Consider the following 72089-nt stretch of genomic DNA (forward strand, 5'->3'; position numbering starts at 1 on the left):
GTTGCAACTACAGGCAGTACAGATACCGGAACAAGGAAGCCAGAAGAAATATTGGGCCTGGGTTGATTAGTAATGGATGCACTTGTATTTGTCTCTACATTCAAAGTAGCTCTTCTCTGTTCTTGTAACTCGCATGTCATTGCATCGTCACCATGAGTATTGTTTCTTGCTTCTTGATTATTTGTTGCAGAACTGGATGTTGATGTGGATTGTACTTGTGGTATTATAAACTCTGTAATAGGCCTGCATCGCCTGGCTGATTCCTTCCTTTCTGCTTCTTTTTGTTCTTTGCGTTTTAGTGACCCAGATCTATGCTTTTTCTTTTCCATGCTGGTAGGGGTAATATTCCTGAAATAAAAACTTAATTAAAAATAGCCCACATTGGGAAAAATGAATATTGATGATTGCAAGAATAACTGGAAGGAACGCCAGATAAACGCCTACTTGATAAAAAATATAAAATAACTTACTTACACTTCAATAGGCTATGTTCATTAGTCAATACTACTGTGGCCTATGCAGCTTCAGAAGAGGAGACAATCCACTGTCCAGTGTTCACACCAGCAAGCAACTGAGACAACTGTTGAAACTTAGAAGTTTGGTCTGACTATAGTAAGACATTAAGAATGGTCCCACGACCAAAGTTAACATGTCCAGTTTGATACCAGTGTAGTATTACAAGTCGCAACCCTTTGAGTTTACTGATCATGGCTTATCACTTCAATATCTTTGACCTCATGATTCACGGTCAAAGGTACCGCTTCTCCTTTTCGGTGACCTCACGACCCTATGTACTGCTTGATATCCTTTCAAGTTGCCGACCATCTCAAATCACGAACTGTATCTTTATCTTTAAATTCACACACTCTTGCTGAAAACGTGGATTTCCAACTATGTCCGACCCGGGTGAACCAGCCCCCCCCCCCCCCCCCCCCCCCCCCAACTCCTTTTCACATCCGTTTAACACTGCTTTGTTCCTTCATACACTGAGTGATTATTTGTTTGTTTCTTTATTGCATTTTTATTTGGTATTGCTCTTTTTAAAAACAATTATATTTTATTAAGTTAGAATACAAATCTCAGGAAAGAAGTTGGAGATTTATTTATCGAATTAATTATAATTTTTAAGGGCCCTTCAGAGATTCACGGGCCCCTTCTTGGCTCTCCGGGCCCCGGACCGATGTACCGGCTGAACCAAGACTACTGCTTGATATCCTTTGAAGTTGCCGACCATCTCAAATCACGAATTGTAATGTTATCTTTAAATTCACACACTCTTGCTGAAAACATGGAATTTCCTTAATTATTCCACATCCTTCCACTACCTCCCCTGCTTCGTTCCTTTTCATGCACTGCTTATTTGTGTCCTGTTCTCTTTTTTTTCTTATTCCTTTTTATTACTAAAACAGTTATCTGTGTTTGTTTCTTTATTGCATTTTTATTTGATATAGGGGGCCCACTTCATCAGGGGCCCACTTGCCATCGGGCAAGCTGACACCCTGGCCAGTCCGCCACTGCCGTCAATAATGAGCAGTGTGGGAGAGGAATCCTGCACTCTCTCCATTTCAGACCAACTATGGTTCTTTCAAAGCTTGTCTAGAGTTGGGTGAAGGGAGGAGGGCGAGATATTTAAAGGGGTGGCAGGTTTTAGAAGCTGTCAGCTTCAGAGCTGCTGAGAGAAGGCAGATACAGTGGGAGGCCAATCATAGCTGCCCCAGGGCATCGCCCCATCATAAGAGGGTCGGTCAGCAGGGCCAAGGGAGACCGGACACTTGGTAAGGACACTTCCTCCTTTGGCCCTGCATAGATGGCAGGGAGAATAAGTACTCAGTCTTGAGACATTTTGATCTTCAGGGGAATCGAGGGTTATGGGGGTTCAGACAGGAAAGTGGAGTTGAGGCCATAATCCAGCCAGCCACAAACTTATTTAATGGCAAAGCAGGCTCAAGAAACCCAGTGTCTACTCCTGTTCCTATTTGTGTTCATGGAATGGGGTTAGCATCCCACTGCCCCCCAACATAAACGGATAGAAGAGCAGAGCCGCACAACAGGAAGGCTCCAGTTGGAAATAAAAGACACAATTGCCAGATTTTCACTCAGGCAAAGATGAGAGGGAATCACCATCTGCAAGAAAGGTAGAACCCCGGGAACCCCAGGCAACAGGAGGATACAAGAAAGGAAAGAGTGGCAGGAGGGCAACAGAACACTTGTTAAGGACACTTCCTCCCTGAGGGACTAAACATAATCGACCACCAAAGACAGAGTTGCCTGGAGATGTCTGGGAGTCGATGCTGGAGCAGCCCGAGACTCACCAAACATAAGATCACCGACATCTGTGCCCTCGGCCTCGTACCTCCCAGTTTTGGTTGTCACGGCCTCCCAGTGATCAGCAAAGTCACCATGGTCTTAAACGTCTTTGTTTCTGGCTCCTTCCAAAGATCAGCTGTAGACCTTAGTGGCATCTTCCAAGTGGTTGCATATTACTGCATCTTGCGGGTCACTCATAGAATCATAGAAATTACAGCACAGAAGGAGGCCTGTCAGCCCATCGAGCTTGCACCGGGTCTTGCAAATTAAGCCCCTACCTCCACCCCTTCTCCATAACCCCACCCAACCTTTTTTTGGACACTACAGGCAATTTAGCATGGCCAATCAACCTAGTACCAAGATGTTGGTCATTTTGGTGGTCCGCTGTGCTCTTCATAACATAGCCCTACAGAGAGTGGGGATCTTGAGGATGCTGGAGCTCTGAAAGGGGACTGTTCATCCAGGGAGGAGCAATTGGAGACAGAGGCAGATGACACTGAAGGGAGAGATGTTCTTGCCGCATGAAACAGTGGTCTCCTCCTGCCACCCTCCGACTCCAACATTAGATCCAATTTGGTTTAGATGAAGCAAGAATCTGTCTTGCCCTAAGTACCAGGCCTCAGACTTTCCCGTAACATCACACTTACCTCGGATGAAGTGTAATATGTTGGCACAATCAGCAGACCCCCTTCCTTGGGACAACCAGCAGCCTCAGCGATGGCTGCCATGTAGCGTACATAAAGGAGACCAACACTTCATCTGATCCCACCTCTATCCTACGGGGCCTCACGGTAGCATGGTGGTTAGCATCAATGCTTCACAGCTCCAGGGTCCCAGGTTCGATTCCCGGCTGGGTCACTGTCTGTGTGGAGTCTGCACGTCCTCCCCGTGTGTGCGTGGGTTTCCTCCGGGTGCTCCGGTTTCCTCCCACAGTCCAAAGATGTGCGGGTTAGGTGGATTGGCCATGCTAAATTGCCCGTAGTGTAAGGTTAATGGGGGGATTGTTGGGTTACGGGTTACGTGGTTTTAAGTGGGGTGATCATTGCTCGGCACAACATCGAGGGCCGAAGGGCCTGTACTGTTCTATGTTCTATGTTCTATTCCAGCCCACACTAGTTTTAAGTGGACAGGGAACAATCCACCCCCATACCAATTAGAGGTTCAGCCCTGTGACAATCTAAACTTTTACAAGTTTGCCACTGGAGACAGGTTTCTCCCAGTGAAAATAAGATGCAGCTCCTGTTCCCCTGTCTCTCTGGTGAAAACTCAGCCCATGGAATGCAGAGGGCATTTTTCCAATTTGGCAATACTGTTGGAGATAACAAGTGTAATGTGAGCTGCAGATCCTGGCTCATTTTTAAAAAGAAAAAAATCTTACACTTGCAGCATCATTGACATCACCAAAACATCTCAAAACCCTTCATATCAATAAATTACACTTGAAGTGAAGTGTAGCGTCTGTTATGTGGGGTGGAGAAGGGGGGGGGGGTAGCAAATAGCTCGGTTGGCTAGACAGCTAGCAGTGAACCAGATTAACGCTAACAGCATGGGGTTGATCTCTGTTTCAGCTGAGACAGACTCGGGGACTTCCTCCACATTGTAAAAATCCAGCACCCAGTTGGAAAAAAAAAGTTCGGACCAATGTTCTTATTTTTACTGGTGTTCCATTTTAAGGTATACAAAACCAGTTCAGACTAGTGGTCTTACACTTAGCTGCGGTTTGGTGAATAATCGGCAAGGAGTTGCCTTTGGGCAGAGAACTCGAGTAGATGTGTTACGTAGACAAATAAGAGTAAATATGTGCTTGGTATGGTCCCCTTAACTGTTTACTAAACCAGATTGCCTATTTATTTATTTTAGATAAGGAATGGGTTGGTAGGACACTAGGAAATTTCCCTTACCCCTCTTTAGGGGTGCTGTGCACTCTCTTGCATCCACCTGAACAGGCAGGCAAGGCCTTAGTTTAATATTTTTTATGAAAAATGGAGAGCAGCATTCCCTCAGTACTGCACTGAAACATTGAACCAGATCGTCTGCTCAAATCTTCAAAAACAATCTCCAGAAGCAAGGGTCCTGGTAATGGAAAGTCATTCGTTGAGAATTCTAGACCTGTTTTGAATTTTTAGAGTAACTTAAGTTTAATTCCTGACTTGCCTGTGTGATTTCTAAGAAGTAAGTTCACTCTCGACTGGGGTTAATCGTGTAACTATCATCTACTGAAGCCCAACTGGAACTAAACGGCTAAATCTACTGTACTGAAATTTTATCCTTAAAAATCACAATTACATTTAAACAAGATCTACGAGATGCACGTCCTAGACAAACTCTTCCCTATACCATTTTCAAAGTTGGGGTCTTGACCCGCAGGTGGGTCGCGGACAGGTCGTGAAGCCATCCATCCCGCCGTTCCCGGTTTTCAAAAATGCCGATTTTCAAAAATGACGACCGCGACTGGTTTTCAGGATGCAGGGACACTGCACATGCGTGCCTGCTCATCAACACCCGGAGAACAGCAAGAAACACCACCTCCTCCTAATTCAATGCAGTCCTCCTGCCTGAAGCGAGGCAGAGAGCAGGTCACGGGCCCTGAACACTGACATCACATGCTCTGGCGCGATTGCGATTCCTCCATTTGTCAGCAGCAAACAAGCAACGGGACTGTAAAATTTAAAATGGATCAATTTGTAATAAGGAAGTGAGGGTCAGAACACGAAGAGGCCAGGATCCCACAACTAAGCCTGCTGGCGAGAGTGACTCAGGAGAATCCAGAACAGGACAAAGCAGTGGTGTGAGCTGTTCAGGAGAGTCCATTGTTCAGAAGAGTCCACAACAGTTCAAAACAGTGCTGGTGTGAGCTCCAGGACCTCTGATGAAACAACACATACAGAAACGTAAATTTTTAAAAAAATTTAGAGTGCCCAATTCATTTTTTCCAATTAAGGGGCAATTTAGCATGGCCAATCCACCTACCCTGCAGGCGAAACCCACGCAGACACGGGGAGAATGTGCAAACTCCACAGGGACAGTGACCCAGAATCTAGGATCAAACCTGGCACCTCGGCGCTGTGAGGCAGCAGTGCTAACCACAGCGCCACCGTGCTGTCTCACAGAAATGTAACATTGAATGACAAAGCGATCGTGAGGACCAAGTAGTCTCAAAGGTAAGCGATAATTGTAGGTCGCGATGATCAGTGGCATGGGTCCTGAAGGGTAGCCGATTGGTAAAATTGGCTCCCCGGAAAAAAAAAGTTTGAAAAACACTGCCCGAAACTGTCAGAAAATGTACGAATAGTCAGCACACCTCAGCTTTTGTGTTAAAATACACAACATTTCACTTTAGGATTTCTTATCTCTTTTGCTTCAGATGTCTCAAATCAAATTTCCACGCAATCGCTTGACAATCTGTTACAGGGAAGAGATATTTGTTGCCGATTGTCAAGTTTTGGTTCGGTGAATGTTTTAGTCTTCACACGAGTAAGCTGTTAAATGTTCCACCATTGTTAATGCAGCCCTACCCAACTATGGTTCAGAACCCGGATTTCCATTCTCTGCTCTTATGAAGGTCATGGGGCTAGCAGTTGGCTAGTACTTGTCTAAGTGCTCTATGAATTTAATCTCAAATTTCAGTTCAGAATACCTTACTAAATTCACATTCCTGGATAAAGTAGCAGGCGTGGTATGCATCCAAACACCAGCTTTTATATTTATTTCTTATATATAATTGTCATGGACGTGTGGGAGTGTTTGGAAAAGAAGAGGTAATGCCAGGAAAAACAATTGGAAAATGTACACAAGGAAGACCTAAGATGACATGGACTGGCCTATGGGACGGACAAGTTTTTCATAATGCAGCCCACCCTCAGAACAAGGATGGCTGAAAAAAGACCAATAGATATGATGTCAGTAACATTAGCTGGGTTACAAAAGCTTTCTTGGAGCAACACGTGAAGCTGCAAGCATAGGTTTGCAAGTAAAAAGATCGAGGAGATGTGATTCTGCACCAGATATTACAGAAGATAAATCCAGGCTAGTTGTTAGACCAGTGGACAAACCTGGGGGAACTAGATTCTATTCCTAGAAACCCTCCCACAACAAATAATTTAGAGTCAGAGTTTTACAGCACAGGAAGAGGACCTTTGGTCTATCATGTCTGCACCCAGCCATCAAGCACCTATCTATTCAAATCCCATTTTCTAGCACTTGGTCCATAGCCTTGTATGCTATGACGTTTCAAAAGCTCATCTAAATGCTTATTAAATGTTAAGAGGATACCCACCACCACCCTTTCAGGCAGTGAGTTCCAGTCAAAAGGCTTTTCCTCAAATAATAATAATAATCTTTATTGTCACAAGCAGGCTTCCATTAACACCGCAATGAACATAGAACAGTACAGCACAGAACAGGCCCTTCGGCCCTCGATGTTGTGCCGAGCTTTGTCCGAAACCAAGATCAAGCTATCCCACTCCCTGTCATTGTGGTGTGCTGCATTTGACTATCCAATAACCGCTTGAAAGTTCCTCAAGTGTCCGACTCCACTATCACAGCAGGCAGTCCATTCCACACCCTAACCACACTCGAGTAAAGAACCTACCTCGGACATCCCTCCTATATCTCCCATCCAGAACCTTATAGTTATGCCCCCTTGTAACAGGTACATCCACCTGAGGAAATAGTCTCTGACCGTCCACTAATGAAGTTATTGTGAAAATCCCCTAATCGCCACACTCCAGCGCCTGTTGGGGTACACGGAGGGAGGAATCAGAATGTCCAAATTACCTAACTGCATGTCTTTTGCAACTTGTGGGAGGAAACCGGAGCACCCAGATGAAGCACACACAGACACAGGGAGAATATGCAGACTCAGCACAGACAGTGACCCAAGCCGGGAATCGAACCTGGGATCCTGGTTCTGTGAAAGAACAGTACTAACAACTGTGCCGCCATACCCCTATAAATCTCCTGCCCCTTACCTTAAATATATGCTCCCTGGTTATTGACCCCTCTACCAAGGCGGAAATGGTCTTCCTATCTACCCTACTTATGTCCCTCATAAATTTTTACACCTCAATCATGTCCCCCTTCAGGCTTCTCTGCTCTAAGGAAAACAACCCCTGCCTAACCAGCCTCTCTTCATAACTGAAACAGTTCAGCCAACGCAACCTGGTGAATGTCTTCTGCACCCTTTCTGGTGCAATCACATCTTTCCTAGAATGTGGCAACCAGATTAATTATATTTCAAATTATAAATCTCTCCCTATATCTGTACATCAAAAGTCATAGAATGTTTAAATAATTCCAGCAATCTTTAACCTTCCAGAGAAATTATATTACCATACTTTGCATTCTAAAGCTTTCATGGAGTTTGATCATTTTATTAGGAGGATATATAGTCCTTCCACCTGTGGCAGCTGGGGTTGAATCCACAAATATTGTCAGATCAGAAAGTTCCTTCTGAATGTCAGAATCCTAAACAAAATGCAGCTTGGTAAACAGAATCGCACAGTTGATATGGTGCACAACACAAACTCAAGTTGAAAGAATGGTTATTGTGAAAATTGGAAATACCACACTAGTGCAGCCAAAAAAAGGCTGTCATTAGCTAAAGCATAGGGAGCTTCACTCCACCATTTCCATAATGCACAAAATGCTGAGATTGTCAAAGGTACAATATTTTCTGATTGCATTTCAGCAACGCAATGACCAGATCGAAAGTAATTAATTACCAAGTTACATTTACAACAATAACAAAAAGAAAAGTCAAACTCAAAGGAACTTTACGTGGTGGAACAGTGCACTTTTGTAAACTCAACATGAGTTTTAAACAATAACATTTCATCAGTGTAAACTCTTAGAATCAAAATTATGCAACACAGCGTCAATATTTAGATTAGAATTTTTAGCAGTAGTAAGAGTCAGTCCCTTTATATACCAATCCAAACTATTTGACAACACAATTTGGGTCAATTTCTTTCCCTTTTCACATTCTGTAAAGTATAGGCAGATTGCCTACGAGTGACCAGTGGATTTTTTTTTTTTAAGTATGGCTTTAAGCTGTAGAATTAAATTATATTTCTTATTTTAGCAACAAACTAAATTCTTCATGAAAAAAATGTCCTTTGTATCATCAAAGAGTAGGCAGTTCAGTGTCACTATTGTACAGTTTCAAGTAGTTCACGAAAGTTCTGAAGCTCCTGGATACTGGTAGAAATCCTGGAACAAAAGAAAGTGATCACTGTTCTGCTTCACAATGATAAAATTACCTTGTTACTCAACATTTACTGGTTCAGTGTTTGGGCAGCATTCAAATGAACAGGAATTATTGATAGCCAAGTACATGATCACACCCAAATTCCCTCTTTTTAATTCAATTGGAAAACCATTGATAATCCCAAACTCCCAGACTACCAGCGGAAATGTAGCATAGAATTTCTGCCCCCGTTTCGGATCCCATCATGAATCCCAAGGTTGAGGTAATTAACAAAAAGGGGACTGGGTGCTGAGGTCATGGGAATCTGTCCCTGGGTCAGAACAGAATTTCAAAGCAGCACCTGGCCAACGAGCAAAATCTTCTGTACTTGTCGTTCAGTGACTGACAGCATTAACCCCACTTTTGCTGGTATACAATGATGTACTTTACCCTGGGGACGAAGGAGACAGAGCAGGCAGTATCTGTGGTAGGTCACAGTGTTCTGCCACTTCCTTCTGCCATCTGCATAGGTACAAGAAGCAGCTGTTTCACTTTATTCTCATACCCCACTCGACACCCTTCCTCCCTCCTGCCCTGCACCTCCATCCCCCCCCCCCCATCCCAACAAATTGAAAGTTTCAGTCACTGAAGAAAGATGCAACATTAACTTAATTTCAACAATATATACTAAATATATAGACCAAGTTGTAAAAGTCTCACCTTCCAAAAGCATTAAAGAGTGCAACAATATCTTGCCGCTTTAGGTGGAATCTTTGAGATGGACCAGAAACCAGTAAACTGTTTATTTGCTTCTCCGAGAATAGAATTTTCAAGGCAGTACCCAATCCTTGAGTCTGATGAGATAATTGAGGCATACATTAACATCTCCCTAGGCATGAGGGAGTTCCAAAATATTGGGGGGGGGGGGGGGGGGGGGGGGGGGGGAAGGTACTTAATACTGACCTGAAGCTTGCCCCAGAGTCTACACTTAAAGCAACCAACACAATCCATTATCCTCGAAATGTTTTTGAAATGCAGCCGAAATTCTTCCTTTAACAGGAGAGAAACACAGATTATATTTTCTTATCATAGCAATAAATTAACAGACCAGATTTTCCCAATCTCCACACTGTCTCTCTTTCCCCCCCCCCCCCCCCCCCCCCCCCCCCCCCCCCCCCTCCCCATCATTCTTTTCTATGGCAGTTTGATGGCTGCGTTTCCACCTTACCAGAATTAGCTTTATGATGCTGTACAGGGTTCTGGACTTTAAAAAAACAATTGCTGCTGAATTTGGATCTAGTACCAAACACCACCTCCTGTATGCAAATATTTTCTGTATTTTCCCATGAATTTGTAGTAGTTATTTTAATATGTTATACAGAAGTCATTTGCAGGACAAGTGAATTCAAATAAGAATACTTTTCAGTGAAAGTTCAGTGTTGTCACTACCTGCCTCTGAGCTTGAAGGGGGTTTATACTTCAATTTTATGTTTTGAATTTTTTTTTTAAAAAACCTAAATTCTACTCCTCCAATAACAGGAATATTCATATATTCTTGTGTTACATTTTCCATTTTTAGAACAATTAGTGCAGATAGATATTTAAATCCAGTGTTTCTTTATCCTGCTAAGAATTAGAGATGGACTAATGGTTTGTGGATTTCTCCCAACCCCTTCAAAGCTCAGAGACATAAAATTCAAATGTGTTTATCATGCTCTCTAAAGTTCCACTTAACTAGCTTTCCAATCCAGCCCTCACACACAAAGCTTTTACTTTTCCAGCTTTTGGTGTCTCTGTTCCTATTGGACATGTCCTCTTTTCAAAATCTTAGTAAATATCAATGCAAAATTGTACGGAAAGCGCAAGTGCAATAAATGACTACCAATCTCCATTCACCACAAATCTTGCCCAATTTCTAAATAACACCTAACACAGATTGTCATTGACTTAAACTTCTATCTGGAAAATAAACTTCCAAAGTTCTCAGGAGGTCCATATAGGAGAACGTATGTCTGACTAATATGTGCAAACAAGACTATTAATGTCAAAATATACATCCATGTATATGATGGAGTGCAGACAGGCAGTGATTGACACACAGGATGACCAGTAAGCACACAGAACACAGCAGCCAGTCACCAGACAGGACACGACCACTATAAAGCCAGAGGGCACCAGTTTTCCTGCTCTCTCGGGATCCAGCCTTTGAGACAGTCAGAGCTCGTGAGCAGCAGCTAGTACAAACACCATGTGGTAGTCAGTTAGTCTGGTCAGGCTAGCCTCAGGTCTCCAGTCAAGTCAGCATAGTGTCAACCCACAGTTAAGCATGTAATATAGTTAAATGTTAAATAAAATTGTGTTGTATCTCATCAAGTGTTGGAAGCCTGTCTCGCTCTACACAGCATCAAACGCAGTCCACATAGACCCAGCTCACCCAACACATCAATTAATACTCCCAAGAATGACACCAGAAATCATGCATTATTTGATCGTGGACAAGACCAAACCTGAAACATCCTATTAAAATAAAAACATTGGTCTGAGCCTCCACTTGGCTTTTGCTGATACATCTCTATTTCTAGCAAGTGTTGGAAGGTAATCAGCAGTGGAAATCTCAAGTTGTTCCCATATTATATTTCTTTCTTTGCTCTGTATTTGTACATTGAGATTATTGCTATCATGCCTGAAATGTGAATTCACCGCTGATCAGTAGTCAAATTTGGGATCTTCTGGTTCTGTTCAATGCTACATCACGTTGTGGATTTAGCCTCATGCCAACAAGGCAGCTACCCCATTTTAACCAGAACATATTATTTCCATATAGTTTACTTCAAAATGCACTCAAATTTATTCCTCGGCCAAATGTATTCATTCATTGCAAGTGTTACAGGATGCAGCCATATCCAAATGACATGGACACCCCTCCACCATTTGCTGCATGGGTTGCATTGCTGCATAAATGGGTTGCAATTTTCTACAGAGGAGTTTAAGATATAGCCACGGTCACCAATTTGTGGTTTTCACTAAGAGCAGATGGAATTTTGGTATTATAAAAATATCATATTTTTGTGTAAATATTCTGAAATCCTAGTTAAGAAAAATTGAATTTTTGTCACCATGAATGAGCAGCTACTACTCATTCATTTGTACTGTAGCCATCTGGGATGGCCACTTCCAGAACACAAAATGGACGCTCACAAAGAATGTAGGGAAATGTGGACAATGCTAGACAGCAAGCAGGCACAGTGCCTGAATGTATATTTGGGAAGCAGTTACCAGACGGAATCGAAACTCTGGGTCGATTAGCATATTGATTGCCCATCTCCGAGAAACAAAGGACTAACACTCAGACAGTTGATACTGTTGCAGACATCCCAGCACCAGAAAGACACAAACAAAGCAAGGCCAACGGCCACCTAAGACACGCCCAGCCATCAGGGCACCCACCCCTTTATTGGTTAAAATGATAACAATGGTCAAGAAGCGGCCCAATTAATTGGGACCAAGTTTAAGGCCCGCCTAAAAGTGGGCGAAGCCCCTCCAAGTATAAGAAGGAATCCCCACGAGAGATTCGCTCTCTTGGAGTTGGCTCTCAGGCAGAGAGACCCATCCACCAGCATCACCAGAAGCAAGTAAGTTCAAGGTCAATACTCGCTACCAGACGGACGACCTCAGCTGTTCTCCTGTATCTCTTCAAACCCAACAGCCTCAGATCCGAACAACGTCCATTGTTCCTCTGACTAAATGGGCACCCGAAGTTAAGTATAGGTGTTAGCATCAGAGACAGTTTAGTTTGTAGTACTGTGCATGAGTAGATCTTACTGTGTGTGTAAATAAATAGTATTGACTTTGAACTAACTAACTGGCTCTTTGATCGGTATTCGGGTTGAACCTTGTGGCGGTATCGAGAGATACCTGGCGACTCTGAAAGTAAATATAATTAGGATTAAGGAAGGCGACCATATTGACTGCTATATTTACAGCAAGTAAACAGAGCAACAGTACGTGCTCCCCGAATGCAGGGCCTTTCTCCTTGTCTGCTGATGCTCCATCCTCAGCGTCAGAACAGGAATCCACTCCATGCTCTTGGCCTTATGAATCACAAGCTAACCATTTACCGTCTGGTTCTCTTGTGAAGCTATATGCTAGGGTACAGTAATCCACATGTTAAATTAGTTAAAACATTCTAAGGTATGGATTTGTGAACAAATATTATAATTACTTAAAGTATGGATTTGTAAATATATTGTTATGTTTACTTACATGTTATTATAAATTTCTTATAAGTTAGTCATTCATAAATAGACAATGCCCATCTTTTTATGAGCAACATATATCATATTTCAGTGACATCTGTGTACCAGAGGATGGGGAAATGTTTCGGAAAGCTGAAGCACAAAGAGACTTGGGACTCCTTGTTCACGATTCTCTTAAGGTGAATGTGCAGGTTCAGTCACCAGTTAAGAAGGCAAATACAATGTTAGGATTCATGTCACGAGGGCTAGAATACAAGACCAGGGATGTACTTCTGAGGCTGTATAAGGCTCTGGTCAGACCCCATTTGGAGTACTGTGAGCAGTTTTGGGTCCCATATCTAAGGAAGGATGTGCTGGCCTTGGAAAGGGTCCAGAGGAGGTTCACAAGAATGATCCCTAGAATGAAGAACTTGTCGTACGAGGAACATTTGAGGACTCTGGGTCTGTACTCATTGGACTTTAGAAGGATGAGGGGGGATCTTTGGATCTGTGGAACTCTTTGCCGCAGAAGGCTGTGGATGCCAAATCATTGAGTGTCTTTAAGACAGAAATAGATAGGTTCTTGATTAATAAGGGGATCAAGGGTTATGGGCAGAAGGCAGGAGAATGGGGATGAGAAATATCAGCCATGATTGAATGGCGGAGCAGATTCGATGGGCCAAAAGGCCTAATTCTGCTCATTTGTCTTATGGTCTTATGATTTCTTCTACCTAGGACTCATGCAGGTTAAAGTCCAAATCATTAGTGCAGCACAGAAACTATTGTTAAATAGTTACTTCAATCAAATTTTAACTTGAGTTGCTCAGGAACTTATGCAGCTAGTGCATTACCTGCAACTGTTAGACTTTAGCTGTGATTAGAAAATGTACCTGCATCAAATGAGCCTTTGCTCACTATTGACCCTTAGTCACAATAAGTACAAATAACAGTTATAGTGCATTGTTACCTTGAGATTTTCAGCTTCCTTTTTTTCCCCAGCAAATAAGGAGCGTTCATCAAAGGGAAAGGGGAATGATCTAGAATAGAACAAGGTGATATTACTTAATAATCCGTTATTGAGTAACAACAGAATGGGATTCAGCTTACTTTGCGAATTTACTTATAACCATACACATACAGTACTTAATTTGATAGGGTGCTACATCAGAGATTTATTAAAATGTTTCAGGAACATAATATGAAAGAATATATAGACCATATAGACAAGAAAATGGCGTGACACAAAAATGAGTACAAGTAAACAGGCTTATGGACTTTTCAGGATATGGATGATGCTGTGCGCAAGGATCTGTGCTGAGACTTAAGTTATCATAGTGTTCTTCAGCAACCACATGCTAACAGGTATGGTTGTCTATTCAAGAAACGCTGTGTTACTGGTCATGGGTTCTGTGGGTCCTTACACGACTAATGAACCTGATCCTAGAGTCGCATACTTGGCAGGTAGGTTTCTAGGTGGTGGGATTGGTCCTTGGATGAAATTGCTGGTATTCCTTTCTCAAGCTCCTTTTTTAGACCTCCTCTTGCCGGCGGGTGTTCTCGAAGAATTGCATCCCTTCAATCAGGATGTTCCTTCAAGGAGGTCTTTTCTTAGCAAGGGTCTCCCAAGCATTGATGTAATTTCTTGCGGTAAGTCTTCAAGGTGTCTTTGAAGCACTTCCTTTGTCCTCCTCTTGTTCAGGAGCCTTCCTTGAACTGGGCAAAGTTGATTTGCTTTTGCATTCAGGAGTCTGGCATCCTAAGGACTTGGCTGACACAGTGGAGTTGGTTTTGGATGATTATGGCCTTGATGTTCATGCTCTTGGCTCCTTCAAGAATGCTGATGTTAGTACGCCTGTCCTCCCAGCTGATGCAGATAATCTGTCTCAGACAGCATTGATGATACTTCTCAGTGCCTTGAGGTGGTGTCTGTACATGGTCCACTAGATAGACGTCTTGTGTGAGAAATGGGTATACCATTGCACATCAGCAGACACGGTCCTTGCAGAAGATAGATCCAGTTCCAATGATAAGGGAACCTCGACAACGGAGGATCTCTCTAAAATCAGTATAAAAGTTTTGGGCATGAACAAAAAGGTCAAGTTTTTGAAATTTGTTGAAAGAATGCAGGGGATTACAGAGAGACAAGCATGTCAGTGAAATGGGAAAACATATGACAGGTACAATTAAATATAAAGAAATGTGAAGAAAGAAATGCAATACCGGCTGGAAATCTATTCAATGCATATTTATTCCGTGAGGGAAATTAGATAGTGGGAGTTTGTAAAAAGAAAACAATACAGACGTGAGGATATTGGGATAGTTCTGCTACTAATATCCTTTTGCTTTTCCTGCTGCTGCACAAGAAAAAATTTTTAATGTGCATTTCACAGACAAGTGTACTGTGAACAGGAGGAGAGAATTGTTTTAATGCCATTTTTATATTATGCTGCTGGTATCAAGTACATTTATAAAATTGCAGGTGGGTGCCAAGTATTCACTACTTGCTTGAAGTTAGGATAGCAAAAGCAGGATCCCAAACCTCATTCTTATAGTATACTCCTAGCAGATATTATTATTAATAATAATAATAATCTTTATTGTCACAAGTAGGTTTCCATAACACTGCAATGAAGTTACTGTGAAAATTCCCTAGCCGCCACACTCCAGTGCCTGTTCAGGTACACAGAGGGAGAATTCAGAATGTCCAATAAACCTAACAACACGTCTTTCGGGACTTGTGGGAGGAAACCAGAACACCCGGAGGAAATCCACGCAGACACAGGGAGAACGTGCAGACTCCGCACGGACAGTGACCCAAGCCAGGAATAGAACCTGGGACCCTGGCACTGTGAAGCAACAGTGCTGCTGAAATAATTATTTCATTAATACTGAAGAAATGTAGTGGCCAAAGTGGCCATACTAGCACAGTTGGATTACAAATGGTACGGCCAGCTGCTACAGCCCATGTGGTAGATGCTGCTTTCAATAATTCTTTGGCATTAGCCAGCCCCTCATCTGCAACTGACCTACAAATATACAATGACCTACAATGAAAACATCACACCTAGGATTTCTTTGAATGTTGTCGCAGCTCTGCAATGAGTAATGAACCTCCAGGAATAAAGCGAGTTATAGGAATAATGGGAGTTGTAGGATATTTGTGGGTTTAACCCTTTGAAGTAAACTTACATAGTCATGAGTGGGATTTCCAACCGGAAAACAGGGCTAATTTGGTGCAGTTTCCTCTTGCTATGATCAGAGTAAACCATTCTCTTTGACAAATCCTTCGGAAGACTGCATCGAAGTCTATACAATTAAGTATTTGGATATAGTTTCACCAAGAGATAGTCATGCTGCATTCCTAATCAAAATCAAAAACTTGTTTTTACCAAATGATAACTTACTTGGCCAAATTGACAATTTCCAGGAGAAGTTTTTTATTTTTTGCATCCAGTGTACTGTCGCCCGTGTAAAGTTGGAAGGTAGAACGCTCAAAGAAAGGTAACGCCTTAGACAAAGCTCTCAGCTCCATGAGGTACAAGAAATAAAGGTTTCGGAGTCTGCGCGGTCCTTCTCCTTTGGTCATCTGAGCGTCAAACCGTTGCTTGAATTCTGTAATGTTGTGTCCCCATTTTCTTTCATACCAGGTATCTGTGAAAAGAATGTTTACTCATAGCTTTGATCAGTTTGGACAAATGACGAATGCATGATGCGCACACTTGATCCTCTGGCATTAGTGTCTAAGCAAAACATTGAGAAAAGGTCATTTAAAATCATCATTCAACCTGTTATTTCAGTGCATTATCAAAATGGGCATCATGAACTTTGTCTTTCACGAAAAATGACAAGAAATTGTATTAAACATTTGAATATACTTGGCTTGCTCAGGATACTATAAGCTACTTGAGCAAGCTTCAACGTATCCTAGTTTATAACCAAAATGGGAGATCAATGTGATAGTTGCTTCATAATTACTTTAAAATATACTGTTGACCATTATATTGTAATATTCTGCCTGTTTTTACACTGTGTAGATTAATGTGAACTCCTCACCTTTAATGTGCAAAATGTTCAGGAGGAAGAAAATTGAAGAGATAAAGTTTGACTGAGCCCCTCACCATGACGTTCGAAACTGCCTGTGGCATACTATACCAAGATTGAAAATTTGAATGCACCAACTCCATTTATTTTTTTAAAATAAATTTAAGAGTAACCAATTCATTTTTTCCAATACGTGGCAATTTAGCATGGCCAATCTACCTATCTGCACATCTGTGGGTTGTGGGGGCAAAACCCACGCAAACACGGGGAGAATGTGCAAACTCCACACGGACAGTGGCCCACAGCCGAGATCGAACCTGGGAGCTCGGCGCGGTGAGGCAGCAGTGACCAGCTCCATTCATAAATGCTCTTTCGCTTGAATTACACAAGCATGACCTGCCAGGTGGCACGGTGGTGCAGTGGTTAGCACTGCTGCCTCACGGCGTCGAAGACCCAGATTCAATCCCAGCCCCGGTCACTGTCCATGTGGAGTTTGCACATTCCCCTGTGTCTGTGTGGGTCTCCCCCTCACAACCTAAATGATGTGCAGGGTAGGTGGATTTGCTGTGCTAAATTGCCTCTTAATTGGAAAAAAGACAATTGGGTACTCTAAAATTATAAGAAAAAAATCTGTTGTGAGCTGCTGAGGAGTTTACTTGTCCTGATATAAAGTGTGATAAATTCACTGGCGTTAGCAAAGCTTGTGGAGCCCATTTATTTTTCATGCACCAGAGTTACCTGGTCACTCCCTTTTTCTATCTTCAGTCTTCCAGCTTGCAATTAGCCGAAACTGATCAAGTTTTCAGCTAACAGGCGTTTTATTGCTCCCACTTCCATAATGGATAATGTTGGAGAAGGAAGTTGAAGCAAAAGCTGATTTTTTTCCTTAAATAACTTTCTGGAAACAAATTGAGTCAGAGCAATAGATAAAATGTTAGGCAAAGCGAGAGAGATGAAAAGAGCATAGGACAATTAGTGTGCTAAAGCTAAAGTTTAATTTAGGACAGCGGATTGATTAGATTTAATGCAGTAATACACCAAAAGCTTGCATTTATAAAGCATTTTAAACACCACAAAACACCTCAAGGGACTTCACAGGAAAAAAATTCACATGGAACAAAATTTGACATTAATAAGGGGATATGAGGACAGCTGACCAAAAGATTGGTCGAAAAGGCAGATTTCAAGGCGATTCTTAAAGGAGGAGAAAGAGGCAGAGAGGTTCAGACAGAGGGAGACTGAAGTCAAGGAAATCAATGGTGGAGTGGTTAAAAATCAGGGCTACCCAAGAGGTCAAAATTGAAGGAGCAGACCGATTGCAATGGGCTGTAAGGTTGGAAGAGCTTACAGAATTAGGAAGGGATGTGGCCATGGAGGGATTTGAATACAAGGATGAGAATTCCAAAATCAAGCCGTTACGCGACTGTGAACCAATGTAGGTCAACAAACACTGGTGAAGGTGAACTGGACTTAAAACAGCAGAGTACTGGATGAGCTCAAATTTATGTAAGGTGAGAAGCTGGAAAGCCAGCCAGGAGAGCATTGCAATAGTCAAGTGCAGAGGTAACAAGGGTATGGATTAGGGTTTCAGCAGATGATGAACTGAAGGAGATGGGCTCCAATGATGAAGGCAGTCTTGGTGGTGAGCTCATCTCAGGATCAAATGAATACCTGATTCAGTTTCACACCATTGCCAGGAAGAGAGATTTAATCTGTGGCTAGAAAAATGAGTTCTTGGTGGGGACCATAGACAGTGAGTTTAATGTTCCCAATACTTGGTTTGAGTGTATTTCTGTTCATCCAGTACTGGCTGTCATCGGATCAGCAGTGTGGCAATCAGAGACGGTGGAGGGGTTGAGAGGTGGTGGTGAGGTAGAACTAGGTGGAGACTTCCGCTTGTGACCATGGAGTGATTGGTCACATAGAGAGCTGTTCCTGTTCAAAGTCACAGAAAAGGGCTCTTTTTACCCAGATCCGGGTGGAATTTTGATGAAAAGGCGTTGGTTAATGTTAGAGGAGTAGTTTACCCCTGGAATGGTATGTCTTCTGATCACCGGACCCGGCAGAAACCAGTGAGAGATTTGGCTGGAAAGTTGAAACAGTCTTGTGCTTCACAGACAGTCTCTTCCAGCATACAGGCAGGGGAGGGGCAAGCTGTAAAGCCCCAGATACAGACACTTTTATCAAGGAGGAATTCCATAAACAGAGGAAAGAAATGCATGAGGATCATGCAAAGGCCATTGCAGAAGCTGTGTCACCCCTGAAGAGTACTTTGGAACGGATGGAGAGGTGTTTGGAGGTGCAGGGGTCACAGATTTGGGAGATTGAAGGAGTGATCTCGGACCACAGCGATCGTGTGGTGGCTCTGGAGGCGGAGGTGGGGCTCCTCGGAGACCTTTGTAAAACGCTGAGGGCAAAGGTTGAGAAGCAGGAGAATACCTCGAGAAGACAGAACCTGTGAATAGTGGGCCTGTCTGAAGGAGTGGAAGGTGAGAGTGCCACGAGGTACATCTCGAGGATTCTGGCGGGACTGGTAGCAAAAGGGGTGCTAGATAAGGCACGTGAAGTGGACCGAGCGCATAGGTCTCTGAGGCAAAAGCCTAGAGCTGGGGAGCCGCCGCGGGCGGTGATCGTGACACTCCATAAATTTGTGGAGAAAGAGAAAATTCTATGGTGGGCCAGGGAGAAGCGTAGCTGCGACTAGGAGGGAAATAACATCCGGATTTACCAGAACATCGGAGCAGAGTTGGCAAAACGGCGGGCAGGTTTCAACAAGGCCAAGGCGGTGCTGTACCGGTGACAGATCAGGTTTAGGGTGCTCTACCCGGCGAACATATGGGTGACGTTCGGAGGCCGGGAGTATTATTTCGAGACCTCAGAAGCAGCCGAAGACTTCATTAAGGAGCATAAACTGGGGGAGAACTGAGTGGGCAATGCTTGGGAACCAGGGTGCTGGCACTATGTAATGGTCAGGAGCATGTCTGAAGTTGGTGCAGGGATTGGGGAATTTTTGCCTTTTTTGTGGGGACGGGTGATTTCTGTTCAATGTTGAGATTGTAAAGAGTTGTACGGGTGAAACGTTTATGTGGGGATGGATGTTCCCATCCCCCTCCTGTTTTATGGGACTGTTTGTGTTTAACATCTGTTTGTTTGCTTTTGGAGGAGGCTAGCTGGAGTTCAGGAGAAGTCCTTGTTTGGGTGGGGGAGGGGAAGGCCAGCAGGAGGCCTTCTTCTTGGAGCTGGGGCGGGGGGGGGGGGGGGGGGGTCATTAGGATGTGCCTTTGGGCAGGGGCAGCCGCGCTAGCAGGTTATACTGGTGAACGGAAGTGAGGTGGTGGGGGAGAAGGCCATGAGGGGTGGCCGGAGGAGGGGGAAAGGGGAAGTGGGCGGGGGGGGGGGGGAAGAAGGGGAACAGGAAAAGCCGGGGGGGGGGGATCTGCGCGCAGCAGGGGACGAGAGATGACATGGTCAAGGGCGAAGAAAGGGGCCATCTGGGATGTGGAATTAAAAGGGCGGGAGTTAAGTGGGGAAGATGATGGATGGTAGAGGGGATTGGAGGCGCAAGCCTCCGGTAAGGTTGGTAACATGGATCGTCCGGGGACTGAATGAGCCGGTTAAAAGGTCACGGGTGTTCATGCACCTCAGGAGCTGAAAGCGGGGGTTGTCTTTTTGCAGGAGACACACCTCCGTGTGAAGGACCAGGTTAGGTTAAGGAAGGGGTGGGTCTGGCAGGTTTTTCCACTCGGGGTTTGATTTGAAATCGAGGGGTGCGACGATTTCAATGAGCAAAAAAATAGGATTCGTGAGTGCGAAGGAGGTGAGGGATCCAGGTGGGGGATATGTGATTGTGAATGGGGTATTGGAAGGGGCACCGGTAGTGTTGGTAAATGTGTATGCCCCAAATTGGAATGGTTTTATGAGGGGGTTGCTGGCAGCAATCACGGATTTGGCCACGTACCAGTTGATCATGGGAAGAGATTTTTATGAGGGGGTTGCTGGCAGCAATCCCGGATTTGGCCACGTACCAGTTGATCATGGGAGGAGATTTTAACTGTGTCCTGGAGCAGAGGGTGGATAGATCGAGCCCCAGGTCGATGGGTAGGGTACGAATGGCAAGGGAGCTGGGGGGGGGGGGGGGGGGGTTATGAGAGGATGGGTATGGTGGATCCATGGCGCTTTCAGAACCCGGGGGGGTGTATTCCTTCTTTTCATACGTCCATAAGGTGTATTCGAGGATTGATTACTTTGCAGTGAGTCGGGAGATTTTGGTTGGGGTGTAGGGGGCAGAGTATGCGGGGATAGTTATCTCGGACGAGAGCAGAGACCGGGGTGGCGGTTTGACTCGGGGTTATTGGCGGATGGAGGTTTTTGTGATAAGGTGCAGTTGGCGATTAGGGATTATGTGGCGTTCAATCAGAATGGGGCGGGCATTTTTTGAGAAGCACTGAAGGCAGTGGTCCAGGGAGAAATTATCTCATTTACGGTTCGTGCGAATAAGGAAAGGAGGGCGGAACATGACCATCTATTGAGCGAGATAGTGGAGGTGGACAGGGAATATTCGAGCGTGCCCACCGTGGAGGGATTGGCGAGAAGGAAAAGGTTGCAGGGGCAATTTGACAGGCTGACAATGGGGAGAGCGTAGGGCAACTGCGTAGGGCAAGAGGGGTGCAATACGGGTATGGGGAGAAGGTGAGCCGCATGCTGGTGCACCAGCTGCGGAGGCAGGCAGCGTCGAGGGAAATATTGAAGATCCGGACTGGGGCTGGGGATGTGGTGTCAGAGCCAGGGAAGATAAATGAGTCATTTAGAGAGTATTACCAGGGACTTTATGAGGCAGACCCAGGAGAAGAGGAGGGGACATGGGGTGGTTTCTGGACAAGCTGAAATTTCCCCAGGTGGAGGAAGAAAAGAGGCAGGCATTGGAGGAGCCCCTGGGGCTGAGGGAGGTGCTGGATAGTATTGGGGTATGAAGTCAGGCAAGGCCCCTGGCAGAATTTAATAAGGAATTTGCGGCAGACCTGGCACCACATCTGTTGGGGGTGTTCAATGAAGCACTGGAGAAGGTGGAGTTGCCGGAGACGATGAAGCAATGAAGCAGGCAGTAATCACAATCCCAAAAAAAGGGAAGGATCCGGTGGAATGTGGGGTCGTATAGACCCATATCACTATTGTACACGGATGTGAAAGTATTGGCTAAGTTGTTGGCGGGGGGGATAGGGGAGAGTGACCCGGGGTGGTTGCAGAAGATCAAACAGGCTTCGTGAAGTGCAGGCAGCTCACGAGTAATATAAGACGGCTGTTGAATGTGGTGATGAATCCGTCGAGAGCTCTGGTACCGGAGGTGGTGGTGTCCATGCACGCGGAGAAAGCATTTCATCGGGTGGAGTGGCGGTACTTGTTCGAAGTTTTGGGAAGGTTTGGGTTTGAGCCGAGATTTGTGGCATGGGTGCGGTTGCTGTATGTGGTGCCAAGAGCGAGGGTGAGGATGAATGATATGAGCTCACAAAGCTTTGACTTACACAGTGGTACGATAAGAAGTCTTACAACACCAGGTTAAAGTCCAACATGTTTGTTTCAAACACTAGCTTTCGGAGCACTGCTCCTTCCTCAGATGATGCCAAAACCGGCATCTCCACAACAGGGGTGCGAGGCAGAGGTGCCCGCTGTCACCGCTGCTGTTTGCGCTGGCTCTCAGGGGTTGGCAGAGTGGCAGGGAATAATGAGGGGACAGAGGGAGCATCAGGTGTCGCTCTATGCCGATGACCTCTTGCTGTGTTTCGGATCCGTTGGAGAGTAGGGGAAGGATTATGGGCCTGTTGGGGAGGTTTGGAAGGTTCTCAGGATACAAGCTGAATGTAGGGAAATGCAAGGTATTCCCGGTGAATGAGCTGGAACAGCAGGCTAATTTTGGGGGGGTGCCATTTAAGGTAGCGAGGGATAGGTTTAGGTACTTGGGGATTCAGGTAGCGAGGGAATGGACTGGGCTCCATAAGTGGAACTTAACAAAGCTGGTGGAGGAGGCCAGGGAGGATATTAAGAGTTGGGATACATTGCACTTAATGCAAGTGGGGAGGGTCCAAGTGGTGAAAATGAATATTCTGCCGAGGTTCTTGTTTATCTTTCAGGCTCTCCCGATCTTTATACCAAAGGCCTTTTTTCAGAAAGTGGACACAATCATCTCTGACTTTGTATGGGCAGGGAAGGTGTTGAGGGTGGGGAGGACTCTGCTCCAGAGGCAGAGGCAGTGGCGGCGGGGGTGGGGGGGGGGGGGGGGGGTTGGTGTTGCCAAACTTGTTTCATTATCATTAGGCGGTGAATGTGGACAAGGTGCGGAAGGAGAAGGGGTAGAGTGGGTTAGGATGGAGGAGGAATCTTGCAGGGGGTCTAGTTTGAGGGCAATGGTGATGGCAGCATTGCCAATGGCTCCGAGTAGGTATTCAGGGAGCCCAGTGCTGCAGTCCACGATGAAGATATGGAATCAGCTGAGGAGGCATTTTAGGGTGGAAGGGATGTCGATGCTAACCCCGCTGTGTGAGAATCATGGGTTTGAGCCAGGGGGGGATGGATAGTGTATACAGGAGGTGGAGGGAAGTGGGGCTGGTCAAGGTGAGGGATTTGTATTTGGAGGAAGGGTTCACCAGTCTGGACGAGCTAAGGGAGAGGGTAGAGCTGCCAAGGGGTAGTGAGTTCAGGTATCTACAGGTTAGGGACAGGTTCCCTAGATTGACGGGATACACCCTGCTGGAGCGACTGCTGCTTCCAGATGTGGAAGGGGAGGGAAGAATTGGGGATATATACAAGTGGCTGGGGGAGCAGGGAGGCGAGCGGGTGGTGAAGATCAAGGAGAAATGGGAAGCGGAGTTGGGAATGGAGATCAATTGGAGAGTATGGAGTGAGGCACTGCGTAGGGTAAACAGGACCTCCTCATGTGCAAGGATGAGCCAGATACTGTTTAAGGTGGTGCACATGACTCGGGCGAGAATGAGTGGGTTCTTTCAGGGGGTAGCAAATGAGTGTGAAATGTGTGGGCGTGGGGGTTTTGGGATTGTGAAAAATTGGGAAGATTCTGGATGGGAGTGTTCGCGGTCTTAGCCAGGATAGTGGAGGAGGGAGTGGACCCGGATCTTTTGGTGTTGATATTTGGGGTTTCAGAGAAGCTGGAGCTCATGGAGAGGAGGAAGGCCGATGTCTTGGCCTTCGCCTCTCTGAATGCACGGTTACGAATTTTGCTGGAGTTGCGGTCGGCATCGCCACCGGGGGTAGCAGCATGGTTGGGTGACCTGTGCAACATCCTGCGGTTAGAGAAGATAAAATATGAGTCAAGGGGCTCCGCAGGGGAGTTTGAGAAAAGGTGGGGGATGTTTGTGACCGTGTTTGAGGAGCTGTCCGTCGCAGGGGGGTGGGTGAAAAAAGGAGAAAAATCTGTACAGATTGTACAGTTGATTGTTGGGAAGAATGTTTCCCGGGTGTTTATTTGCTGTAACCTACTTTGATACAAGTTTGAAAAAGAAGCGTTTGAAAAAAAAAAAGAGGTCGAGCTAGGCGGAACCTGAAGATCTGTTTGTAGATGATGTCACCGAAAAGATTAAGACTAGGAGTGGGCCAAAAATTAGGGGCTGGATTCTCCGTCCCGCTGCACCAGATTTCTGGTGCGGCACACCGTCAGGATGCTCCGTTTCGCCGGCTGGTCAATGGGGTTTTCCCATTGTGGGGCAGCACCATGCCATCAGCAAACCTCCAGGCTTGCGAGCAAAATGGAGAATCCCGACAGCGGAAAATCCAAACCCAGGAACTTCAGAGATAACAGTACAAAAGTAGAAAGAGGAGCCATTCCAGGTGAGTCTGCGGCTCTGACTGGCTAAGTAAGGATAGAATCAGCTGAGCTGGAAGCGAAGTATCGGCTGAAGCGGGGGGAAATGTTTAGAGACATACAGGTTCGAGATTTTGCCAGAAAGGAGATAGAGTTTCCCAGAGGAACCGGCCTCCACATTGCTGGAGGAGGTGCTGATGACAAGGGGACTGGAGAAGTGGGTAGTGTCAGCGGTGTATGGAGCTATTTTGGAAGAGGATAAGGCACCACTGGAAGGGATCAAAGCAAAGTGGGAGGCAGAGTTGGGAGAGGTTATAGAGGAGGGGGTCTGGTGTGAGGTGCTCTGGAGAGTGAATGCCTCCACCTCGTGCACGAGGTTGAGGCTGATACAGCTGAAGGTGGTATACAGAGCACACCTCATGAGGGCGAGGATGAGCCGATTCTTTGAAGGAGTAGAAGATGTGTGTGAACATTGCGGGGGGGCCCCGCTCATCACGTTCATATGTTTTGGTCCTGTCCAAAGCTAGAGGATTACTGGAAGGAGGTTTTTGGGGTAATTTCTAAAGTGGTGCATGTGAAACTGGACCCGGGCTCCCGGGAGGCCATATTCGGGGTGTTGGACCAGCCAGGGTTGGAGACGGGTGCAGAGGCAGATGTTGTAGCCTTTGCCTTGTTGATCGCCCGAAGGTGGATCCGATAGGTTAGAGAGCAACCTCGCCACCCTGTGCCCTGGCGTGGCGAGGGGACCTGTTGGAATTCTTGACTCTTGAGAAGGTTAAGTTTGAACTGAGGGGAAGGATGGAGGGGTTCTACAATTCATGGGCATTATTCATTATGCACTTTCAAGAACTGGATAACATTGAACATTAGTTGGGGCGGGTGGGTGGGAGGGTTGGGGGGAGGGGGGGCTGTGTGTTTTAATGGCGACTATGGATGATCCCTAATTCCTTTTTGTCATTTGTTTGTGTGAACATGCGGGCTAATGTTTGGAGTTTGGTGGGAGGGTGGGATCATTGTTATTGATGTGGGTATTTACATATTTGTTACTGATTATTGTTGGTGGGTTTAAATTTGGGAGAAAATGTGAAAAAGGAGGAAAAAAAATATTTTAAAAAAAGAATAGAATCAGATGAGGCAGTGAGCTGAGGAGGAGAATAATGTGGTGAACATTGTCAAACACCACAAACAGGTTGAAAAGGACGATAACAGTTAGTTTAACACAGTACCAGACTGATAAAGATGTTGTTTTGTACTGTAGACACTGTCAAATATATTTACTTAGGCATGATAATTCAGGACCTGAAAAATTTATAAAATCATCCCACTGTTGAAAATCTCCTATTTCACCAACACAGTGGATTCAAGGATAATTAAGTGCTTCCAACAAAACAGTCATCATTCAGCAAATTGTTATCCCTGAATATTGGAAAACAGATGGAAGGCAACAGCAAGTGCCTTTGCACATACCTCGTAATAGATATCGTGCACTAAGATGTATGTTGATGCTGGAATGCAGACCAGAAATTGTTCGATAGAATGATCTTTTCTCTAGACATAATTCTGAAATAGAAAGTTTGTTTCATTCTTTTATGATAATTCTTTTGATGGTGTATTTTATAGTTAAGACTAATAAACACCAGTAATTTTATTAAAAACAGGTTGATACGTCTTGAAAAATTGTATTTTTGTTTGACAAGGGTTTTAACACAGCCTTCTGAGAAATCAGGTAGGTTCAGTTTTATCTGCTAATATAAAAGCATTATTGTATTTAAGACGTCATGCAAGTTGAAAATGTAAATATGCAATTACCTTTCAGCCAATTATGGAAACTTCCACCTGATTGGAAAAGAAAAATCATAAGTCTTGAGTAAAATATTTCAATGTGGTACTGATTTGTGTGACAGGAGCAAACGGGAGGGCACTTAAGACCCAACTTACATTCTGACCATATTAGGATATTCGACTAAATCCAGAGAGATAGAAAAGTGAGAAAACTTCCCTTCTTCCCCGCCACTCCATCAAAAAAAAATCACATTAGTAAAGAAATTCTTGCATTTAAATAGGATTCTAAAATAATTTGGCATAACCTTTGCTGGCAACTGTCCCAAACTTTTAAACAGTACATGAAATCCAGTGAAGTTCTGATCTAGTTAAGTCGCCATAGTCCCAGATGACTATAGGCTGCTTTCCCCTTTGAGGGAGAGAGCTGACTGGTGGTGATTTAACCCGAGGATCATCACACCTCAGGCAAGGGGCAAGGTTAAGATGGGGGGGGGGGGCGGGCTTTCATGAATAACCTAGTGACCTGACCTTATACAAAAGGACCAACTATTCTGAGCTTCTGTTGGAATAAGGCCGATTGACTCACAGATGTTGGAAATTGAGTAACCTGTATTAAAAGATTTTCAAGAATAAACTGTATTGAATTTGCTGCTTGTACAAATAGAGACTATGTGACAGTCGAAGGATGTTAATACGTCAAAACCTTGATGTAACAGATCTGTGATTTTATTCTCCATGGATATTAGATTTGCTTTGTTGATGTTACTATTAAATCACCTCCTATCTTCATCATTCTCCTGTGCTGCTTTCTTGTTGTTGAGTACAATATGTATTTAAAGCTACAACAGTCAATGCTGAGGGCAGCTGAAAAATCATCAATCATAAATAAAGACTAGTGCCACAAGAGACACATAACAAGATGCACGTATTTCAGTTTTTAAAAGTAAATCCCATTCTTTTTTGGAGATGCAAAAGGTTCTCTTGCCGTTTTCAGAGTAACCATTTACAATCCTGAACTGCAGCTTTAAGCCAACATCCAACATGGAGCAATAGAAATTACCTTCATCACCTGCAAAAGAAGAAGAATATACCATTTCAGATCACTATCAAACCTTCCTTTCTTCACTTACAAAATACAAGTAGGTTTGATCACATAACAATAGTTGGCCAACATGTTCATCCTTGTGACCCATTGCCTTCCTGTACCAATTGGAAAGCAAAAAAAGGCTTACCCAATTGAATGATGCTTGACTGGCTAGCCTTTTACCCACATTTTCAGTATCTAGTACAAACAATATGATAAAAACCTCTGTTTTTTCTCTCGGATTGATCTTCAGTTTTTACAGACTCCAAGCCAATATGAGAGTTGGCAACCCAAAAACAAACCAAAAATAGCCTTTACCCTCAACTACACATTTACTTGTAGGTGAATGTATATTGGTTATGCAACTCAAAGACAGCTATCTATTTCCAACAATAAAGCAAATTAACAACACAAAAGGAACCCATTCACCACATTGGGCCTGTCCCAGAGAATTGTGCTGGAAGAGGTGGCGGCTCGTAAGTCTAGGGGTATGATTCTCGCTTTGGGTGTTCCAGCCTAAGAGCTTGCAGGTTCAAATCCTGGGCGAGCCCTTGAATGTTGTTTCCTATATGGGTGGCACGGTGATTAGCACTGCTGCCTCACAGCACCAGGGATCCGGGTTCAATTCTGGCCTCGGGTGACTGTGTGGAGTTTGCACTTTCTCCCCTTGTCTGCATGGGTTTCCTCCGGGTGCTCCAGTTTCCTCCCAGAGTCCAAAGTTGTGCAGGTTAGGTGAATTGGCCATGTTAAATTGCCCCCTAGTGGCCAAAGGTTAGGTGGGGTTACAGGGGATAGGATGGAGGCGTGGGCTTAAGTAGGGTGCTCTTTCTAAGGACTTGATGGGCCAAATGGCCTCCTTCTGCACTGTATATTCTATGATAACTCTATGATAATCACGTCACCCATATTTTATTCAGTTTGTTATGCCTCATATTTTCATATCAACAGCAAACTTCATTATCACGCCTCTTCAACTGACATTCAAATTCTTTAGATTACATGTATGCAAAGAGATCTCATCAGATTAGTGGGGGAAAATGTGATCATTTACATTCTGCCAACCTGAAAAACATTAATTTACCCTATTTGTCCTGGCCATCCCTCTATTCAAATATTACATTCCCTTTATAAACACCGTGCTTTCATTTCCACAACAAATGTCTTTTGTTGAACCTTATCAAATACCTACTGAAAATTCATATGTACCTTTACTGCATTCCTCTTATCTTGACTATGGAACTCAGAACTGAAAGATATCTCATTGTCCTGCACTGCTGAAGGGTTCCACCCAAATTGTTTTTAAACTTGTTTCTAAAAAATATTTTGGTTTGCACAAGGTTTTCAAAATTAATTGTTTATTTTCCTAATCTTTTGCAACAAAATAAGAAAAATTGCTAACAATTCACTGGTTTACCCTGTCCCATTTTCATAGATCATAGGTTTTACAGTGCAGAAGGAGGCCATTCGGCCCATCGAGTTTTGAAATGTGTCACACTCCAGCCCTTTGGAAGAATCCCAATTTCAAGTTGTGGTTTCCCCTCCACCGTCTCCTCTTTACCTGCCTTCAGTATTCTAAAGTCTGGGCCTGATTACTTTTCAATATTAGTCCCGTCACCTTAAATAGGCAAGGGGTTTCTATATTAAATCTCCAGTCATGACTCTTCCACCATCTCCCTCAGGTATTTCTGCAGTTATCTTGTATACTCCTCCACAGAAATTGGTGCAACATACTAGAGTGTCTCTGCCTTCTCTCATTCTAGTTCTGCTAAAAACTGAATTTAGGAGAGTTGGCATTCTGCCCCTCAAGCATATTCTGCCATTTGATGGCTAATCCTCATGCAAATTTAATTTATTCCATGTCTTGAAATACTTTCACCAACGGAAGTTCATCTCTCTCACCTTAAAATTGAAACTGACTCTGTAGCCACAGGATTTAGGGGGAAATCAGTCCAAATTTCCTCGAACTTCATATCTGAGAACATGTTTCCTCATTTATTTCCAACTCTAAATTTAACATCAAGCTCTATTATTCTGAATTCCCCTGACAAAGGATATAGATTTCTGGCTCCATCCTGCTGTACCCTTTAATCATTTTAAATACATTTATTAGACAACACCACAACCTTTCAAACTTAAGGAATTATTTCCAAGCCAAGTTTACTTAGCCAGACCCCAGAGCTTATAAACTCTGTTATCATTCTGGTGAATCTGAACTTCATCCTGTCCAGGCTCAAAATGTATTTCCTGAAGTCTGTGCTAAAGATTGCATGCAGTTCAGAAGGATTCATTGTTTCCTTACTTTAGATTTTATCCTCTTTATCTTGAAATAAACCCCATCCTTCCTAAATACCTTTTGTACGTGTGCACCAACTTTTAGGGATGAGTACATTGACAAACAAATCCATTTGCCCCTCCACAGTTTTGGAGTTCTCACAATTAAGAACATGTAATTCTCAGATCTAAAGTGGGGAAAACTCACACTAACCCAGAGCAGATTATTATTTTGTAATCTCTCCTAATTAAAAGCATAATCAATTGAATTGAATAAGTTGCATTCAGTTTTGTACTGGTGAAAATGAATTCCATGCTCTCCCTTTACGATCTCCTCACACCGATAATTGTGGTATCGCTAATGTAAATTTGGTAAGAAAGTTTTCAGTTGACCTACAAGAAATTCTATAGTTACTCGAGTTGCCAAAAATAAAATTGTTCGGAAAACAAAGCAAAAATCACACTTAACTCACCTTTGCCAGGAATCAGTGGATTGAATGGTCTTCTAATGGAGTTTGGCCTACAGTGAAGGAAACATAAATAATTGCAATCATGACAATAATATATAAATGTAATGATTGAATAGAATTTGTACGGGAACCCGAGGCACTTGGTGAATTACGTACTTAAAACAGTTTTCTTCATAGATACTATTCCAGATCTTCCACGCTTCCAGACCTTTATAGCCGGTATAACGCTCAGGATTGAGAAGCAGGTCTACATATTCAGCATCTGGACAGTGTTCATCTGAGGGATAAAGTTCATTCAGAAATTAATTTCCTTCAATTTTAGAACTGTGCCCTATAACATCTAATTGGCATCGTTCAACCCTATTGAACTCCAAGTCAGGACAGTTCGACCTGTACATTCCTTGAAAACATATCATCAATGCCAATCAACGAAAGATGCAGCTTCCATGCTGAACCGTATGACTGGGGCACCAGTGCCCTTAATTTGCTCCTATCTCAGGAAAATGGTTTCTATTTTTCTTCATTCTTGTTGGGCTTTGGTGCATCATACGGCACCTCCATTGCTATACATTGCATGCATAAAGAAGCAATCATTCATTTTTGTGGTTCCATAATGCTCTCAGTCCTCAGCAGCAACCAGTGGAAGAACTGCATGTCTGCAGTCAGCTGTGCTTCTCCAATTGTAAAACCATCTAAAGTCAGTTTTGTACAATCTTTAACTGAATGAACCTTCTGAGCTTTATGAGTTGGAACTCATGGACTGGTAGAGAATAAATGACTATTAGTAATGGGTAGCCCAGGAGCAGATGTCTGCAGCGACCTTATTCAAAATCATAGGATCAGAATGAGGCCATATGGCCTGTCCCCATGCCAGCTCTCTGTCGGAGTAAATCACCTAAACTCCCCCCCCCCCCCCCCCCCCCCCCCCCCCCCCCCCCCCCCCCCCCCTCTCCACCTTTCTCCCGTACTCCTGTACATTTGGTGTCTATGCACTTATCAGCCCCAGTTAGAAACTCTACTGTGGTCATCACATAACTGGTAAATATTTGTGATGGTGTCAGTACATCACATAAAACCAGCTGTATCAGACGCTCCTTTGTAAAGGCAGAATAAAAGCAATCACTTATTTCAAATGTTAATGATGAGGTCTCACCATCAACTTCACAGAAGTTGTCTGTAGAGTCATCATGTCTGGTCCAGTCAAGCACTGCTTGTTTTGTCTCTTCACTGAAAGATTAAAGTTTTAATTTTAAATAATTAATCAAGTATTGTTTGAGTTAGTAAAAAATCACTCAGATGATGAGGATGATGCACAGTGGTTAGCACTAAGGCTTCACAGCGCCAGGGTCCCAGGTTCAATTGGGTCACTGTCTGTGCAGAATCTGCACGTTCTCCCAGTGTCTGCGTAGGTTTCCTCCGGTTTATTCCCATAAATCCTGAAAGACGGGCTGTTAGGTCATTTGGACATTCTGAATTTTCCCTGTGTCCCCGAACAGGTGCCGGAATGTGGTGACGAGAGACTTTTCACAGTAACATCATTGCAGTGTTACTGTAAGCCTACTTGTAACAATAAAGATATTTATTATAATTGTCAAAATGTTTCTTCCTCCTTTGCGGCTGGGGTTTCTGGTGCCGCTGAAAGTAATTGGAAATTTGGCTGGAATGCCAAATTTTCTGTTCTCACTCGCTACAGGTCGCGCCACAGATGAGACTGGAGAACCCCGCCCAACAGTACCGATTTTAACTACTTAAGAATAATGCAGGCGTGAATTGAAACAGATGGCAACTTGTCTGGCCCTCGAAATTTTAGTAGCCTGGCCTCACCAACATATATCTTCTTATGTGGTGCCTGAACCCAGTCAGAAATTTCAGCCTGTGGGCAGGAGCAGGATTTCAGATGGCAACGGACTGCTGCTTGGGACTCAAAAGAAGGTTCCCTGGTACTCAGGTAAGAGACAGAGAAGGAGGTCAAGAAAGCATTGTGGTCAATGGAAGGGGGGGGGGGGGGGGGGGATGGATGGGGCAGGAGGTCTCCAAAGTCCTCCGAGGCCTGGAAGAAACTAAAAAAATAATAATAATCTAGGCTTCTGATAGACCTGTTTGTCTTGCCAGAGCGTCGAGGCCTCATGTTAAAAACTGAAGGCGAGCCCTGATGACCCAACTGGAGCCCAAGCTGCATATTTTTAAAATTCTGCTACTTTCCAATGGGTGTCCCCTCTCAAGTGCTCAAAACAGCTGATCAAAACCGCCGCCCACAGGCTAGTCAGGTTGGTGGAATAAAGCTGTGGCAGCCATTTTAACTGCGTACTCTCCTAGTTTCCTCCCAATCGTCAGGGTTGGAAATCATAGAATTTACAGTGCAGAAGGAGGCCATTTGGCCCATCAAGTCAGCACCGGCCCTTTGAAAGAGCACCCCATTTAAGCCCACACTTCTAACCTATCCCCGTAACCCCACCCAACCTTTTTGGACACCGAGGGCAATTTAGCATGGCCAATCCTCCCAACTTGCACCTCTTTGGACTGTGGGAGGAAACCCACGCAGACGCGGGGAGAACATGCAGACTCCGCACAGATATGTGACCCAAGCTGGGAATCGAACCTGGGACCCTGGAGCAGTGAGACAACTGTGCTAACCACTGTGCCACCGTGCTACCCCTGTCAGAGCCAGTTCTTTCAAGATCAGACCGCAAAAGGTTTTCTGCACAAAACAGTTCTGAAATAGTGAGAAAGAATGGGATTTAAGGACACTAGGCCCCGTGTGTCATTCAAATTACCTCAAAGAATTGTTAACGGCACCAAGCTTCTCGGCCTTTTCACATTCATGGGCATTCTGGGAAATAACATTTGGCTCTTCAGTGTACTAGAAGTGTACAGAGTTACACAGGTCAGTTAATTTTTATACATGCACCATAGTATCAGAAACTATATTGCTGAACACCTCATCCACATTTTCACATACACATTTACTTGTACTCGGGATAGTGTATTTTTAGTGGTGGTAGGATGATCCAGTAATCTCAGCTGGGGGAGAGAAGAGTGTGTAGGGGTATGGGAATGGAGGTGTGGCTGTGACCTGGGTCTCATTTATCGGAGAGCTGTAAATGTGCAAGGGATTTGGAGGTTGTGGGAGCACGGGACGGGGCCAGTGGTATTGCTGAGTGTAGGCCAGAGGCAGGAAGTCAGGAAAACTGGGGGTGGGGTGGGGCGGTGCTTGGATGAATACTAGTAAGAGGATCAATCACATATGAAAATGATCATGTTTGTGAAAGTATATGAACATTTGGCATTTGTAACAAGGGGTGAGATTTTCAGGCTTTCCTGCCCATGGGATCTTCTGGTCCCGCTGAAGGTGACCCCCCTCCACACCGCCGTCCCCCCCCCCCGTCCCCCCCTCTCTCTCAGCACAATGGATTTGGTGACGGTGGATTGGTGATCTATATGAAACGCTGTAGACATTGGAGGGACAAGAAAATCAACATGCACTTTAATTATTAGTCTCTATAATGATCCAAATTCCAATCACTACACAAATTAGTGACCCTAGAATATCCCTATGTCAGTCAGACCATCACGGTAGCACAAGTGATTAGCACTGTGGCTTCACAGTGCCAGGGTCCCAGGTTCGATTCCCTGCCGGGTCACTGCCTGTGCAGAGTCTGCACGTTCTCCCAGTGTCTGCGTGGGTTTCCTCCGGGTGCTCCGGTTTCCTCCCACAGTCCAAAAGACGTGCAGGTTAGGTGGATTGGCCATAATAAATTGCCCTTAGTGACCAAAAAAAGTTAGGGGGGGTTATTGGGTTACGGGGGTTAAGTGGGTCGGTGCAGGCTCAATGGGCCGAATGACCTCCTTCTGCACTGTATTTTCTATGTACCATACATTTGTAAAAAAAATTCAGAGTACGCAATTCATTTTTTCCAAGTAAGGGGCAATTTAGCATGGCAAATCCACCTAACCTGCACATCTTTGGGATGTCGAAACCCACGCAAACACGGGGAGAATGTGCAAACTCCACACGGACAGTGACTCAGCCGGGATCGAACTTGGGACCTCAGCGCCATGAGGTAGTAGTGCCAACCACTGCTCCACCGTGCTGCCCCCACTATCATTCATTTACTTGTTTACAATTGTCACTGCCATCTGTGGTAGTTCTGAATACGGACGTTTGTTGTCAAGGATTTACAACTCTGAAGAGGAAATGGTACAGTACATATGGAGAAGAATGTGGCACATAACAGAATATTCAAGATTTTGGCCTTGTGATCTGAGGTCCCATCCAGATCCCTGAATAATGCTACTGCCTGTTGATTATTCCTGACAATTAAAAGGACAAATCCATTCCTGGCAGATTCTTTGATAATCTGATAGCCATAATATTTTACAAACAATGCATTTAATCCTTAGATTGTACATAATTGAATACCTAATGTTGCAATATATTTTTTAGGGTAAAAATAAACTTTGACTGAAAACAAATCTCTTAAATTATGCAGCAATTCATTTATACATTTTAACTGCAACTAAACATAACATTAAATAAAATTGAACTTATTGCAAATATCATACCTTAAAACTTTCTGATCTAATTCCTGCTGGTATTTCATTCTGCGTAAAAATATACAATGAATTCTGTGAGATAAATTTTAGTGGAAAAAAAGGTGTAATTTAAATGCCCCATGAAAAACCATTTCAGGTTTGTCCAATTAGTTCCCATTTTAGAGGCTAGGATTTACTTTCTATAAAGTGCCAAAATCTTCAGCGAATAAATAATTGCATAGTATATCCCTGACATTGTGGCTCCAGGAATTATTCTTTTTAAAATTGACCTTTATTCTCATGCCCGCTTCCCTGTATTTCTTACTTGGTTATAAACTTTAAGAAATTATGATCTTACTGGCTCACAAGGTTGAACAGCGCAATCCTTCAAACCACAGTGGCTACTATCTGACCAGAAAGGACAAGGCTTCTTTAAATTCACCTGGAAAGATTATAGAAACAGTTTAAACAAATGTGTCATTCATATTAAATAACCAAATTTAAAATGTTGAAAAAGATATAGTAGAGCATACCTTGTAATATCTGAAGTAGTCACTTTCAAGGAGTTTTTGTATTTTGGGGAACAGCTTCCTGTTGTTAAAGCCTTGAATAGTTTCAACATCGCACGTGCAGTCATCAAGGTAACCAGTTACCTGCTATTAAACGTTTGAAATGATTATCTTTGCAACCTCCTGTACAAAACTGTTTTTTAAGAATTTTTTTTTTTTAATAAACTTTTATTGAGGTATTTTCTTTGGCAGTTTAACAGCAACAAAATCCACAATGTAAATAACAAGAAAAGAAAAAAAATATATATATACATAGTGCAAATTCCGCCACTCTCTCTCCCGCAGGTCCTGCCATTACTTACCCTCCTCCGTTACACTAACGTACCTTACCCCCCTACGCTACACTAACCTAACCACCCCCCCTTCTGCTGACGTTTAACTCTCTGCGAGGAAGTCGACGAATGGTTGCCACATCCGGGAGAACCCTAACAGAGACTCGCTCATGGCGAACTTAATTTTCTCCAGGCAGAGGAAGCCTGCTATGTCTGAAAGCCAAGTCTCCGATTTCGGGGGCTTTGAGTCCCTCCACGCCAGCAATATACGCCTCCGGGCTACCAGGGAAGCAAAGGCCAGAACATCTGCCTCTTTCTCCTCCTGGATTCCCGGGTCCTGCGATACCCCAAAAATTGCCAATTCCGGACTCATTGCTACCCTCGTATTTAATACCGTGGATATGGTGTCGGCAAACCTCTACCAAAATCCCCTCAGTTTTGGACATGCCCAAAACATGTGGTCATGGTTCGCTGCCCACTCCCCCCCTCCCGCACACTTCGCACATCTGTCCTTCACCCCAAAGAATCTGCTCATCCGGGCCACCGTCATGTGAGCCCAATGAACAACATTAAACTGGATCAGGCCGAGTCTGGCACATGTTGCGGTGGCATTGACCCTTCCTAGCACGTCCACCCACAGACCCTCCTCCATCCCACCCCCAGCTCCTCCTTGCACTTAAGCTTCAGCTCCTCGGTCTGCGTCTCCTCCGACCCCATAAGTTCTTTATACATATATATCCAAGACCCTCCCCTATCCATCCTCTAGAAACCACCCTATCCTGAATCCCCCTTAACGGCAGGAGTGGGAAGGTTGGTACCTGCCTCCGCAAAAAGTCCCGCATCTGTAAATACCAGAGATCATTCCCTGCAGCCAACGCAAATTTCTCCTCCAGCGCCCTTGTACTCGGGAAGCTTCCTTCTATGAACAAGTGCCCCATCCTGTCTATTCCCGCTCTCTGCCAAATACAGAACCCCCATCCAACCTCCCCGGGGCAAACCTATGGTTATCACAGATTGGGGACCACACCGATGCCCCCTCTGCCCCGACATGTCTCCTTCACTGTCCCCAGAATCTCAGGATCACCGCCACCATCGGACTGGTGGAGTAACGCGCCAGCGGGAACAGCAGGGTCGCCATCACCAGTGCCCCTAAACTTGTGCCCTTACACGAGGCCACCTCCATGCGCACCCATGCCTGCTCCTGCCCCCCCCCCCCCAAACAGCCGCCTCCTCACCATGGCTGTGCTGGGGACACACACACACGCACACACAAAGCTAACAGTAACCTTTTTAATCCGCTTGAAAAAGGAACGGGGAATGAAAATGGGGAGGCACTGGAAAACAGAGAAATCTCAGGAGGACCGTCATTTTTAACGACTGCACCTGACCCGCCAGAGACAGCGGGAGCGCGTCCCATCTCCGGAAATCCTCCTTCATCTGGTCCACCAACCGGGCCAGGTTCAGGTTCAATTTGTGTAGCCTATCCCAATCCCTCACCACCTGAATATCCAAGTATCTAAAACTGTCCTCCACCACTCTGAACGGTAGTTCACCCAATCGCCTCTCCTGATCCTTCGCCTGCACCACAAACAACTCACTCTTCCCCATATTGAGCTGGTAACCCGAAAACTGGCCGAATTCTCCTACGATTCCCATAATTTCCCCTAACCCCTCCATTGGGTCAGAGACATACAGCAGCAAGTCATCCGCATACAACGAGACTCTGTACCCCCCCCCTCCTCCCCCCACCGCCCGCCCCAGACCAGCCCCTTGAGGCCCTCAGAGCAATCGCCAGTGACTCTAATCGCCAGCGCAAACAGCGGTGGGGAGAGGGGACATCCCAGTCTCGTCCCCCGGTGTCATCTGAAATATTCCGACATCGTCCTATTTGTCCGTACACTAGCTACCGGTGCCCGGTACAGCAGCCTAACCCAGTCGACAAAGCCCCTCCCAAACCCAAACCGCTCCAGCACCTCCCATAAATAGTTCCACTTGACCCGGTCGAACGCTTTTTCCGCGTCCATTGCAACCACCACTTCAACGTCCCTACCTTCCGGGGCATCATAATCACATTGAGCAGCCTTCTAACATTGGCCCCCAGCTGCCTGCCCTTAACAAACCTTGTCTAGTCTTCTCCTATAACGTCCAGTACACAGTCCTCAAGCCTAGAGGCCAGAATCTTGGTCAGGAGCTTGGCATCCACATTTAACAAGGATATCGGCCTATAAGAACCACACAGCTGCGGGTCTTTGTCCCTTTTCAAAATGAGCAAAATCATGGCCTGTGACATTGTCTGGGTTGAACTCCTCTTTCCTTGGGCTGGTTAAAGACTTTCAACAGCACTGGCCCCAATATCCCGGAGAACTTTTTATTGAACTCGACTGGGTACCCGTCCGGTTTTAAGAAATATCTTTATTGAAGGCATTTTTCATGTATACAAAAATACAAAAGCCAAAACTTGGCAACAGGTAAAAAACTAACAACCCCCCGCCTCCCCATCTTTCCCCCCCCTCTCCAACCCTCCACCCCCGTCACCTCAAGCCCGCCTCCTTCTTTTTTTCCTTCTGCTCCTACCCACAAACAAAACAAAACACAATTTACAAAACTTTTGACATTCAGTGCGTAGAACTGGATATATTTTTGAAAAGAACCAACCATTTTTATCACTTTGCTTTCCGCAACAAAATCGCTCAAAATGGATAGTATACCTGCGACAACAGAGGACTCATCTCTAAGCAATGAGTATAGTCCTAAATTTCTGTTGTTCTCGTGCAATTGTTTTGAAGTTTACAATGTATTCCACAGACCTTGCTCAATATCCAAAGAAGATAGCCCAACAGTGAAAACTCCATTACTGGAGAAGTGGACTGATTGCTCAAGATGCACACAGCCAGAGCAAAGTGACATTTCCATCATCAACCAATAACAGTTTAAGTGCTGCCATATAAAATGGAGACACAAATGAACATGACTAGGATGGTTAGTGCCTTGAGCCTGTTCCACCAAGTCTCTGCCCCCATTCCTCAATACTTGTGGTTAACAAACACATATTGATCTCAGATTTGAAACTAACAGTCAACCATGTGACAATTGCTGTTTGTGAGAGAGAGTGACAGTCCTCTACCTCACTTTGGTTGTTGGATCATTTCCTAACTTGAGTCCTGAAAGATCTGGCTCTACATTTTGGGCTATGCTCCTTAGTCTGAGGCTACCCAATCAGGTGAAATAGTTTCTCATCTGCATCTGATCAGTTCCCCTTAATAACTTGAAAACTTTGATCAACTATCTTTCAAATTTCTAAATTCCAGGAAATACAACCCTAGGGTTTCTATCAAAGGGAAACTGTTCTAACACAAAGGCATAGTAAAATTACTACAGTGAGAATGATCAAAGATTTCCATATTGGCAATAGGTTGCCGCAGTTACAAAAGCTGGAGAGAAGGCTGTCTAAATTTCCAAGATATCCTTTATTGTTTAACTTTCACACATTTTTATTAATGAACTGGCTGGTAGAATGCTTTGTGACAGCTTATGCTAGATTTCTCTAGGGAAAAGAGAACGAAAATGCCTAATACTCCAGTAGTGAAAAGAGAGTGTTGTGTCTCTACTCCAGTGGTCAAATCCCCATCTCCACGAAGTTTGTATTTCTATTAGCAAGCAAGCCCAAATGTGGAGGGCAGGAGATAAAAGGAGCTCAAACAGCTCTTCATAACAACATCCATGCAAGTCACTAACTTGCCACTCCAATTTGAAATGGCAGTACAGATATGGGGATTTTGCACCCGAGAATATCAACCGACACCAAAATGCAAAAGAAGAATAATGAAAGGTGAAAAACGGTAAACTATATTTCCTATGAAAATCCAATTGAAATGTCTAATAAGCGGTACATTTTTACAGCACAACTGTCTAAAGATCTATTTACTGACACCAGGTACCTGGTTTTAACTCCAGATAATTGAACTAGCCTTTGAGTGGGTCAAAATAGGGCCCCAAGACCTAAAGTAAATACTAAAAAAAAATTTGTGGTACTGGTCATTTATTTATCTTAATGTATTCCTTTCTCAGGAATGCACGGAATGAATGAGGCAAACTCCTAATCCATCTCCTTGCTCTAAAAAACAATTTAATTCATGGCCTTTAGACAAGGGACATACCAGTTCCAAGCTGACAAGAGTGCATATTACTCCTGATCTCACATCTGATCTTTGCCAAAAGGCTGAGATTCAATAACTTTCATGGCATCTTGGGGAATAAATAGTTCAGATGACATCAGATCTACAGAGGGGAAGACTTCCACCCAACACATTTAGACTACAGTTGTAACCAGAGGATAGACAGTAATGTCTATAAAGCATTTAAAAGGTATGATTTTTTAAAAAAGGTTATATACTAATGTGTTTGCAAATTTATCCATAGTGACAGATATCCATCATTATCAGCATGTCCAGGTTCATCACTGAGCAGATTATCCTTGGAAGTTATTTTGATTAGATATTTTTAAAGGTCCATTTGTAATCCGGTTTAAAGTGATATTTTACTGCAGTTAACAGGTAAAAAAAAGTTGAACAAATTGATTTTAATCCCACCCCCTGAACAATCTTGTTGTGACTTTGCTATGCAAAAATGAAAAAAATCTTTCTCTTTAAAATTAATAAATAGATAACTGATATTGGAAATTCACACCATGGGTAAACACAATATTGATTTCTGTACCAACCATAATGTACCAGCCACAATGTGATATAAAAAGTAAGAACTTCTATTAATTAACAAGGTTTAGAATTTATCTGCACTTGGAATGCCCTATGTGCAACACTGTACCATCAAAAAAGATCAGTTTTGTTAAAATAATCATTTTTGTATTCAAAAATGCACAACTAAGTGTTCTTTAAATAAATCTACAATTAAAATTGATTTGCCACCTCTACAAAATCCATGAAGCTGGCGAGAGGGTAGTGTTCATTTTTCTGGTTATGAAAATGCATTCACAGCCTCTAAGTCAATAACTAATGCTTTATCGAAATTAAATAGGTTTAGAAATAAATGGAAGAGTTTTAAAAACAGTGTGATGTCCAGCTTTGATTTAGAAAATTCTAAATGCACCACTGAAAAATGTCCTTATGCTGAGGCCCAAAGAGTGTCACACAGAAGTCCAGAAGTATTTTTTGATTTCAGCCGCTTGGGGTATTGATAATCGGACAACCCGCCATTTTGCAATTCTGAATTTCTTCTAAACGGTCAGAGGAGGAACAAAAATAGCAAATCAGGCTTTGTATACAGGAGCTAGGCTCAAGGTTCGAATCAGAAAAAGTTCAGACAGTGGATTGCAGTGCCTGGCATGACATATTGCCTCTTTCCTTTTCTTTATAAATAGTATGGGCGCAGAAGTGATTCAACATAACTGCCTCGCTGTGAAACAGGCAGTTGCAAATATCCTAACCAAATATGGGACTGTGAATGAGTCATCAGCTGCATGGTGGCACAGTGGTTAGCTCTGCAGTCTCACAATGCTAGGGACCCAGATTCAATTCAACCTTGCTTGACTGTCTGTGTGGAGTTTGTACATTCTCCCAGTGTCTGCATGGGTTTCCTCCGCGGTTTCCTCCCACAGTCCAAAGATATGCAGGTTAGGAGGACTGGCTAAGCTAAATTGCCCCTTAGTGTCCAAAGGTTAGCTGAGGTTGCGGGCCAAGGTAGGGTTCTCTTTCAGAGGCCCGGTGCAGACTCAGTGGGCTGAATGGCCTCCTTCTATACGGTAGGGAATTCTACGATTCAATCAGTTTTAAGAACGCACATTTAACAGCAGCACTGGATTCTGTTTGTGCTTTTCTCTAAAGAAGTTAGACAGGTATCTAAAGGCAATTTTAGATGTTTTCAAATTTCTTCAGTAGAGAAATAGAGAGCAATGAAATACCAAACTAATCAAACTAAAGTGTGAGTTCAGTATACTTCCAGCTTCAATCCCACTGTAAGTTGGGTTAGCTGATCTCAACAAGGCAACAGTTGATGCATTTTGATTGGCATGGGCCTCAGAGGAAGGAAATAAATATTATTTATCAAAGCATATCCCCAACAAAGAACAAACAATGTTTTATTTATTCAAGTGCGCGCACATACATTGAATCCAGTTTTCCTATTAAATGCACTCATTTGAAAAATACTTGGAGGCTAGACAAATGTATCCACTTCAAACAAATGGAAATCATGTTGAGCTCTATATCCCAACGCTTATAACAAAAATCTAAATTTTAGAACCTAAACTTTCACAGATTCAAAGAATCCTAGATTCAGAGCCCAGGAGAAGGCTATTTGGCCTGTCATGCTCTCTGTGGGAGCAATTCAACTAATCCCATTCCCTCCAATGAACGGTCACAGAGCTGCAACATTCTCGCCACAGATACTGCCAGACCTGCTGAGTATTCCAGCATCTTCTGTTTTTATTTTATTTTAGTCCTACACCTTGTTGCTCGGCAGATGACTACAGCGCATGCTGTGGCCCCAAACCATGTCACAAGTAGTAGATAATATTAGCTGATCTCTGGGAGGGAGAGAAGACACTATGTACATTTTACAATACAACTTTAGTGCTCTGAAGCAAGTCTGCTTTCCAATATTTTTTAAAAATTTGTTCTTGGGACGTGGAGGTACAGGCTGGGCCAGCATTTATTGCCCATCCCTAATTGCCCTTGAGGGGACATTTAAGAGTCAACCACATTGCTGTGGGTCTGGAGTCACATGTAGGCCAGACCAGGTAAGGATGGCAGATTTCCTTCCCCAAAAGACATTAGTGAACCAGATGGGTTTTTATCTTTTATTGGGTTTAAATTCCATCACTTGCCATGGTGGGATTCATTATCATTATCCTGGGTCTCTGGATTACTAGTCCCCAGCAACAATACGACTATGCTACTGCCTCCCTGATATTGTGGTGTGAATCTGGAATCAAGGCCCAATCTCAAAAACGACTTGTATTTATATTATAGTCTAATCGAAAGGAACAAGCCAAAGCACAGCACAGGAGTAAATACCAGACAGGATTTGACACTGACTCACATAAAAATATTAGGGCAGGTTTGGTCAGAGGTGGATCTTAAAGAAGAGGCTAGTGGAGTGGTAATTCCAAAGCTTGAGATTTAAGAAGGTCAAGGTACCATTTTCTCAGGTGACTGAAGATGTGGGACTCTTTGGGCGGGGAAGGGAGGTGGTCCCCAGTTGGACATTGCACGAAATATAACTTCAATCCAATATCAGGTCAAGTAGAAACATGCCAGGGGTCATTCAGATATTCTGGACTCTCTCCAGAATTGTTCAGAATTCGAGTTCCAACAGATCCTGCCAGCTAAACTAACGCTACAGCTACTGGACTGAGCAGTTTCACTCGAGTTCTGATTCGTGATTAGAATCCAGTGTGCCATACTAAACAGGTATGGTTGCCGATCAGAATTGGATATGGTTGTGATGTCCCCTGCCCAATTTTCTAACCTGATCTGTGACTCGAACATGCATCAGGTATTTTATTAAACTGGCTGGATGATGTTTTTCCAAATTGTAAATGTCCTCACACACGCCCTGTAAATAGGGAAACCGAGTTGTGATAACACGCCAGAGGCCCCTGACCGGTGCTTGGTGTCGTTTTCTTTTCGCCTCGACTCTGACCCCTCATAGCGTAGTGACCGTGGTCAATGAAACGTTCACATCTCGCAAAGAGGCGAGATTGCATCCCACACCAACGTGGTACCTTCCGTGTCCAAAAACAAAACACCAGCATCGAGCTGGAACAGATACCAAGGAAGCGCCGCTATTCGGGGACAGTTACAGTAAGGCTAACGCAATGTTGCAGTGTTCTGACACATTCCAAAACGCTGGGTACTAAAATAAAAGATTCACCGCCGACGGCTGTTACCTGCTGGGAGCATTCCTGGGCATCCGACTGTGTCTTGAAAGTTGTGAGTTTACTCCAAGCCGGAGATATACAGAACAGCAACAAAAAGAGCAGAGTGGACATGATAATAAGAATGGCTTATTTTTGGTTTGAGCGGTTTTGATCCAAATTCGACAAGGTGTAATTGCTGGAAGCGAGCGAGCAGCAGGAGGAGCGGAGAAATTTGACTCATTGAAGGGCTGGTGTCAAACAGAAGCCCCTCCTTCTGGTTAATTTCATGTTATTTCCTGGTGTGCAACACTAAAACTCGCACGTCGCAACAAGCTCTGACGGTGAAATACCTGAGAGCCTCCCTCCGCTGGCGTCCCAAGTTTGTTTTGCAACAACATATGTTGCGTTGCACGTCTTTATTTAACTTGGCGCATGTTGTTCCTATAGGCCACTGGGCCGGGCAAGAGGGGGAAACTTCCTTTCGATATTAATGAGGACGTGGAATACGTGTATGTTTGACTCCAGTTGCAGGAATCGGCAGACTCCGAGCTGGCAGGAGTGGGGTTTTTTTTGCATTGGAATATACTTACCAGGAGAGACTGCAATATTCGCGGTCAAATGAGAGGAACGGCTCCTGTGTAACTACAGGGGTTCTGCTTACCCCTTTAACAGAATCAAAACTTCTCACTCCGGAAAAACTACATAAAACTGTCCATGGGGTAAAGACAAGCCGAGAAACATTTTTTTCCCAAGAATCTGGCCTTAATTATATGTTTAGTCTAATTGGCAACTGCTTTCTCCTAGGTTTAACAGGCTCAATATTATTTGAGGAAGCCACACAGCTCCTGGGCAGTGAAAGGGGAGAATGAATGTCCCCAACTTTGAGCAAGACCCCAACCCGCGGAGGTTCCACGTAAAGATTCCCCTGTAAGCGCCTCGGAAGCGCCGCCGAACTTGATTTTTTTACAGGGGGTGAATGTAACTTAGTAATTCACACTATTTACCAATACCATTGTAAGCGCAGTAGCGTTATCCGACCACTAAGGGGAGTAGCTCTGGGAATGCTCAGGAGTTTGTACAGGGCTCCACCCTTGGCTCCGCCCACGACTCCTCCACCTGGACTACTGTATCAATACCCTTGTCCAGAGCCAGCCTGCAGTTCATCGAGAGTTCAACGGGTAACAGGCTGGCTCTGTAGTAAGTAGATTAAAACCACTGTTCATATCTTAAAGCACGTGTCTAGTGAATTGATGGTTCCATCAATTTAATCTACTTAAGAAGTCAGGATCGATCATGGAATCAGCCCTCAAGTCTGGAACTCAACCCACATCCTGCATCCTGCAGAGGCAAAAGAAATCTTCTCCCACTGGCTGCGGTGCTTTAAGGCCTACCTGGCAGAAGCGAGCACAGCTGAAACAACAGAGGAACAGAAGTTAAGTCTACTGCACGCGAGGGTGAGCCACAGAATCTCTACGCAACTAAACTCGGCCGGTTCATATACTGCAGTGCTAGCGATACTCGATAAGATGTATGTAAGGCCCATTAACGAAGTTTACGCATGCCATGTGTTCACAACTCGCCGCCAGCGGCCGACAGAATCACTCGCCGAATTTTTAAGAGAGCTCAATAATCAAATGACTGTAACTATCAAGCGGTTACCGCGGCTGAACATAGAGAACTTGCTGTACGCGATGTTTTTGTAGCGGGCCTCAGGTCTAATTATGTGCGCCAACGACTGCTGGAAAAGGTGGCCCAAGACTTAGAAACAACTGCGGAAATTGCTACCACGATGGACGTCTCCTTCCGCAGCCTCACCTCGTTCCCCGCGGACCCCGCGACCCAAACATGGGCCCCCGACCAACGACTCCCCCAGGCCTGTGCCACGCGGCCGCGCAGCCACCATGCTGTCCCAGCCAGCCACTATGCCGCTCCAGCCAGCCACTATGCTGCTCCTGCCTGCCATTTCTGCGGCCAGAATCAGCACCCGCGGCAGCAATACCCGGCCCGCAACGCGACCTGCAGCAGCTGCAGGCGGAAAGGCAACTACGCAAGAGTGTGCCTCGCTAAAAGGGCCCCAGCTTCCAACTCCCCAGCGGCACAAAGTAATCGCTCCCCAGACCCGCGGAGCCCGAAACGTGCGGCCTATGCCCCGACCTCGCCCCCTCCCGCCACGTGCGATCCATGGGGGCCTCCATCTTGGGAAACCTCCACCACGCGGCCGGCCACGTGCGACTCATGGGGGCCGCCATCTTGGACACCATCTTCCTCGCCACCCGCCACGTGCGATCCACGGGCCCGACCTGCATCTTCACGCTCGGACAACTCATCGGAAGAGTACGACCTCCCCGGGCGCTCGTCACACGGCTCGCAATTCGGCACAGTCACCCTGGATCAATCACGCACGAAGCATCTGCGAAATTAGATGGCAGAGGTCAAAATCAACGGGTACAACACACCGTGCCTTTTCGACTCCGGGAGCACTGAGAGCTTCTTACACCCAGACCTGGTAAGACGCTGTTCGCTCCCCGTTTGCCCCGTGCGGCAAACTATCTTGCTCGCTTCAGGCTCCCATTCTGTCCAGATCCAGGGGCGCACAACCGCGACACTCACAATCCGAGGCACTAGCTACTCAAAATTTCAACTCTACGATTTGCCCGACCTCTGCGCGCCACTCTTATTAGGCCTAGATTTTCAGTGTAACCTTAAGAGCATCACCCTCAGCTTCGGCGGGCCCCTGCCCCCACTCACTATCTGCAGCCTTGCTACGCTGCGAATCTCCCCCCGTCCTCTCTTCGCCAATCTCACAAAGGACTGTAAACCCGTAGCCACACGTAGCAGGCGATACACCCTGCAGGATAGGGTATTTATCAGATCAGAGGTCTGAAGGCTTCTCAGTGAGGGGATTATAGAGGCCAGCAATAGTCCCTGGACAGCTCAGGTGGTGGTCGTTAAGACCGGGGGAAAATTCCGCATGGTTGTCGACTATAGTCAGACCATAAATAGATTTACGCTCCTCGACGCGCATCCCCTCCCCAGTATTGCAGACATGGTAAATCAGATCGCCCAGTATCGGCTCTTTTCCACGGTGGATCTGAAGTCTGCATACCACCAGCTCCCAATCCGCCCGGAGGACCGCCACTACACGGCATTCGAGGCCGATGGCCGCCTCTTCCATTTCCTCCGGGTCCCCTTCGGCGTCACTAATGGGATCTCGGTGTTCCAACGAGCAATGGACCGAATGGTGGACCAGTACGGGCTGTGGGCCACGTTTCCGTACTTGGACAATGTCACCATTTGCGGCTATGACCAGCAGGACCACAACGCCAACATCCACCATTTTCTCCAGCCGGCACAGAAATTAAACATCACCTACAACAAAGAGAAATGCGTTTTCCGCACAAACAGACTGGCCATCCTCGGCAATGCCGTGGAAAACGGAGTCCTGGGCCCAGACCCGGACCGAATGCGCCCCCTCTTAGAACTCCCCCTCCCCTATTGCCCCAAGGCCCTCAAACGGTGCTTGCGCTTCTTCTCCTACTACGCCCAGTGGGTCCCTCAATATGCGGACAAAGCCCGCCCACTCTTTAAGGCCACGTGATTTCCCCTGTCAGCTGAGGCACGCCAGGCCTTCAACTGCATCAAGGAGGACATCGCCAAAGCGGCCATGCGGGCGGTGGATGAATCCACTCCGTTCCAGGTTGAGGGCGATGCCTCAGAGGTAGCTCTAGCAGCCATACTAAATCAGGCAGGGAGACCAGTCGCATTTTTCTCCCGTACCCTCTCCGCTTCAGAACTCCGACACTCCTCAGTCGAGAAAGAAGCACAAGCCATTGTGGAGGCTATTCGTTACTGGAGGCACTACCTCGCAGGTAGGAGGTTCACCCTCATCACCGACCAAAGATCGGTTGCCTTTATGTTTGATAACTCGCAAAGAGGCAAAATAAAAAATGATAAAATTCTTCAGTGGAGGATCGAACTCTCCACCTATAGCTACAATATTAAGTATCGACCCGGGAAGCTCAATGAGCTTCCGGATGCCCTATCCCGCGGGACATACGCGCAGATTGACCGACTGAAAGTCATCCACAATGACCTCTGCCACCCGGGGGTCACCCGGCTCGCCCACTACATCAGAGCCCGAACCCTGTCTTTCTCCAACGAGGAGGTAAAGCGGTCACCAGGGACTGCCTGATCTGTGCGGAGTGGAAACTGCACTTCTATGGACCAGACAGGGCCCACCTGGTCAAGGCTTCTAGGCCCGTTGAACGCCTCGCGATTGATTTCAAAGGGCCACTCCCCTCAACTAACAAGAACGTTTACTTTCTAAACGTCGTAGATGAGTTCTCCCATTTCCCATTTGCTATCCCGTGCCCGACATGACCTCCCACACAGTCATTAGGGCCCTGCATAGCATCTTCACCCTGTTTGGTTTCCCCAGCTACGTACACACGACCGGGGTTCGTCCTTCATGACCGACGAGCTGCGTCAGTACCTGCTCGACAAGGGCATTGCCTCGAGCAGGACTACCAGCTACAACCCCAGGGGGAACGGGCAGGTGGAGAGGGAGAACGCGACGGTCTGGAAGACCGTCCTACTGACCCTCCGGTCTAGAAAGCTCCAAGTCTCCCAGTGGCAGGAAGTCCTCCCAGACGCGCTCCATGCTCTTATGCACAGCGACCAATCAGAACCCTCACGAGAGGCTCTTCATTTTTTCCAGGGGCACTACCACGGGGGTCTCACTTCGGCCATGGCTCAGGACACCGGGCCCGGCACTCCTGAGCAGTGGCGGACTGGGTCTAAAAATATTGGTTGCCAGGAGACAAAGGGGGCCCACCCACAACTACAATGCTATCATTTAATTTTCATAACGAATAAATAATATTTTCAAAATATACATATGGAAAAAAGGGTACAATTAAAATTTTTGTGGAAAAATTTCTTAGTAATTACAGTGTACATGTACTGTACATATTACTGGCAGTAGATACCAAATGTAAATACAGAATGTTATAATTGAATTTTTTATTTTTTTTTATTTTAAGTAATTGGTTGATATTTTTAAATAGTTTACTGCACAATTTACACATTAACAGGTAGTTCAAAAGCACAATAGAGCATTGCATGCAGTCCACTATATTAAGAGCAATCGTTTGTGTTCGCGAGATGATTGTGCGAATCTGCCAATAATTGCTTCTGCATCCAATTCATCTAACAATTCCTTTTCAATGGATAGCAACATGTATGATTCCAAATTCTCCTCAGACAGCGAATTTCTTAACCTTGTCTTTATGATCTTTAGCTTTGAAAATGTCCTCTCACATTGGACTTGAGTAACTGATAGTGTGCAGATGACTTTATAAAGTTCATAAAGGTTATCATATGCCTTGTCATGAAGTCTGTTAGATGCCAGAATTTTGAGTACACACGATGGACAAGTGCTGCAAATTTTAAAATTGGTGCCACTGGAATCCATATTCTCACCATCATTAAGCAATAGCTTTAATACATCAAAGTTTGAAGCAAAAGAAAACAATTCCAATATTACTTGATCTTTGCTGATTTGTGGAAACAGCTTAATAATACCTTCCAATGCTTCATCTTCAAGGCCCTTCTCTGCAATAGTTTTAAACTTTGCTGGGTCCAAGCAGGACAAATCTTTATACAACTCTTTGTGTTGTACAAAGCGTGATTCTAGTGACTGGACAATGCGATCCATTATTAGGTTAAACACATTTACTCGAAAATCAGCTAGAGAATCTGAGGAATTTCTTTCATCATCAAAAAGCTCATCTGCCATTCTTTTCTTCTTCCTCTGCCTCTTAACTGGCAATGCTGTTTCCAACGCATCAATTTCTAATGTTTGATTTTCATCCATATTCATCTGTGAAATCCTGTAATTACATTTATTTACAAATTCCAAAGCCTTGCTGTGAACGTTATCAAATGTTCTTGTCTGTTCCTTCAACTTTGTTGTAGCTGAATCTACCAAACTCCATGCAGTAAACATATCTAAACCACTTGTCTGTAGATAACTTGATAACGGGGTTGTAGTTTCAAATATATACAAGTAAATAAATGCTGTCAATATGGTTTCAGACTTTAGAAGACTTTGAAGTAAAACATTTGCTTCATGTTTTGTTTTTGCATCAAACTTTTCTGAATCTTGAATCATTGATAAGCATGTCAATAGATTTACGAAAGTACTGGCAGCGGCATCATCAAAACGTCCAAATATAGTTGTTGCTGCATTGGATTTTCCTGACCATCTGGTCTCACCAATTAGCTTTAATCATTTCATTTTTTCTTGTCCTAGATGTTTTCCAACAACTTCTATCCATACAGCCATTCTCTTGGATGATGCTTTGACAAAAGTTGCTATATTCTGGAGCAAATTGAAAAAAGAAACTGCAGGCGCACAACATTTTGTTGTTTCAGTTATCACCAAATTCAAGACATGGGCATAGCACCATATATGAACATGTTGATCAGCCACATCAGCAATTTTACTTTGTAAACCATTATACTGGCCATGGTGGCTTGCAGCGCCATCTGTGCTATCAGATAAACATTTTTGGGGGTCAATTTTAAGATGCTGTAATGTTTCAATCAATAGATCAAAAAGTCCCTGTCCTGTACCATCCTTACTTGGCACAACTGAAAGTAGTCGCTCACAGATAATACCTGTAAACACATACCGAATAATAATGCTAAACTGATCGATGGATGAATTATCTTGTGTTGAATCAACCTGAATAGAATAATATTTTGCTTGAGAAACTTCATGACTAATTCTTTCTTGTATCATATTCTTCATAATTCTGATTAACATGTTTATAGTTGTTTTACTCAGGTATGTAACAAGTCCACCACGGCCTTTATTTTGAGCCTTTCCTTGTTGCTCTAATCGTTTGATTCTTTGTTTAGACTTGTTTTGCGCTGCAGAAACGTGAGCTGCCATAATGGGGTCATATTTTGCCATCAACTGCACTGTAGCTAAAAAATTGCCATGATTCAGAACCTCATTATCTAGAGTGTAGTCCGATTCATTTCTGTGACCTCGAAAAGGAAGTGATTGCTTGCCTAACATCTTTATGATGTCTATAATCCTCATGAAAATACTTCTCTGCTTCAATACTTCTTCTTTCCTTTTAATTAGTGATGCTGCAAAAAATCTATCTCAGGTGCCATCATTAACCACACTGATATATTGCTGAGCATTTCTGACATGTGTTGTTGTCGATTCATGTAAAGTCAAGCTCTGGCTAATACGCCTGTAGTCACTAAAGCCACGTACAAAGGGTGATGGATTACAAGTGTTGGGAAACTCAAAGGCTAAGCAGTATGAACAATATAAGCATCTATTTTCTTTGTTATATGTTAGCCATTTTCTTGGGACTGAGTCATTCATAATTTTCCTCTCATACAAACCAGCATCAAATGGCAGATCATCAAGTGGCTGAAGTGGATGTTCAGCAAAAAACTGTTTTAGCTTTGCTCGTGATGGATATTGGAAGATTCCATTAATTGATCTTTCATTTTCTTGCGTAGGTTCATTTACAGGATGTGCTTCAGAAACCAAGTCATTTATGCTTGAAGGAATATCTGATTCCCTGTCACTAGTTGAAGCTATGTGTTCAGATGTTGCAACTACAGGCAGTACAGATACCGGAACAAGGAAGCCAGAAGAAATATTGGGCCTGGGTTGATTAGTAATGGATGCACTTGTATTTGTCTCTACATTCAAAGTAGCTCTTCTCTGTTCATGTAACTCGCATGTCATTGCATCATCACCGTGAGGATTGTTTCTTGCTTCTTGATTATTTGTTGCAGAACTGGATATTGATGTGGATTGTGCTTGTGGTATTATAAACTCTGTAATAGGCCTGCATCGCTTGGCTGATTCCTTCCTTTCTGCTTCTTTTTGTTCTTTGTGTTTTAGTGACCCAGATTTATGCTTTTTCTTTTCCATGCTGGTAGGGGTAATATTCCTGAAATAAAAACTTAATTAAAAATAGCCCACATTGGGAAAAATTAATATTGATGATTGCAAGAATAACTTGAAGGAATGCCAGATAAACCCCTACTTGATAAAAAGTATTAAATAACTTACTTACACTTCAATAGGCTATGTTCATTAGTTAATATGCTGTGGCCTATGCAGCTTCAGAAGAGGAGACAATCCACTGTCCAGTGTTCACACCAGCAAGCAACTGAGACAACTGTTGAAACTTAGAAGTTTAGTCCGACTATAGTAAGACATTAAGAATGGTCCCACGACCAAAGTTAATATGTCCAGTTTGATACCAGTGTAGTGTTACAAGTCGCAACCCTTTGAGTTTACCGATCATGGCTTATCACTTCAATATCTTTGACCTCATGATTCACGGTCAAAGGTACCACTTCTCCTTTTCGGTGACCTCACAACCTTATGTACTGCTTGATATCCTTTCAAGTTGCCGACCATCTCAAATCACGAACTGTCACTTTATCTTTAAATTCACACACTCTTGCTGAAAACGTGGATTTCCAACTATGTCCGACCCGGGTGAACCAGCCCTCCCCCCCCCCCCCACTCCTTTTCACATCCGTTTAACACTGCTTCGTTCCTTCATACACTGAGTGATTATTTGTTTGTTTCTTTATTGCATTTTTATTTGGTGTTGCTCTTTTTAAAAACAATTATATTTTATTACGTTAGAATACAAATCTCAGGAAAGAAGTTGGAGATTTATTTATCTAATTAATTATAATTTTTAAGGGCCCTTCAGAGATTCACGGGCCCCTTCTTGGCTCTCCGGGCCCCGGACCGATGTACCGGCTGAACCAAGACTACTGCTTGATATCCTTTGAAGTTGCCGACCATCTCAAATCATGAATTGTAACTTTATCTTTAAATTCACACACTCTTACTGAAAACATGGAATTTCCTTAATTATGCCCGACCCGGGCCCCCCTATTCCACATCCTTCCACTACCTGCCCTGCTTCGTTCCTTTTCATGCACTGCTTATTTGTGTCCTGTTCTCTTTTTTTTCTTATTCCTTTTTATTACTAAAACAGTTGTCTGTGTTTGTTTCTTTATTGCATTTTTATTTGATATAGGGGGCCCACTTCATCAGGGGCCCACTTGCCATCGGGCAAGCTGACACCCTGGCCAGTCCGCCACTGCTCCTGAGGAAACACGTCAGGGCACACAAAACCGACCCCCTTGTTGAGGAGGTGCGCCTGCTCGACTCCAACCCCCAGTACGCCTTCATTGAGTTCCCTGGCGGCCGTCAGGACACAGTATCCCTCCGGGATCTGGCACCCGCCGGATGCAGCGCCCCCTCTACCCCCACAGAAGGACCCCTCACCCTACACCCCATGCTGCCGCCCCCTCGCGCTCCCGAGCCCACGAGCTTGCTCCACCAGTTCCGTGCACCCGCCCCGGCCAGCCCCCAGCGCCCCCAGTCCCCGATCAAACCAGAAGAGTAGGAAGCTCGGACACAACCCTCCCTGGAGTCCGCCATCGTACCCCAGCACACAACACCCATTCAGCCACCGCAAGAGGCTGCAACCCCGGTGCTCCGCAGATCACAGCGGACAGTTCGACCAGCGGACAGATTTACTTTGTAGACCACCACCCCCGCCGAACTTGATTTTTTTGCAGGGGGTGAATGTGGTGAATGTAACTTAGTAATTCACACTGTATTTACCAATACCATTGTAAGCGCAGTAGCGTTATCCGAACACTAGGGGGAGTAGCTCTGGGAATGCTCAGGAGTTTGTACAGGGCTCCACCCTTGGCTCCGCCCACAACTCCTCCACCTGGACTACTGTATAAATACCCTTGTCCAGAGCCAGCCTGCAGTTCATCGAGAGTTCAACGGGTAACAGGCTGGCTCTGTAGTAAGTAGATTAAAACCACTGTTCATATCTTAAAGCACGTGTCTAGTGAATTGATGGTTCCATCACCTCCCCACCAGCCTCACCCCTCCCCACCAAACTCTTCCCCCACTCACCACCAGATTCTTACCTTCTCCCCATCAGACTCTTCCCCCCTCCTCACCAGACTTATTCCCCCCGTCCACCAGACTCATTCCCCCTGCCCACCAGACTCATTCCCCCTGCCCACCAGACTCATTCCTCCTGCCCACCAGACTCATTCCCCCTGCCCAGCAGACTCATTCCCCCTGCCCACCAGACTCATTCCCCCTGCCCACCAGACTCATTCCCCCTGCCCAGCAGACTCATTCCCCCTGCCCACCAGACTCATTCCCCCTCCCCACCAGACTCATTCCCCCTGCCCACCAGACCCATTCCCCCTCCTCACCAGACTCATTCCTCCTGCCCACTAGACTCATTCCTCCTGCCCACTAGACTCATTCCTCCTGCCCACTAGACTCATTCCCCCTCCCCACCAGACTCATTCCCCCTCCCCACCAGACTCATTCCCCCTGCCTACCAGACTCATTCCCCCTGCCCACCAGACCCATTCCCCCTCCTCACCAGACTCATTCGCTCTGCCCACTGATGTGACCATCAATTCACTAGACACACGATTGGAAGTAAACTGTGGTTTTAATAGTCTTACAACTAAGCCAGCCTGCGACCAGAGGAACTGAGAGCAGGCTTACGGCTGCAGTACGTTATACTTCCGGTTAGTGGGAGGAGCCATGGGCGGAGACAAGGGTGGAGCCCAGTACAAACTCCTCATCTCCCCCTATGGGCAGATCCGCGCAACAGCTCACATACAGAGCCCACAAGGACACAATACATTCAAGGCAATAGAGTGTGAATTACGAGGCATATAATTCACCACATTCACCCCCTGTAAAAAAAAATCAAGTCCGGCGGGGGTGACGGGTCTACAAATTGAGCCGGTCCGGTGGCCAAGTCATCCTTTGGGATCGGCGGAGCACCGGGGTTGCAGCCTCTTCGGGTGGCTGGGTGGTGGTGGTCGGTGAGGGTACGATGGTGGACTCCGGGGGTGATTCGGTCCGAGCTTCATACCTGACCGGTGCGACGGGGGCGCAGGAAACATATAGGCGCGGGGGCGCGGAGCGTGGGCAGTGAACCTATAGGTGCGGGGGCGAAGGGCACGGGGAGTTGGGTGGGCTGTAGTGTGAGGGGTACCTTGGTGGTGGTGGAGTTAGATCCTGCAGGCGCCAGGTCCCGAAGGGAAACGGTGTACTGACGGCCGTCGGGGTATTCGATGAAGGCGTATTGGGGGTTCGAATGGAGTAGCAGCACTCTTTCTACGAGCGGATTTGTTTTGTGTGCCCGGATGTACTTTCGGAGAAGAACCGGGCCCGGCGTCCTCAAACAAGATGGGAGCGAAGCCCCCGTGGTAGTGCCCCAAGAGAAAACAAATAGCCGCTCGTGAGGGGTCTGATTAGTGGCCGTACACAGGAGGGACCTAATAGCATGGAGCGTGTCGGGGAGGACCTCCTGCCAGTGGGAGGTCGGGAGATTCCTGGACCGGAGGGTCAGTAGGACGGTCTTCCAGACCGTTGCGTTCTCCCTCTCCACATGCCCGTTCCCCCTGGGGTTGTAGCTGGTAGTCCTGCTCGAGGCGATGCCCTTGTCGAGCAGGTACTGACGCAGCTCGTCGCTCATAAAGGATGAACCCCTGTCGCTGTGTATGTAGCTGGGGAAACCGAACAGGGTGAAGATACTGTGCAGTGCTCGGATGACTGTGTGGGAGGTCATACCGGGGCACGGGATGGCAAACGGGAAGCGGGAGAACTCATCGATGACGTTCAGAAAGTACACATTTCGATTGGTCGAGGGGAGTGGCCCTTTGAAATCGATGCTCAGGAGTTCAAAGGGCCGGGATGCCTTTACCAGGTGGGCCTTGTCTGGTCTACAGAAGTGCGGTTTGCACTCCGCGCAGATCGGGCAATCCCTGGTGATGGATTTTACCTCCTCGGTGGAGAAAGGCAGATTTCGGGCTTTGACGTATTGGGCGAGCCAGGTGACCCCCGGTGGCAGAGGTCATTGTGGATAGCTTTCAGGCGGTCGTCGTGCGCGCTGGCGCATGTGCCGCGGGACAGGGCATCTGGGGGCTCGTTGAGCTTCCTCGGTCGATACATAATATCGTATTTGTAGGTGGAGAGTTCGATGCTCCACCGCAGGGTTTTATCATTTTTAATTTTGCCCCTTTGCGAGTTGTCAAACATGAAGGCAACCGCTCTTTGGTCGGTGATGAGGGTAAATCTCCTACCTGCGAGGTAGTGCCTCCAGTGTCGTATGGCTTCCACGATGGCTTGGGCTTCTTTTTCGACCGAGTGTCGAAGTTCCGAAGCGGAGAGTGTTCGGGAGAAGAAGGCGACTGGTCTTCCTGCCTGATTCAGAGTGGCTGCGAGAGCGACCGCTGAGGCGTCGCTTTCCACCTGGAAGGGGACGATTCATCCACCGCCCGCATGGTCGCTTTGGCGATGTCCTCCTTGATGCAGTTGAGGGCCTGGCGGGCCTCAACTGACAGAGGAAAGAGTGTGGCCTTAAATAGTGGGCGGGCTTTGTCCGCATACCGAGGGACCCACTGGGCATAATACGAGAAAAATCCCAGGCACCTCTTGAGGGCCCTGGGACAATGAGGGAGAGGGAGTTGTAAGTTGCATACGGTCCGGGTCGGGGCCCAGGACTCCGTTTTCCACGACATAGCCGAGGATGGCTAGCCTCGTCGTGCGTAAAACGCATTTCTCCGTGTTATAAGTGAGATTAAGTTTCTGGGCAGTTTGGAGAAATTGGTGGAGGTTGGCATCGTGGTCCTGATGATCATGGCCGCAGATGGTGACGTTATCCAAGTACGGAAACATGGCCCGCAGCCCGTACTGGTCCACCATTCGGGCCATCGTTCATTGGAACACCGAGACCCCATTCGTGACGCCAAAGGGAACCCGGAGGAAATGGAAGAGGCGGCCATCTGCCTCGAATGCCGTGTAGTGGCGGTCCTCCGGGCGGATTGGGAGCTGGTGGTATGCAGACCAGATCCACCGTGGAGAATATGCGGTACTGGCCGATGTGATTATCCATGTCTGCAATCCTGGGGAGGGGGTACGCATCGAGGAGCGTGAACCGGTTAATGGTTTGGCTATAGTCCACTACCATTCGGAATTTTTCCCCGGTCTTGACGACCACCATCTGAGCTCTCCAGGGGATGTTACTGGCCTCTATGACTCCCTCACGTAGGAGCCTCTGGACCTCGGTTCTAATAAACACCTGTCCTGTAGGCTATATCGCCTGCTGCGAGTGGCTATGGGTTTGCAGTCCGGAGTGAGGTTAGCAAAGAGTGGAGGGGGGGTCGCTAGACTGTAGATAGTGAGTGGAGGTAGGTGTCCGCCGAAGCTGAGTGTCAGGCTCTTGAGATTACATTGGAAGTCAAGTCCAAGTAAGAGTGGGGCGCAGAGTTCGGGGAGTACGTACAGCTGGAAATTAGAGTAGCTGGCGCCCTGAATTGTTTGGGTCGCGACGGTGTGCCCTTGTATGTGAACAGAGTGTGAGCCCGAGGCGAGGGAGATAGTTTGCCGTGCAGGGAAGATAGGGAGCGAACAGCATCTTACCAGTTCAGGGTGTACGAAGCTCTCGGTGCTCCCGGAGTCGAAGAGGCACGATGTCCTGTACCCATTGATTTTAATGGTCATCATCGAGATCTGGAGGTGTTTCGGACGCGACTGGTCCAACGTGACTGCGCTGAGTTGCGGTAGTCGGCGGCTCGATCAGCTGTGCTGGAGTGGCCCCGTGATGACTGTCTGCTGAGGTTGTAGTCTTCGAGATGAGGTTCGGAGGCTGGAGAGGATGGAGCCCAAGATGGCCGCCCCATGGATCGCACGTGGCGGGCGGCAAGGAAGATGGCATCCAAGATGGCAGCCCCCATGAGTCGCAAGTGGCCGGCCGCGTGGAGGAGGATTGCCAAGATGGCGGCCCCCATGAGTCACACATGTCGGGTGGGGGCGGAATCGGCAAACACGCTGCAGCATTACGGGGCCTGTGGGCCTGTGAGTTTGGGAGGCGAGTGCTCTGGACTGCGGGGGAGTTTGGAGTTTTCAACTTTGCAGAGTTTGAGTTGAAGCTCAAAGAAGGTCAAGAATAGCCAGTTGGCCAATAGTCCAACTGAGGTGACAAAAGGCACAAGTGAGGGTTCAGCAGTAGATGGGCTGAGGCAGGGCCAGAGGTGGAAAATGTTATGGGGATGAAAATGGCCTTTGGGATGAGCAACATATGAGGCCAGATTTCACAGTCTGATTGGCAGGCAGTTCTAGCAGTCCCAACAGCGGCAGAACACAGTAGTGGACGCTACTGGGATTACAAGCATCCCTGTGAAGGAGAGTGATGGCCACTGGAGTGCAGTAAATCCAGAGATTTTAGTTCAGGAAATGATCAGGCACCCTCAGGAGTGAGGTGGGAGGACTTCAGAGGCAGTGGAAGGTCACTTTTTTTGTGGGGGGCTGTAATAAGTCCACAGAAGCAGAAGTCCCTTCACTAGAGTTCATTTTATTAACAAAACTGCCAACAGTACAACCATGTGCATTCCACTTGCTATCTAGACTGGGAGTGCAGATGATCTGCCACTCCCTGTTATATACAGAGATGCTGTTCCCTGATTGGGCCACTAATCAGGGAAGTCGTATTCCAATTGGCCAATCTCAAAGGCCTGGTTCAAGTCATTACAGGGGTTTAGAGGGCAGCACGGTGGTGCAGTGGATAGCACTGGGACTACGGCGCTGAGGACCCTGGTTCGAATCAGGCCTTGGTCACTGTCCGTGAGGAGATTGCAAATTCTCCCATATCTGCGTGGGTTTGACCCCCACAACCCGAAAATGTGTAGGTTAGGTGGATTGGCTAAGCTAGATTGCGTCTTAATTTAAAAAATAAAAATAATTGGGTACTCTAAAAAAAAATTTTAAATACAGGGGTTTAGGGCTTTCCCCAGGTTTCTTTCTTTCTTCTATTTAGACATGTATATTTCCTACGTATTCTTCCTACCAAAATGTAAGCCTCATGCTTATCTATATTTGTTAATTTGCCAATCACACACCTATCCAACAAGCTTATTAATGTCTTGATGTAGTCCTTTCTGTCATAAATATGAAGTTCATAAGACGCTGAAATGCATCTCAAGTACCCTGCTGCGAACCTAATTACAATATTTTGAAACATCAATGAATTTAGTGGGCGCCACGGTAGCACAGTGGGTAGCACTGTTGCCTCACAGCTCCAGTGTCCCTCGTTTGATTCCCAGCTTGGGTCACTGTCTGTGAGGAGTCTGCACATTCTCCCCGTGTCTGCGTGGGGTTCCTCCGGGTGCTCCGGTTTCCTCCCACAAGATGTGCTTGTTAGGTGAATTGGACATTCTGAATTCTCCCTCTGTGTCTCCGAACAGGCACCGGAATGTGGCGACTAGGGGCTTTCATAGTAACTTCATTGCAGTGTTAATGTATGCTTACTTATGACAATAAAGATTATTATTATATTACTTTTATCTATCCTTTCTATTATAAAGTAATAGGCCATTGAGCACCTCTTGTTTGTTTCTTTATTCAGTAAGGTCATGGCTGAGTGACCTAACTCCAGGTGATCATCTTTGCCCATGTGCCTTAATACTATTGGTTGACAACAAAGAAAAAAAAATCGGTTTTAAAATCAATAACTGACCTAACCTCAATTTGGGAACAAAGTCCAAACGTCTGTGACCCTTTGCATACAGAAGTTTTCCCTAACTTCCTTCCTGACTCTAATTTTTAGACTATGTCCCCAAGTCCTACATTACTAACCAGAAGAAATATTTTCTCTATGTATCCTATCAGTTCCCCTTATATCTTTAAAATTTGCATCAAAATACCCTTGAATATGGGATGTAAACCATCTGGTCCTGGGGATTTTTCCCTGTCAAGTGTCATTATTTTGTTTACACTAATTTGGTGAGTTCCCACTCCTGATTCAATATTAGCTTCCTTGGAATGTCTTGCATGTTATCCTTCACAGCGCCAGGGTCCCAGGTTCGATTTCCCCGCTGGGTCACTGTGCGGAGTCTGCACGTTCTCCCCGTGTCTGCGTGGGTTTCCTCTGGGTGCTCCGGTTTCCTCCCACAGTCCAAAGATGTGCAGGTTAGGTGGATTGGCCCTGATAAATTGCCCTTAGTGACCAAGACGGTTAGGAGGGGTTATTGGGTTACGGGAATAGGGTGGAAGTGAGGGATTAAGTAGGTCGGTGCAGACTTGATGGGCCGATGGCCTCCTTCTGCACTGTATGCTCTGTTTTTTTATTGCAAATACTGATACAAAGTGATCAGTTAACATTTTCTTACTTTCACTGGCGATATCATTCTGTTCAGTTTTCCAGGGGCCCACATTGCTCCTAGGCCACTCTGATTCATATTCCATTTGACTACCTTCAAATATTGGAACATGTTGGACTTTAACCTGGTGTTGTAAGACTTCTTACTGTTCAAATAATTCAATAAGGTTGGTGAAACATGAAATCCATGCTCACTGTCATTCATTGCATTTTAGTTTCTTAGCTGTTTCGTTATTAACTCGTTGAAGTCATTGGGGGGTTTTTAAACAGCCTGTGCAAAGGATGTGCATGGACTGAGCCACACAAGAGCCATAATACCTCCAGCCACTAGTGGCAGGTGCGGTCGGAGGTACGTAGTTTCGCCGGTCCGCGTCGACTCTTGCGTCGGCGGAGACTCGTTGTCAAATGCTGCAGTTCGTCTCGACCCGGCAGGCTCCGTTCGGTGCTGAGCATCAACATGGCGGATCCGAGGGAGAAAGCGCTCCAGGATTATAGGAAGAAATTACTGGAGCACAAAGAGATTGACGGCCGCCTGAAAGAGTGTGGGTTTCCCGTGTTTTACTCCTCTTCGGTGGGCTGTGGGGTGGACGCGGCTTCCGCGTGTTGCGCGAACGAGCGGAACCAGCGCCAACTCGCTTTGTCATGTTGGATGAAGCCGGGGCCTGCTCCAGCTCCCCAGGATTTCAGTGCGGTTCATTCTCTAAATTGTAGGGAATTTCGTGCTGGCTTCAGATGTGACGTGATCCGGAGTCTGTTCTGGGCCCCAGGTGCCAAATAGTTGTTCACAACTATCAGACACCTGGGCTACTAATCTGGAGTCATGGGTTCAAATCCCATCCTGCCAGCCGGTGACTTTAAATTCAATTAATCAAATACATTTCTATTAGTAGAATTTAATTCCAACCGTATCATGAAGCGGCTGGATGGTTGTAAAAATCCAAAAGCTCACTAACGTTCTTTGGGAATGGAATTTACTGCCTTCAGCTCGTCTGGCCTATTTGTGAATCCAGACCACAGCAATGTGATTGACTTTGAACTGCCTTCTGAAATGTTTCAGCAAGCCACTCTGTTGTGGAAGGATGGGCAAATATGTCTTGGCCTTACCAGGGGTGCTCATTTGTCTTAATGAATTTTTTAAAACTTGACTCTTGATTAATTGGATAGATGTTGAGGTGTGTTAATTGCAATTTTTCTGCAATTACAACAATGAACCCAGAAGTGTGGTGTTGCTCTACTGTACACATTAATCCATAGGATTCTATGAAATAGAAGGAGGCTTTGGTCCATCAAGTTTGTGTTGACTCTTTAAAAGCTATTTAACTAGTCCAACCAGCTTGCTTTTGTGGGTGGAGTACAGGGTATTTATGTAAAGGGCCTGTTTAGCTCAGTTAGCTGGACAGCTGGTTTATGATGCAGAGCAAAGCCAACATCTTTGGTTCAATTCCCAGCTGAGGTTGTTCATGAAGGTTCCTCTCCTGAGTTAGCACCAGTCAGGAAAGCAGCCTGTGGTCATCTGGGACCATGGTGACCACTTTTATTTATGCTTTAAATGTAGTTTTGAATGCAATGATCTACTTTTGATCTATATTTTATTTGATTTTGAGATGTTGCTTTAATGTTTGATGCATTGACAAACTGTTTTGAATGAAGGGATGTTAGGATTTATAAATTTTCATGTGATTAGGTTGTTTTATCATGTAATTTGATCATTTTGTATTTATTTCATCAGACATTTTTTAAAAATGTTTTGTACCCAATAATAATGCCTTGTATTAGCCAGACAGTGTATGAAAATAGAAAGTACTGGAACTATCAGGTCAGTCAGTATCTGAAGTAGACAGCCAAATTAATGATTTGCACATAGTCCCTATATCATCAGGGTTTTTTTTTGTTTCCGATTGCCGGCAACAGCAGTGTTTTGCTTTTTGTGATATCAATATGCTCTACATGGACATTGCTTGGTAACATTTGATTTGTGGCAATTTTTTACATATTGCACCAATACAATACAATTATCCTGTTTAAACAAGCTTTTAATTTCTTTAAAAATATATTCACGAAGAAGATAGCCTTTAAATTAATCTATGGAAAAATAATAACTCATGAATAATTTTATTTTCCTGTGAAATATTCCACTAAACTATTTAGTTATAGTCGGGTTTGAATCTTTTGATCAGTTTTTGTATGGCTTCATGTTTTGTATATTAAAAGGGAAGGAACAGTTGTCATATTTAATATCAGAAAACTTGGAGCAAAATATGTTGCATAATATTGTAAAATCTATTGTCTTCAGATCTTTGCTACTTCTGCAATGCTTTCTTCCACTGATGAGAGATTTCGACTAATGTACCATCCAATTCACAAACACCATAATTGGTGGGTGGTAACCGTTCTGCTAGATCTTGAGAACATCGCTACTATAATGCAAGACCTCGAGAGGTGTTGCTTGCTACCCCATTTAACTGGAGATTTATAGATGTTGGAGAAACCTTTTATTCTTTCATGAGATGTGGGTATCACTGGTTAGGCCCGCATTTATTATCCATCCCTAACTTGAGAACTGAATGAAGATTAGATAAAAATCTCAGCAAGAGAGTGAGATGAAAATTATTTTCAAATGAGCTTAAATCCTAAACCTGTTTGTAATGTTTTATAAGTCCTACTTAGAATCATAGAATCCACAGTGCAGAAGGAGACCATTCGGCCCATCGAGTCTGCATGCCTCTACCCTATCCCAGTAACCCCACCTAACCTTTTGGACGCTTAAGGGCAATTTAGCATTGCCAATCCACCTAACCTGCATATCTTTGGACTTGTGGGAGGAAACCAGAGCACCCAGAGGAAACCCACGCACACACTGGGAGAAGTTGCAGACTCCACACAGACAGTGACCCAAGCCGGGAATCGAACCTGGGACCCTGGAGCTGTGAAGCAACTGTGCTAACCACTGTGCTACCGTGCTCACCCCAGCCCAAGCGTTGGATTTGGGATTACCCCAAAGCTGTATTATGGAATCCCTCTGGGAAGTTTCCAGGTAAGGGTTTATGCTGCAATTGCCCTGAAGTGCTAATTTCCCATGGCAATTGTGCTGTGCTGGGAAACATCCTACAGAAGCGATTTACAGTAGATAACTTTGCATAGTTCTGGCAGTGATATGCTAATAATTACTCTGAACCCCCCCCCAATCGAGGTTGGTGGTTTGGAAGGTGCTGTTGAAGGAGGTTTGGCAAGTTGCTGCAATGGGTACAGATCAAGGGGGCTACAATGTCCTGCATGGTGTTGAGCTTCTTGAATGTTGTTGGAGCTGCACACATCCAGGCCAGTAGAGATTATTCCATCATACTCCTGACTTGTACGTTGTAGATGGTAGACAGACTTCGGGGAGTCAGATGAGTTACCCGCTACAGGATTCCCAGCCACTGATCTGCTCATATAGTCACGGTATTTATGTGGCTGGTCCAATTAACTTTTGGTCAGTGGTTACCCTAGGATGTTGGTGGTGGAGGACATGGCGATGGTAATGCAGTCGAATGTCAAGCGATGGCAATGCTGTTGAATGACATGGGGAGATGATTTTATTATCTCTTAGTGGAGATGGTCATTGAGCACACGTGTGGCGTAGATGTTACTTGCGATATAGAGAGACTGAAGTACTGCTTGGAGTAGAGTGGTTAAGAAGAGATTCAATAAAGGTGTTCAAAATCATGGGAATTTGATAGGGTACTTAAATAGATCCTGTTTCCCATTAAGGGTTGCTAACTAGAGGATGTAGATTTAAGGTGATTGGCAAAAGAAAGATGTGATATATGCTTTTTATTTTTACCTAGCGAATTGTGTGATCAGGCATTCGCTGTGCACTATCTGAAAGGATGTTAGCAGATTCATTATTAATTTTTCTAGAAAAAATTAGATGTCCTTGAAGGCAACAAAAAAATATTTGTCTCTGGGGAAAGAGCAGAAGAGTGAGCAGGAGAGTGGGATTAATTGGATAACTCTACGAAAGAACCGACACAGACATGAAGATCATGTTGCCTCCACCTGTGCTGTAAAGAGATACTGGAGTGCCTTCTTGTTAGTCTGTTAATCTTGTAAAATTAAAGTGCAAACCTTTTACCTGTACACAGTAAGAGAACAACTGAAGGAACTTACCAAGCAGTATGAAAAATCTGAAAATGACCTCAAAGCTCTTCAGAGTGTGGGACAGGTAAGAGTTTATGATTCTTTCAGCAAATGACAATGGGTATTTTTCTGCAGTTTCTGTTGAAGGTTAATAATAATTTGTTTTCCTCAGATTGTCGGCGAAGTTCTGAAACAGCTTACAGAAGAGAAATGTAAGTATTGCTACTTAATTGCTGGTGACTGCAATTCACCTTAACCGGCATAACAAAGCAATTAAAATAATCTTTTTTTTCCTGTGTAGTTATTGTGAAGGCTACAAATGGACCACGATATGTTGTTGGCTGTCGACGACAGGTAAAGTATTCAAGATTGTACACTGTTTGAGCCATGCATTTACCCCCATATACCTCGGGGAGCACATGTTTTGTTTAATGAATTTAATAAAGGAGAAAGAATAGAGTTGCTAAGTTGTCAGCCCTCTGAGGAGAATGGACGTGGGACTACTGGCGGACGAGGAGGTCTGTGGGTGGGTTCGGAGGTATATCCAAAGCTATGTGGAGACCAATGATAATGGGGAGGTTTTGGTGAGTGTGGTCTGGGAGGCGCTGAAGGCAGTTGTCAGAGGGGAGCTAATTTCAGTCAGGGCCCACAGAGAGAAGGGGGATAGGATGGAGAGGGAGAGATTGGTGGGGAGATACTTAGGGTGGACAGGAGGTATGCGGAATCCCCTGAGGAGGGGTTGTTGAAGGAGCGCCGGAGCCTGCAGGTGGAGTTTGACTTGCTTACCACGGGGAAGGCTGAGGCTCAGTTGAGGAAGATACAGGGATGATAGCGCGGGGGGGGGGGGGGGGGGGAGGGAGGGTGGGGGGGTGCGCGCGGGGGAGGGCGTGGGGAGGTTTTTCCAGGGGGGACTTGTAGTGTTATAATTTAAAATGTAATAGGGGTAAATGTTTGTATCGAAAAATTTCAATAAAAATTATTTTAAAAAAAAAAAAGAGGAAGATACAGGGAGCAGTGTACAAGTATGGGTGAAGGCAAGGAGGATGCTGGCGCATCAGCTGCGGAAGAGAGAGGTAGCCAGGGAGATTGGGGGAATTAGAGATGGGAGGTAACACGGTGCTGAGCTCGGCAAGGATTAACGGACCGGATGGGTATCCCGTAGAGTTTTATAGGAAATTCTTGGAGCTGCTGGGTCCGCTGTTGTTGTTCTTGGAGCGCAGTCCGGGGGGGGGGGGGGTTGGGTTAGCGCTGCCGAACTTTTGCAGCTATTACTGGGCAGCGAATATATCCATGATTCGGAAATGGGTAATGCAGGGAGAGGGGGCAGCATGGAAACAGGTGGAAGCGGCATCTTGTAAAGATACTAACTTGGGGGCACTGATAATGGCATCGTTGCCGCTTCCGCCGACGCGGTATACTACGAGCCCGGTGGTGGCGGCGGAATTGAGCATCTGGGGGCAGTGGAGACGGCACAGGAGGGAGGTAGGGGCTTCAGTCTGGGCCCCGATATGGAATAATCACAGGTTTGCTCCCGGTAGAATAGACCGGGGGGGGGGGGGGGGGGGGGGGGGTTCCTAAGTTGGCACAGGGCGGGTATCAAAAGGATGGGGGACTTGTTCATTGATGGGACTTTTGCCAGCCTGTGGGAACTGGAGGAGAAATTTGGGCTACCCCCGGGGAATACCTTTAGCTACATGCAGGTTTGGGCATTTGTGAAAAAGCAGGTGGGGGAATTACCGCTGCTGCCTACCCGGAGGATACAGGACAGGGTGGTCCCGGGCGTGTGGGTAGGGGATGGCAAGATATTGGAAATATATCAGGAGCTATAGGAGGCGGAGGAGGCCTCGGTGGAGGAGCTGAAGGGCAAGTGGGAGGAGGAGCTGGGTGAGGGCCTGTGGGCTGACGCCCTGGGCAGGGTCAATTCCTCCTCATCTTGCGCCAGGCTTAGCCTGATTCAGTTTAAGGGGTGCACCGGGCCCATATGACAGTGACGAGAATGAGTAAGTTCATTGGGGTGGAGGACAGGTGTGTGAGGTGCTCGGAGCCCAGCAAATCATGCCCATATGTTCTGGGCATGCCCGGCACCTACAGGATTTTGGAAAGGCTTCGCAAAGGCTATGTCCAAGGTCTTGAACACTCAGGTAAAACCAAGCTGGGGGATAGCGATATTTGGGGTATCAAGACGATCCGGGAGTGCAGGAGTCGAAAGAGGCCGGAGTTCTGGCCTTTGCCTCCTTGGTAGCCCGGAGAAGGCTCTTGTTAATGTGGAGGGACGCGAAACCCCGAAGTATAGAAGCTTGGGTCAGTGACATGGTGGGATTTCTCAGGTTGGAGAGGATAAAGTTTGCCTTGCGAGGGTCCTTGCTTTTCTTTTTGTAGTGGTTTGTAAAAATTTTGAATAAAAACAAAAAAAATAAATAGTGTCTATTGTGATGTAATATAAAAGAGTTGCCAATATTCTGATCTTTATGAATGATAAAATTGTAGATATTTACAGCATAGAATCTGCTTGTTTAATCATTTATATGCAAGCTTTTAATGAAAGCTATCCCAAATCAATCCACTGCCTTCCTTTAACCCTATATCTTCCTCTGCAATCTCTTAAGCTTTCTGGGCCCTCAGCTGTGGAATTTCCTCTTCTCTATTTTTCCTCCTTTAAAGCCTCCCCTTTGACCAAGCTCCGACCTCCTTATTTAATAGATATTAAATCTTGTTCAGCAACCTGTGAAGTGTCTTGGGACATATGAACATTTTTCCTCCTAAGTTATATGCCTGTACCACACAGTAGTACGCTCATCCTGTTCCCTGTAAGATACTGTATAATTATTGCCGTTCAAACTATTTAAAGGTATTGCAAATTGTAATCAGCAGGACGCTCATAACAAATTTAGAGAGATGTTGTATTTAAATACTAGTTGTTATTAATTGAGTCAGATTTATTTCCCTCCAAATACCTTGATTTGCTTTCACTCCTTTCTCTCCCTAACCCAATTGCTCCTATCAATCTGTAAATGTACCGACTATATCAAAAATATCTAACAATCATCTGTGCCATCAGGATATCGATATAAAGTTATTTTCTATATGCAATTGTGTGTCTCTATTTGATAACTGCCTATCCTCTGAACTCTACTTTTGCCTGATTTTGCATACGTAAATGTTGAAATAAATTATGTTTTTCTTTTGGATCTGAACTATGCAGGCATAGAACATGTCCTTTGTTTAATTGTCTCCTAATCAAGAAGATTAGCCTTGAACATTTAAAATAAACTTTCTGTTGTAGCTAAATACTACCTGGACATATTAGTGATGTGGAATGTATAGAATGGAAGTAGTCCAGGTAAAATTCCAATAACCACTTTCTTTGAATATTTGTCCAGAAAATGTTGTGCCTAATTTATTATTTTAAAGTTAAAAGGTCCTTATGGGATGGATGTTTTCTAAAATTGACCAATATTGTAATTTGGATTATGAATGCGGTGAGCTGATCAAGACAGTGGGATGAGAAATATTAGGAACCACGACTGCATTACAAAATGCTGTGCTTAAGTGGATGCTCTAATGATGGCAACATGGCTAAGATGATCCATGTATTAAAGATTTGGTCTTCAATATAAAACATCTTGTGCGTCTCTTGGAACATGCAACGGCTATATATCATAAAATCAAGGAATAGTACAACACAAGAAGGCCAGTCGATCCATCGAGTCTGCACCAGCTCTTTGAAAGTGCAATCCAGCTAGCCTCACTCCCCAACTCTTTCCCGCTATTCCTGCAACCTTTACTGTTTCAAGCATTTGTCCAAATCCCAAAGTCTGCTATTGAATCTGTATTCACTATCCCATCAGGCAGGGCATTCCAAATATTAACCACGCTTTTCTTGTCACGTCGCTTCTGATGTTTGTACCAGCCGGTAAATCTGAACCCTCCGGTTGTTGTTCAACACTCGACTATTGAAATTAATTTATTTTTATTTTCCGGATTTAAGCCCTCCCGTGATTGTAAACAACTCTCTTGGATTTTTTTGCTCACAGGAGAAAAAGCAAATTTTCTCCAGTCTATCCGTGTAACTGTAATCCCTGGAACTAAATATGATGCAAAAGGCTCCATAATGATTTTATGAGAAACAAGAAATATTTTTATTTATATTGCGCTTCTAACCAAGTTAAGTACCTCCTGGCATTTCACTGTACCATAATCGTAAGGAGCGATTTGCTTACTGATTTTTTTTGTTTAAACAGAAGCCATAAACTTAAGTCATTAAAAAAAAAAAAAATTTGCATTTTCTGATCCGTTTTCTTTGTTTCCCAAATGCAGCTTGAAAAAAGCAAGTTAAAACCTGGTACTAGAGTTGCCCTGGATATGACAACTCTGACTATAATGAGGTAAGTGTTGTAATGTAAGCCTTTTGTTCAGTAATAAGAAATAAGCTCTATTATGGAATATTGCAGTATTTTAAGAATATCAACTAGAGGCCCTTGCATGATAGCCTGATAGATTTTATCTGTCCACCTGCTATTCGTGAATACGTTTTTGTTTTAATACCTGGCCACTTCTTGGTAAATGGTGGTGTTTCCTCTTGTATGATTTTTTTTTTTTAACAACATAACGTGTTCATTCTACCGTACGTTATTAAGGAGCATTTTTGGGACTGAGAATGGTGATGGTTTTACATTTTGGCTTGAGCGTGGTGGAATAACATTCATGAATGTAATAATCACTTATTGTCACAAGTAGGCTTCAATGAAGTTACTGTGAAAAGCCCCTAGACGCCACATTCCGGCGCCTGTTCGGGGAGGCCGGTACGGGAATTGAACCCACGCTGCTGGCCTTGTTCTGAATTACTGGCTTGTAATGCAGAACAAGGTCAGCAGCGCAGATTCAATTCCCGTACCGGCCTCCCTGAATAGGTGCCGGAATGTGGCGACTGGGGGCTTTTCACAGTAACTTCATTGAAGCCTACTTGTGACAATAAGTGATGATTATTATTATATTCATGAATGTTATTCCATCATGCTCAAGCCAAAATGCAAAACAAAAGCTTTAACCATCACCATTCTACAATCCCAAAAATGCTCCTTAATAACGTACGGATATATAATATATAAATAACTCTGTGGCTACAGTCTAATCCGTTGTACCATTGGGAAGTTATAAATATATTGTACTTGTGTAACAGGTATTTGCCAAGAGAAGTGGATCCATTGGTGTATAACATGTCTCATGAAGATCCAGGAAACGTTACTTACTCTGAGATTGGTGGATTGGCTGAACAAATTAGGGAATTGAGAGAGGTGTGTTACTAAATTTTAGAGAAATATTGAACTGTGTTCTGTAAAGCTGTTTTGCTTAAGTTGGAAACTGTTGTGTGGTTGCAGGTTATAGAGCTGCCACTTACAAACCCAGAACTGTTCCAGCGTGTAGGAATCATTCCGCCAAAAGGATGCCTACTTTACGGACCGCCAGGTAAACAACTACACTTGGATGTTTTAATGAAATTATTTTTGAGTCGTTAGAAATCTATCCGGTTATCCTACTGTATGAAATTGAAATGAATGCATATTTTGTAATATTTAAATAATCTTACCACTTTATTATTGGGAAGTGTTATTCCTGGTTGAGAGTTGTGAATTAATTTTAGGGAGGTTCTGTAAGTGACCTAAGCAATCATGTAGTTGTTGAAGTTGCCATTACTCATGCTAAGATGCAAGAATATTAGTTGACTCATAGCTCGTACAATTTATCTCACTATACAAGTAATTCTATGATATTCTTCTCCCCCCCCCAACACTTTTCTCCTCTCTCTCACCCCCCCCCCCCATGGTAGAGCAGAGAACCATATTGTTGCTTTAGCCCACTTGAAACTATTCATGTACCATAGAGTCATAGATCGTTACAGCACAGAAAGAGGTGTAATCGTGTCTGCGTCAGCCGTCAAGTACCTTACCGATTCTAATCCCATTTTCCAGCACTTGGTCAGTAGCTTGGTATACTGTGGTATTTCAAGTGCTCATCTAAATGCTTTTTAAAAAAAAAAAATTTAGAGTACCCAATTATTTTTTCCAATTAAGGGGCAATTTAGCGTGGTCAATTCACCTAACCTGCACATCTTTGGGTTGTGGGGGTGAAACCCACGCAGACACGGGGAGAATGTGCAAACTCCACACGGACAGTGACCCAGGGCCGGGATCGAACCTGGGTCCTCAGCGCCGTAGGCAGCAATGCTAACCACTGTGCCACCGTGCCGCCCTCTCTAAATGCTTTTTAAATGTTACGAAGGTCCCGCCTCTACACCCTTTTTGGCAGTGAGATCCAGATTCCCACCATCAATCTGGTGGTCAGAAACTGCACCTCTTTGTAGAAGAATGGATATTGGAGGATGAGTCATCCAATACCAATCCTAACAGCCAAGAGAAGAGACCAAATGTTTTCAGACTGTCATTTCAGCTGCAAAGTGATGTGTAGCAGAAGAAAAAATCTTACATTTTTTTTCATGAATGAGAAGTTTGAATTGGTAAACACACATCATGCAATAATAGGGAGAAAATAGATTTCAAAAATAATATATTTTCCAAGGAAAGAAATGTATGTGATCTTTATCTTTTTCAGGTACAGGGAAAACACTGTTAGCAAGAGCTGTTGCTAGTCAGTTAGACTGCAATTTCTTAAAGGTATGTTCTAGAAAAAGTTAACCTGTTGGCCTTGTTTGAAAATAAGGTATTGTAATGAATGTTAGCGAGGAGAATTCATTCATTTGTGAAATTGAAGATTTTGAACTTTTTTAAATAGGTTGTTTCCAGCTCCATTGTCGATAAGTACATTGGTGAAAGTGCTCGTTTAATCAGAGAGATGTTCAACTACGCCAGGGATCATCAACCATGTATAATTTTTATGGATGAGATAGATGCTATTGGTAAGCTTGCTTCCTCTGCCTTTTCAATTCAAATAATTAATTTGTAGCAAGATTTGCAGTTGAATTTTCATTTCAATGCAAAATCATGTTACAACAATCATCTTTGATTCCACCTGTGGTGCTCCATTACACAATAAAATTATTCTAAAGCTTATCTTTTTTTAAACTTTTGAAGTGTGATGCTCTTGCTTTGCCTCTTTAGAAATTATTTGCTTAATCTCAAAGTTAAACTGAATCTTAAATCTGCGATAAAACCTGCTACAATCACTATTTTGCAGGTGGTCGCCGTTTCTCTGAAGGCACCTCAGCTGATAGGGAGATTCAGAGAACCCTCATGGAGGTAAAGGCATCATATTTGTGATTTAAAATATTGGAGATGTGCATTGACAATAATGAATTGAACCACCCAGATTTTGCTGCAGGCAGACTTCAGCACTGGTCACATGACCCATTAATTCAACTTAATTTATAAGAAGAACCTATAACCTGACTTGTAATATCTGACAAATACTTGAAAACCACTTGAACATGATATAATTTCTGTTGGCAGTCTTGCAAATTGTCATTTAATGCAGGTAATAAGGATCAGACAAAATTTATAATTTAAAATTTTACTGAACGTAATAGTCCTCAAACTTGAGATTTCAGCAGATAAAGATAAATAGATGAAAGAAGCAGCCCACCAACACATTTTCCTTCCTACCCTCCTCTGAATGGCATCCATTATTCTTGTGTATGTGAACATACAAATTACGAGCGGTTGTAGACTCCTTGGGCCTACTCCGCCAGTCAGTAAGATCGCAGCAGATCTTATTGTGGCCTCAGATCGATATCCCCTACTTGTATAGCATCTCTATTGTATTTCTTTAAATTATGAGGTAATGTACAACTGTATCTGCAACTAAGTCAAACCTTTGAAATAGTTATACTTCACTAGTCATCCTCATTTATGACTATCTCCACGTAAGAAAGTGAAAGTTGCCAAAGTCCCACAGGACCACAGGCTGCTTTCCCCTTTGAGAAAGAGAGAGTGGTGGTCATTTAACCTGAGGATCACCATACCTCAGGTGAGGGGAAAGGTTGAGAAGGAGGGGCCTTCACGGCAATCTCAGCCGGCACAGGAATTGGACCCGTGCTGTTGGCATCACTCTGCATCACAAACCAGCTGTCCAGCAAACTAAACTAACTAACCTCCCTACGTAAGAAAATAATTATCTAGGTAGATGCTATTCCAGGACTGTGGCTGTAGAAGGATTTTTGTGGCAAAAACCCTCCCCTACCACGACATGTATCAGAGTTTGTAGTTTATTTAATTGTATCCTTGAAATGGTGAATCACGTGTG

The 72089-nt window shown here is 44.7% G+C and overlaps 2 protein-coding genes across 4 annotated transcripts in view; one reads left to right on the forward strand and one right to left on the reverse strand.

Annotated features, from left to right (window-relative positions):
- Positions 1–7658: 7658 nt before the first annotated feature.
- On the reverse strand, positions 7659–43811 carry ero1a (endoplasmic reticulum oxidoreductase 1 alpha). 3 transcript variants are annotated; one of them, XM_038778908.1, is made up of 16 exons: positions 43468–43811; positions 35254–35373; positions 35079–35162; positions 34751–34789; positions 32962–33047; positions 31341–31414; positions 30344–30464; positions 30191–30237; positions 27423–27431; positions 26390–26416; positions 26048–26140; positions 16134–16380; positions 13697–13766; positions 9458–9544; positions 9215–9348; positions 7659–8517 (listed from the first exon to the last, which is right to left on the reverse strand). In XM_038778908.1, the coding sequence occupies exons 1-16, from the start codon at positions 43567–43569 to the stop codon at positions 8457–8459; spliced, it is 1401 nt and encodes a 466-aa protein (XP_038634836.1). In that variant the 5' UTR covers positions 43570–43811; the 3' UTR covers positions 7659–8456. The 3 variants fall into 3 exon arrangements, with proteins under 3 accessions (XP_038634836.1, XP_038634847.1, XP_038634826.1); XM_038778919.1 differs by having other exon boundaries at positions 32962–33017; positions 35254–35376; XM_038778898.1 differs by having other exon boundaries at positions 35254–35376; positions 43468–43805.
- Positions 43812–60060: 16249 nt separating this feature from the next.
- Positions 60061–72089, forward strand: part of psmc6 (proteasome 26S subunit, ATPase 6) — a 17210-nt gene continuing 5181 nt past the window's right edge. Inside the window, exons 1-10 of the mRNA XM_038778931.1 lie at positions 60061–60256; positions 63839–63918; positions 64006–64045; positions 64135–64187; positions 68151–68218; positions 69013–69127; positions 69212–69299; positions 70443–70504; positions 70623–70746; positions 71025–71086. Of these exons, the coding sequence (XP_038634859.1) occupies positions 60172–60256; positions 63839–63918; positions 64006–64045; positions 64135–64187; positions 68151–68218; positions 69013–69127; positions 69212–69299; positions 70443–70504; positions 70623–70746; positions 71025–71086 (777 nt within the window). The 5' untranslated portion in view covers positions 60061–60171. The remainder of the gene's footprint in view (positions 60257–63838; positions 63919–64005; positions 64046–64134; positions 64188–68150; positions 68219–69012; positions 69128–69211; positions 69300–70442; positions 70505–70622; positions 70747–71024; positions 71087–72089) is intronic.

Source organism: Scyliorhinus canicula, chromosome 2 (genome assembly GCF_902713615.1).
Source record: "Scyliorhinus canicula chromosome 2, sScyCan1.1, whole genome shotgun sequence".
NCBI lineage: Eukaryota > Metazoa > Chordata > Chondrichthyes > Carcharhiniformes > Scyliorhinidae > Scyliorhinus > Scyliorhinus canicula.

Coding starts and splice junctions, on each gene's coding strand:
- ero1a (XM_038778898.1), bottom strand. CDS start 43,569: ATGTCCACTCTGCTCTTTTTGTTGCTGTTCTGTATATCTCCGGCTTGG. Junction 35,163..35,253: donor ACTACTTCAGATATTACAAG/GTATGCTCTACT, acceptor TAATCTTTCCAG/GTGAATTTAAAGAAGCCTTG. Junction 30,238..30,343: donor TATGAAGAAAACTGTTTTAA/GTACGTAATTCA, acceptor CCTTCACTGTAG/GCCAAACTCCATTAGAAGAC.